Below are 72089 nucleotides of genomic sequence, written 5' to 3'. Positions count from 1 at the left end.
CAAAGCATGTGGATGTGAAATATCATTTTATCAGGGAAATGCTCGAGGATAAGCAAATTCAGCTTGTCAAAGTTCACACCACAGAAAATCCTGCTGATCTACTTACAAAAGGACTTCCCTCAAAGAGCTTTGCGCATTTTCGCAAGCAGTTAGGTGTAGGGTAGTACATCACTTCTCTACATCTCTTGTATATTAGCTTGTATAGTAACTTCTATCACACTTAAAGTACCACATTGGACTTTAAGTGGGAGGTTGTTGGGGTATAAAGCCCAATGTGGTTGCCCAGGTAAGTGGGCGGGCCGCCAGGTATGTACACATATTCTTATTGTTAAACCTAATAAGAACTCACTATGCTCTACACATTACAGTAGAGCGAGTTCACCATATCGTCATGCTCTTCTTCTTGGACTCTCTCTCGCGTCGCACTTCCGCTCGTACTCCTTCAACAAGGTTGGCCAATAAAGCCATGGTCGAAGGGTCGTTGGAGACAAGTGTGAAGAGAGGGCTTATCAAGCCCATCCCAAAACAGATCTGCTGTTCTAAACTGAAACATTGGCGCCCTATAACGATGATGTCGGTGCCTACAAAATTATAGCTAAAGCAGTGGCCCTCAGACTAGCCCCCTTACTAACCAAGATCATCTCCCCCCATCAACATGGTTTCATTAAAGGAAGATCCATTTATGATAACATCTTGGCAGCAATGGTGGCCATAGAATACGCAGCTACCACAAAGCAGGAGTGCATTCTGCTGGAGTTGGACCTGGACAAGGCCTATGACAAAATAACATGGACATATATAGAAGCCGGCATGGAAGCTCTAGGCTTTGGGCCGCGCCTCACTTTAACATTCTAAAACAATAGAATGCAAGAAAAGTAAAGACATTTCAGGATTTGAAATGAAAGGTAAGTTTCCATCATGCACTGAAAACAATGAAAGTCTCCCTAACCCAACACAACACCAAGGGTTTCTTTTAGAAAGCCAAAAATGTGTATCGAATCCTTTCTTCTTTCTCCTCTATGCCACGACGAGCCTATGCAGTCTTCAGGAAAAGTGTGCCTCAACTTAGCCTTGAGCCGGTTTAAAAATCAAAACAGTCGATTGAAGGGAGGGGAAGAAGGAGAAAATCCTCTTTGAAAATCTGAAAAACATAGAGTTGAATTGTAAAAGATTTGGGTTATTTTTTTAAATCTCCTATTTGAATCTACCCTAAAGGGAATTTTGTATGTTTGCAAAACAATTGGTTTTTTTCATAACACTGAGCGTATGGCATGTTTCAACATGGCCCAAAAGATTTTAATGCTTCAAATAAATGGGTAAACCAATGGGTATAAAATAAAATTAAATTAAAAATGTATTCCTAACTCCCCTCATGTGTAACTTCAAGCAGTGTTTGTGAAAGATTTGCCTTAATTTAGTCTTGAGTTATTTGAAAATCAAGAATAAAGATGCAAAGCATGGTAAAGGAAAGAAAAATTGATAAAATATACGAGAGAAGAGTTCAAAATCATGCAACTTTGGAAATGTTTACTATTACTAATACAGTCAGTGGCTCTCTCTCTCTCTCTCTCTCTCTCTCTCTCTCTCTCTCTCTCTCTCTCTCTCTCTCTCTGTGCGTCACTGTGTTGCCGAGCGTTGTAGGCTAATGCCATATGTCGCCGGGGGGGGGAGGTCCCCTCCCCCTATTTTAATAGTACATTCCTTTGGGAATGTCTTTCGTCGGTCTCGTGAACCCAACCGTAATCTCGAATGATTTATATATCAAAAAAAGCTCCACTTAATTAATAAGGTAAAAGGTGCACATTACACAATATTATTTGAATACAAAATAAAATAAGAGAAATAAAATAAAAAACATATTAACAACTAAAACAAAAGATTATATTAATGTTGTCATTAAAAAAGATAGACTTAATAAGCATAGAGAATGATAAATCAATTTAATAATTTAATAAAATGAATCTTGATAAAGTCTTTAAATAGGACTCTTTACAAGTGAGAGTATAAAAAATATATTGAATCAATACTTCATATCGTAATGGATCAAACTGCTATGCACACTCTTTAATCATTTTTTCTTTAGTCTTTTTCAGCATGCCAAAAAACCAATGAAAGCATCTTTGGGAAATAGCATTTGAAAGAAAATGCTTTCTTTCTCTTCAATTTTTAAAGGAACACATGTCAAACAAACAAACTTGAAAGGTCTTCACCCATATGGATACTAAGCCCTTTAGCATGCCAACAAGGTGAAAGTTCACTTCACTATGGCTTACATAAGGCTATGAGAAAAATTTAATAATAAAAGGTTTCTTTGTGAGAGAAAACAAGAAAGCGACATTAATTTTTTTAAACATTTGTTATAAAAAAATATTATGTTTTGTTTTAATAAGTATAATAATAAGCTATTTAAACTACAATATATACCAAAAACATAAAAGTTAATGTTTGCAAAACCACTTGGAAGCATTGTAGCAATTTTTTTTAAAAAGGTGAAAGAAGACGAGAAAGATGGTGTGTGACTCAATATTCAATGGTTCTCTTTAAAGAGAGAGGTACACAAATGTCAGCACCTCTCACAAAGATCTAAAAAAAATATTTAAAAAAAGTTTTGCATCATGTGGCACTAATCCGCAAGCTTTATCCAATGGTCCACAATTGGACCAAAAATTCAACACTTTACTAAGGACTCCTTATATAGTCCAAAGACTATTCCGGACATTATCTTTGAGGCTTGTTTTAGAAATCCAAAAAAAGTAATGCAAGGACATAATGTGATAAAAAAGTTACAATATAATAAAAATTCCAAAGAATCTCTTCATCTTAACGTTTCCCTTCTCTCTCTGTCTACATTGATTTATTTAATTATTTATGATTTATATATTTATATATCCAAAAGCACTGATAAGCATGGACACTTTAAACTCCCCAAGAAAGATAAGTGTCTCCCAACTTCAAAAAGTTTCATTTGCTTTGTTGCACAAAACTTCAAAAGAAAAGTTGTGCTAAGTATCTATGAAGTTAGGGGGACTGGGTTTTGCATTATCATCCTTGATACTACTTTTTGGCACTTTTTGTCTACTTTAGGCGAAACCCAAATTTCAAAATTAGGAACGCATGACATTCTTGAAGCTTTTCAAGCTTGATAGATTAAAGAATGGAAAAAGCACTTCCTTGGTGGTTTGGAGAGTTTTTTGTCCATTGCAATGCTTCTAAAAGACAATAATGTGAAGGCATAATATGCCAAGAAAAGGGGCAATCTAATATAATCTGAAACAGAAAAACTGCAAAAGAGCAAGAGCAGTGATGCTGCTAATCAAGCCGCAAGTGGGTGGACTTCCTCAAGTGGGCAAAATTTACATCTGGAGGGGGACATTGATGTGCTTTTCAAGCAAAGACAAAGCAAGAGGATGATAGAAAAGAAGATATAAAGAAAGGGGCCAAATAAGGGGAAAAACTCTATCTTTCTAGTGGTGCTTCAACATAAAGATGCCCATGGCGTTTTACTCTTTGTTGAAAAGGACATGTCAATTGTGAGAAGAGAGTTTTAGAAAACTCTATACATCATTTATAACTAGTATGTGACCCGCACATCGGTGTGGCCAAAGAAACATCGCCTTTATTCTCATGGGCTATCTTCTCATATTGCTATCTTCTCTTCCAAGTGGAACACTACTGATACTCTCTTCTTACATGTATAGTCTGTTGCATTTCTAAAAGTGATGCATTACACAATCTCTTGAAAGATTCTAACAACCATGAATATATGTAAGATGCCGCAAAGTATTCTCTGATACCAAGCTTGGGAGATTCTCATGGAAATTATTTTCCATGAGATCTTTCATGATATGCTAGCCTTTGCTCAACATATTAGGAGTGCTCTACTTCTATTTGGGGGGGGGGGGAGAGAGAGAGAGAGAGAGAGAGAGAGAGAGAGAGAGACTCATCATTCTTTTGATCTATCTTGGTCTAGCAATGCTACCAAGCTTGATTATGCAGACCAGATATGTAGCATGGCGTGAAGAGATGAAAACTAAGAGAAGTCAATGTAATCACAAAATTTTCTATGAAATGGAGCGGGTTTTAAAATTGGTTCAACAATGGAAACCAATTTTCTATGTGCATTGGCAGTTCATTTTGGATGGGATGTACATCAATCAGTTATTGTTACTGCTTTTTTGACTGCTGATATATTTGAGGAAGTTTACGTAACGCAGCCTCGCGGTTTTGTCATAAAAGGACAAGAGGATAAAGTGTGCAAATGTAAGAAAAATTTGTATGGGTTGAAGCAATCTCCTTGTGCTTGGTATGAGAAAACTTACACTCATTTGGTCAAACAGGGCTTTCATAACAATCCAATAGAAAGCACTTTGTATGTAAAGCGTGAGGGTGATGTACTTCTCATTGTTGTTCTATATGTGGATGATTTGTTGAGCATTGGTTTGAATGAGGTACATATTACTGAGTTAAGGCTGATTTGAATGCTACTTTCAAGATGAAAGATTTGGGGTTGTTGCATCATTACTTGGGCATACAATTTAAGCAGTGTGATGGTGGTATTTCCTTGTGTCAAACAAGATATATAGAGAGATTGCTATGTAAGTTTGGACTTGAGGGTTCAAGCCTATTTCCACTTCCATGGAAACAAGTTTGAAGTTGAGTCTTCATGATGCTAGTGATCTTGCCGATGTCACTCTTTACCAAACTGTAGGTGGATGCCTTACTTATGTATGCATCACAAGACCGGATATTTAGTTTGCAGTCTCACAAGTCAGCAAATTTATACATAGCCTAGGGTCTAAGCATTGGCAGGTTGTCAGGCGGATCTTTCACTACTTGAGTGGCACTTTACATCTTGGGTTGTTTTATCCAAGGGGGGATCATTACAGCCAGATTTACGTGCATTTTTGGACTCATATTGGGCTAGTTGTTATGACACATGAGTGTCCACAAGTGGCTTTTGTTTCATGCTCGGCTTATGCATATCATGGTTGAGCAAGAAGCATTCTAATGTGGCCACTTCCAGTTGTGAGGTTGAGTATATTGCAATCTTCATAGCTATGATTGAGCGTGTATGGCTCAGATGCCTTATAGCTGATTTGGTGATGGACAAGACACTACCAACATCATTTACACTGATAGCCAGAGCAAATTGGAAGTTGCAAGGAACCTAGTTTTTCATGCTCTCACAAAACACATTGAGGTGCATTATCACTATGTCAGGGAGAGACTCTCACCAAGACATGTGAGCTTGGCTTATGTTCCAACAAGGACAACCTCGCATATCTTTTCTCAAAGGCATTGTCTCGTGAGAATTTCAAAGCTTTCTACAAAGGTTTGGGTTTATTCCGCTTTGTAGACTGATCATGTCCTCATGGCATGAAACTTCCCTATATTCTATGTGCCATCTCTTGTTCACTGCATCACTTCTAGGGGTATTTGGTACCATATACATGTGGTAGTGGCGTGTGTGAACACACTTAGGACCATCGGGGCATTTTTTCCCTCACTAGGAGTTTTTTCCCCCCATGCATTGTATATACATCCATCTTTCTAGGGCTATCTTTCCATTACACACTAAGTAATAATACTCTCTGTTGTGTGCCTTGAGCTTCCTTCGTCTTCTCCAAGATGTGTGTGTTTCCTTGTAACCCTATTTTCAACAGTCAGGATGTTGTTTTTGTGGCAGTTGTAGTTCAGTATTTGTTACTATTGTACCAAGGAGACAATTGTGCACTCACAAAATTCATATGTTACATTGTTGCCTCTTTTTTATGGTGGGAGTACAAATGTAAGTTCTAATGAGGCACATGTACAACCTATGAAAGTTCTAATGAGGCACATGTTACATTGTTGCCTCTTTTTTATGGTGGGAGTACAAATGTAAGTTCTAATGAGGCACATGTACAACCTATGAAAGTTCTAATGTTGTTATGGATCAACCAAATTCTGATGCAGATGTTCAGGATGTACTCGATAAAGATAGGATAGAAAGTGAGCAAGCTAGAGGGGTGCCAAAATGGCTAGTGCAGACTTTATGTGACACTAAATTGGGTGTACATTTGTCTAGTCCTACTTGTTCATGTTCTCTTATGCATCACATTATTATGCTTTGGTTGTCTCTAGTATGTATGTTGAAAAAGAACCTTTGATGAAGTACAAAATTTAAAAAATTGGTTGGCTATAATGCAATCTATGTATGATGTTGTTATGGGGTTTTTTTATGACTTTAGACCATTGATGATAATTTATTTTCAAGTTGAAACATAAGCTTAATGGTAGTGTTGATCACTATGAGGCTAGACTTGTGGTGAAAGGCTATGCTCAAGAGAAGGGCATTGGGTTTAAGGAAACTTTTTCTCCCACTTGTTGTACGATTATCATTCATAGCATTTGGACATTGGTAAATAACTAGAAATTACATCAATTGAACATTAAGATTATGTTTTTATATTAGGAAGAGGATGGGGTCTAGGAGGATCTCCTAGCTTGCCATGTGATTATGGAAGTGATTAAAATTTTGACAAATAATTGTATGCCATGTGTGCAAGAATGTTGGGTCTATAAGAGGGGTATAAAAGTGGTCAAAGGATGCACTTTTTCCACCAAAAAAGGTCATTGAAAATTTCATGATTTTCAATCTTCCATAATTTCAAGAATCTGCATGTCGAGATCTTTCTATAGATTTGTTAGATGATATAGTTTTTCCCTCTCTAGATTTTAACTTCAATTTGGAGGGAAAATTTCAATTAAAAATTACTAACCATTTCTAACTTTGAATTTAAAAGCTATCCTTTGATTACTTTCTTGATACGAAAGGTTTGACTCCCTTAAATTGCCAAAGAAAGAGGTCTTGTACACCCCATTCTCTTCCCAATGAATGATGATTTTCTTGAGAAAGTATCTATAGCACTCCTTTGTGGTTTCACTCAAAAGGGTAGGAAAACAAGGTGTTCACATTAAAAAAAAGTTGTTGTACAAATTAAAGCAAGCTTCAAATGCCTGGTATAAGAAGTTACATGTTCATTTGGATGCACATGGTTTTCAAAATAGCTCCATTGAGAGCACTTTGTATGTCAATCGAGAAAATGGTGTACTTCTTGTCAAGGTTCTATATATTGAACCAAATGAGGGGACATGTTGATTTTAAGGCTAGTTTGTCAAATTTGGGACTTTCGAGTCATTATTTGGTAGCTAGTTTAAGTAGTGTGATGGAAGTATTGTTTTGTGTCAAACAAAGTATATTGAGGCATTGTTGCATACATTTGGTGGAGCCTTTTTGCTACTTCTATGGCAACAAGTTTAATTCTTCAAAAATTATTTTCATGCACTTTCTATCAATAGGCTATCGGTTATGTATTACAAGGCTAGATGTTCAAGAATTTTGAAGCTTAGTCTTCAAACTTTCTATGGAAACAAGTTTGAAGCTTAGTTATCAAAGATTGCTTTGATGTCATTTTCTATCAATAGGCTATCGGTTATGTATTACAAGGTTAGATATTCAAGAGGTTGTCCCATAGGTGAGAAGATTTATGCATAACTCATGGTCTAAGCATCAAAGACAATCAAGCACATCCTTCACTCCTTCAGTGGCACCATAATTTTGGGATTGTTTTATCCCAAGGGGGGCTCATTGCCATCAGCTTTACGTGCCTTTTTGGACTTGGATTGTCTTGGCTGCTATGACACATGAGTGCATTGGCTTTTGTCTCGTGCTGAGTAGCTCATATAAATATTGCTTGAGCAAGAAGCAGCCTATGCTGAGGAGTCATAGTCATGCGACTGACATGTTAGCCTTCATAGCTATGTTTGAGAGTATTTGGCTTTGATGCCAAATTACAAACATCGGTGTTGGTCTTGCCAAATCTATCTTCAACGAAAATCAGAGTGCTTTGGTAATTAAAAAGAACCCGGTTTTCATGCTCCCACAAAGCACATTGAAATGCATTATCATTACCTTAGGGATAGAATTCTGATAGGAGATTGTATCCTCATGGGATAGTCTTTCTGATCTTATTACAAATGTTTGGGTAAAGAGCCACATTGGCCGCCCCGTAGTGACTAACAATGTACCCTAACACTAACTTATTATTCTTCATCTGTTTGTTATAATAAGGGACCCTAAGCACACACATGTTGTGTAGATCCACCCCATCTTAGACTCTCATATTCCCTCTCCACACACACACATCATGCATGCTCAAAAATGGGTATTAGAGTTGTTGGTTGTGGCAGCATTCCCCTCTTCTTGGCAAGCTTTGCATCAAATATATGGGTGACGGATCAAAGCTTGGAGATACCATGGCTATGGGCAATTTTGGTACATAAAGATCACAAATCAAGGCACCAAAAGCTTGAGATCGATTGGCCACCTAAGGGGAGATATTGAGTTCTCTGTAAGGTCAAGGAGCAGCCTGTGTGGTAAGCAAGGGCACTAGTGGAAGAAATTAAGGCATGGAACTCCATTAGATTTAAAATGCAAGCATATCCCTTAGCTATAGTGAAAAATCAACAACAGTCAATAGTGCTAAAATCACTCAAAATTAATGCAACACAAGGGCAGTAAGCAGTAGTAGCACAAAACTAAGAAAAATGCAATAGAGATCCAAGAAAGCAGTGTTGAAGCTTTGGAAAGGGCTAGAGAAGAAAGTCTTCAAGAAGGGGATGAATGTGTGTGCTCTAAACACACACACACACACACACACACACACACACACACACACACACACACACACACACAAAGTAGGGAGAGAGAGAGAGAGAGAGAGAGAGAGAGAGAGAGAGAGAGAGAGTAGGTTACTAGGAAGTTACAAAATGAAGACACCACTTTAACCATTGAAACACAGAGGTCAAGAATGCTCAAAAAAACTCTTATTGGAAGCCATTATAATGAAAAATGCTTGTTTACAAACAATGGAGAGAGAGGAAAGCTTAAACTTTGGGAGCTTGAGCTAGATTGCAATGTTTTAGCCAAAGGAAGACCCTGTTACCTGTCACCATCACCATCAACAAACATAAAAATGTTACTAAAAAATGGTGGAAGGCAAGTGTCATAGGATGATCCTACATGTCATCGATGTCAAGCTAAAAAAGAACAATCAAAAGCAAGGGTAAGCTACAAACCTGAGAGGAAGATTCCATTTGAGCAGAGTGGTGAGAGGGTGTGGTGAGATTTCTCTTTTTTGACAGCTTGTTTGTGAAAAAAATGTCACCTTGAAATGGACAATCAAGCCTCCATATTTATAGGCTAGAGAGAAAGAAGGGTGCAACCTCAAAACAAAGAGAGGGAAGCCCAAAGGGTGCACGGTTAGGGAGGGGTGGAGTGGGGTAGTGGAGTCTTTTTATATAAAAAAATTGGGGCTGAGGTTGAAGTAAGAGATACTTCCATCCAAAATCTTGTAACCTTATAAGCATCTTGGTCTAAGCTCTAAGGTGTGCACTAGATTAGTCTTTAGAGGTGGTTTTTGTGCTAGTGAGAGAGACCCTCCTCCGCCCGCACTAGAAAGGATGAGGATTTGTCCCAAAGGGGGCACTAGGCCCCCCAAGGGGTCCTAGTGCCCTCCAAAATCTAGCAAGTCCAAGAGTAGAGTTGGGTGGCATGAGAATTTTGAAGCTAAAAACTCTGAAAGGAATCTTCTCACAAGTCTCCAAAGTTTAGCTCTCTCGAAACCATTTTTACAAAAAGAGTCCACAAGCATTTTAATGTCTTTAGTGGATTCCGTAGCATTAGAGTTAAAATGGAGTATTGGTTTGAGCTGTGAGATAATGACCTTATGTGCCCATTCAGATGGTCAGTTGTTGGATTGTTTGAGGTATCTTATGGGTGTGCAAGGGAGGTTATCTTCTTTTGGTGTAAGGCTTTTTGTGAGATAGCCAAATTGGATAGACAGATGGAGGTTTAGAAATTTGGTAGAGTTACCAAAGGTGGTTTCAATGGGTAAGCAAATGGGGTAGATTTTGTGTTGCTCTATGAAGAATGATGGGTTTGTAGAGTTTATGAGTAAGATATCATCGTAATATCTAAAGGGATGGCCTAAAGTTGAGAGAATCTCTTTAACATTATGTGTGTTGAGAGTGTTAGAGAGGAACTCAAACTCTAGGGAGTGGAGGTAGAGATTGCACCATAGGGGGGAGCATGCAAGTCCCATTGGGATTCCATTGGTTTGCCTATAAATCTTCCCTTGACATTGTAAAAACATGTTATTAATGAGCCAATCGTTTAGTTGGAGTACTTCCTTGAGGTTAAAGAAGGCTTGATTTGTATCTATAGGAAGACCAAGTGCCCTCTATGCATTTGGATGGGAATCTTTTGAAAGAGATGAATGTTTCTAGAGATGCGGAGAAGGCATGGGAATTTAACAAGGTGAGATGATGGATTAGGCCTTGTACCCCTGCGTGTGGGATGTTCTCAAAGCATCTTTTTACATCCCTTGAGTAGAATTGTGTTGCATGAGAGGGGAGGTTGAGGATGCAATCGTAAACCGAATCTATAATCCACCAAGACTGTAGATGAAGATGGTGACATATAAGTGCTTTGTTGTTAAGTTTTTTGGCTCGTTCCTTGAGTAGTGGTATATAAGTTTTTAGCAAGCAAGCCATAAGTGTAGAGATTTCTTAGTAGCAACAGGCAGCCCTACATGTAATCCATCTAAAAGAGGCCTTATGCAGTTTGTATATGCCGGTGAGATAGGGGAGGGAGTGGTGTTCTGGAAAAGTGTATTGAGAGAGAAAAGTTAGCACAAGGGAGGTAACCCCCTCAATCCCTAGTGGAGATGGTGTAAAATCGTTGCCTTGTAGGCGTTTTTGGGCTTCAAAAAGAACAAAGGCCTTACAAATGATAATCATATTGTTCGGAGCCTTGTCGATGCAAGTAAGAAAGAATTTGTTCCTTAGTTCTTTAATTTCTCTTGTGAGATCATTATGGATGTGGTGTTGTATTTTAGAAGGGAGGAATTTCCCACAATAAGCTAAGAACACATTAGTTAATTCTCCGTGTGTTAGATCAGAAGGTAGAGTGATGCAACCAGATTTTATGAGATATAAGAGCGCTTGATTTAGCTCCTCAAAAGCTTCTATGAAGTTAGGTGGCTTAGTTGGTATGTGACCAAGACCGTGGCCACAAAGGTGAGCGAGAGTGGTACTCATAAAATAACAAAAGTTCGTGGAAATTACGTGTTGTGCGGTGTTTTCCAAGTTACAAAAGCACTCATGGGGTGTGAGGTGAAAACTTCCTTTGCATTACAGAGCGTTACTTTCAAGGGGGGATCAAAAGCCCAACTAAAAATGCATTCATCCCATAGGGGAGTGGTAGAAATGCCAAGCTAAAAAAAAAACAAGTTAAAGAAAGAGGTGAGATTTTTGATATCAAGCAAGGGGTTGACAAAATGAAGGGGTACAAAGGTTCCCTTCGCCTTGCTCTTGAGGATGAACCGAAAGCATCCATGCACATCTTTGGAAACCTACATTAATCATAAAGGAGGGATTTAGCACTAGTTACACATGCCTGAGTAAAGGCGGTTTTGGTTTTTGGAGTTGGGATGGGGGGTGGGGTAGAAGCTTGTGCAAAGAATGGTGGGAAAGTGGGGGTGGGGTTTTGAGGGGTGCGGCTACTAGCGGTGGAGTTGGCTGGGGAGTCTGTCTTCCATCTTGGAGGTGTAGTAGAGGTATTTGAGCGTTGAGAGGGGAAGTTCCTTTCTCTTCCACGTGCGGTTTGATTCCCTTCTCAACGTGCTTTCTTGGCCGAACGAGTATCATGGGATGCCTTCGAAATTGGAGCAACTGCCGCATTCACAAAAGTATCCACTTCCGAGGATGAACTGCAAGAAGGTGCTTTGTGGCTAAACAAAACAGAATGAGTGATAGCATCTTTTAGCTTTTGCCAGTAGAATACATGGAGGAGGAGAGCTTTAATCACTTCTTGGGCTTCTTTAGCTACCCAACTCATAAAGTCAATAGTAGACCGTTTAAGGTTTGAGCTTGGGAAGAAGCGAGGTAATTGATTGAGAACCAACCATAAAGCATGATCGAACCACAAAACATTGTTGTCCCGGCAATGAACCAGTGTCCAATATGCTCGCAGCCGCACTTAAGAAAAGGTCGGTGCACGTTCCATACTTGTGTAGTATAATTAGTATCTCGGTTTGTGGTAGAGATGACACCCTTGACCCCGACCACGCAACCAAAAGTTGCATTAAAACGACGTGGTTCGAAAATGACATAGAGAAGGGGGTAGCAATTAGAGTGTTTTCAAAGAGGTTGGAGGTATTGCCCTCAAGAATCTGCATAAGACCTTGCTTGACTGGAGTCTTATCATGATTATTAAGTAGAGTAAGGAGAAGATTCTCGGGGAGGGGAGCAAGTAAAGTAAAATTACCGAAGGACCGAGCTTCGTGGTGAGCTTTTCCCAAAAACATTTCCAAAAGCCGGCTCGAGATGAAGGGATCGGTGTAGGTTTCAAAGGGCTTTGTGGTGAGGCTTTGACTTGGTGTAGCAATGGTGAAGTCTTTGTTTGGAAGCATCTGCTCCTCTTCGTCAAGATCCATAGGTAAGAGTGAACTTCCGGTAGCGGTTGGTGGCATTGTGATGATCTCTGAAAAACCATTTAGTAAAGGTCTCTTTCATTGTCGGGCTAGTGGGTCGTTTTGCAGTCGCTTTCCATTACCCTCCATGAATCGTCGCATCAAATTTGGTGCATGCTCGAGCCACTCTTTCCGCTCACGTTCATTTGCATCAATAATTGCGGGCAGATTTGCTGCCAAATCACGTAGGCGGGTAATCGCAACAGGTGGGTTTTCCCGTGCCATGGCATACAAGCGAACCATGCGGGAAGGTCAAGAGTAGATAGGATTGTGGTATCTTCAGCTTGTTAAGAAGGGATGGCACCATCAAGTTCAAACAGAGTGGAGTGAAAGATAGGGTCACTAATACAAAGGAGCAAACCCTGGACAATTAGAGGGGGGGAAATTTTGTGCAGAGTATCCTAGAGCCATAAGGCTCTCATCCCATCGTGCGTAAGCCGCAGCTAGTTGTAAGGCATGGAAAAAAAATACTCATAAGACTCAAAGCTGCAGCTAGTTGTAAGGCATGGAAAAAAATTAAGATGATTCCAATACTCATAAAACTTTGAGTCTGCAAATACAGCAGTTGTGCAAAGATACATAAAAAGTTAAGAAAAGGATTCTTGACTGTATTAGGTGCTAGGCATAATAAGGGGAAATCATGCTTGCAAAAATAAACGTGCAGATAGAGAGAGAGGAACACCGTAGTCATGGCTTTCCTGGCCGCAGGGAGGGGGATGTGTAAAAAGGTTAACCCAGCGGGCGAACAAGCCAAGAGGAGGATGTTCTTACAGGTTTCGATCCATGAAAATCGATCGGCCAGTATGCACTGGGGAAAAAAGGGGGGTAACACCTGCGTGTAGATCCAAAAGGAGGAGGGGCTGTGAGAGTTGCCCGCCATAACCGCCGAAAGCATAGGGGCTGTTGGAATCGAAAAAACAGAACAATGCTGTGTGTGGCTCGGGTGCTCATGTAGATGAAGTCAAGTAGGCAAGGTTGCCTTTTTAAGGCCTTCAAAACCCCAAAAGCATGTGCTGAGCGTTGTAGCGCTGGTTAGCCCGCAGGTTTTCTTATGTGCGTGCAGCAGTAACAGTAAATGGGTGGTTACCTTCCCGTGAGTCACAGCGACAAGACCTGTTGAGCGCTGTAGCGCAGGTTAGCTGGCCAGTTTTCTAGTGTGCGTGGAGACTCGAGAGGTGCAGGACCGAAAGTAGAAGGGCTAACCTTCCTGCTGTAGCGCAGGTTATCAGGCGGTGGATGTCTTGTGTGCGTGCAGCAGGAGAAGTAGAAGGGAGTAAGATGGCACGCATTACTAAGGGAAAAGGGAAGGTTCAGCGAGTGCAGCAAAGCCTGGCTATGGCTAGAGAGCCATTGAACAGGGAAAAACTCCTGGCTTTCTACACCTTGGGAGGAAGAGAGACGAGTCACATGTGTAAAGTGATATTAGGGGAGGTACCCCACTGTTCAGAGAAGTGAAAGGTGATAGTTTCCCAAAAAAAGTTGAACCACAAGTGCGTCCAAAATCCAAAAGGCCAACTGAGATAATTTTTCAAACAGTTGTGTGTGTGCCAAAAAGGTACCCAGCTTTCAAAGGCAAAAATGGTTCTCATCAAAAGGGTGTACCAAAAAGAAGGTGAGGTTCTTTGTAACCGGCCAAACTCTAAGTAAAGGGTAGCTGTAAGTGAAAGTGGAATCTATGACACCAATTTAAGGTGTGAGAAAAAAAGAGAGAGATGTCCTTACAGATAAGAGGTAGCCCTTTTGTTTAAAAAAAGGGGAATAGAATAAAAATACTAGCTAGTGGGGCTAGTAAAGGGCTACTCTGACCACTAGAGAGAGTAGGTTACTAGGAAGTTACAAAATGAAGACACCACTTTAACTATTAAAACACAGAGGTCAAGAATGCTCAAAAAAACTCTTATTGGAAGCCATTATACTTGTTTACAAACAATGGAGAAAGAGAAAAGCTTAAACTTTGGGAGCTTGAGCTAGATTGCAATGTTTTAGCCAAAGGAAGATCCTGTCACCATCACCATCAAAACAAACATAAAAATGTTAGTAAAAAATGGTGGAAGGCTGGTGTCATATGATGATCCTACATGTCATAGATGTCAAGCTAAAAAAGAACAATTAAAAGCAAGGGTAAGCTACAAACCAGAGAGGAAGATTCCATTTGAGCAGAGTGGTGAGAGGGTGTGGTGAGATTTCTCTTTTTTGATAGCTTGTTTGTGAAAAAAATGTCACCTTGAAATGGACAACCAAGCCTCCATATTTATAGGCTAGAGAGAAAGAAGGGTGCAACCTCAAAACAAGGAGAGGGAAGCCCAAAGGGTGCACGGTTAGGGAGAGGTGGAGTGGGGGTAGTGGAGTCTTTTTTATATATAAAAATTGGGGGGTGAGTTTGAAGCAAGAGATACTTCCATCCAAAATCTTGTAACCTTATAAGCTCTTGGTCTAAGCTCTAAGGTGTGCACTAGATTAGCCTTTAGAGGTGGTTTTTGTGCTAGTGTGTGTGTGTGTGTGTGTGAGAGAGAGAGAGAGAGAGAGAGAGAGAGACTCTCACATGCTCCTTTGGCCTACCGCACAGGAGTGGAAAGACACCAGCTAGTTAAGTGGGAGCCAATTGCTCTCAACTACACACTCTAGCACACAAAAATTTGCATTCACATTCAGTTCTCGGATCCACGTCAGCACAGGCTTCAACATCGGCATTTTTGGATCTAGATCTTGACTCCAAATTAACTTTGGATATATGTTTCAACGTTGACTTCAATGGCATTGGAATCGGCATTAGCACCACATCCACTTGCTCCCACACATGAGTCCCTATGCGCACGTTCGAGTCTCTTGAGGGATTGAATTCTTGAGCACATGTGGAGAGCATTGAGGACACTTTTTGGGCCAAGGTTTACTTTTCAAGAAAGAAATCACAAGTGGAGTTTTTCTTGTAGGAACTGCTATTTTATGCATTTGTAGGTGTACTTTTGGCCTCTTTATGCATTTTAGAGAGCAGTTTTCCATTGCCATGTGCATTTTGGTAGTGATGTATGACAGTAGTGGTTTGTTTTGAGATCTAATCTCAATTACTACATGCCTATAATCCATTCAACTTGACACAAGATAGGTTACATGTTTCTTACGGGATACAAGTGCAAGTATTTTCACAAGCACTTTTAGCGATGAGTTTGCAATAGCTTTATAAGTGTGGGACATTATGCATTATCAGATGCATTTTTGTGAGCATATGGAGTGCTATTGACCTCTTTTGAGAGCAAGTATCCCCACAGGGATTTAGTTTATATTGTTTGCATCAATTTGGCACTTGTTTACATGCAAGTCACTCATGTACGTTGAGTTGCAAACACTACCCTTATATATCTTTTGTGGAGATATTCTTTGGTATTTTGGTAGTTTTTTTATCTTTTTGAGACTTGATCCAAAAGATAGTCCTTGTTTTAGATTGGATTGTAGTCATGTCATGTTTGTTAAGCCTTTGGAGGGTTGTAGTGAGGTTTTTTTTTAGATGAGGGATTCTCGTGTTGAGATTCATTCAATGACAAAGGTTTCTTGGAGCACCCTTTTTACAAAGACTTGCCATAGGTACATTTGATTCCGTGTTGGCAATCTATTTGGGTCAGTTTTTATTTGGTTTATGCACAATTTATCCTCTTGTCGATCTATGGTTGATTATATGCACTATTTAAGTTGAGGTTTTACTCCCTATATAGAGGAGACTCTGTCAAATTTTTACCACAAGTCTAGTTTATGCATTGATACCCCCTTTGTGCTGCAATTTCTATTTGGGATTTTGCTTCGTTTATAGAGGAGATTCTCTCAAAATTTTCCCATGATTCTCGCCATAGTTTCTTGGTCTTCTCACCATAATGTTTCACTCTTGTAGTTATGGCTTCTTCTTCTGAGAAAGACATCTACAACATCAACAAGTTTGATGGCACAATTTTTTCTATGGAAAGAGCAGATTTAGGACGTCTTAATCCAAAAAAAGTCAATTAAACCCACTCTTTGAGCACCAAGAGGGCAATGTCTATAGGATGCACAATGGAAAATGCTCGATGCCAAAGCTAAGTCTATTATTTCTCTACAAATTGTAGATTCAATGTACTTCACTATCGTTAGTGAAGCTACTTCTAAAGCCTTATGGGAAAAAAATTGCAATACATGCAAGAGCAAGAATGCAAGTAATAAGGTTTACTTGATGAAGAAGCTATTTGAGCTTTGAATGAATAAAGGCAACACAATTTTTGAATAAATGCATTCAACATACTCTTCAACTAGCCGACATCACAAGAAAACAATTTTAATGAAGAGCTGCACTATATCTTCTTGCCATGCTCTCTATCTTCCTCATGGGACATTTTTTGCATAGCCATAAGAAACTCTGTGCTTGGGGGGGAAATTGGTTTACAATGATGTAGTAGCTAGTATGCTTAGTAAAGAGATTCATAGGATAACTATGGAGCTTCATAAGCAAGGTGAGGCTTATGTTGTTGCTTCACATAGACAAAGGGGTCATAATCAGAATCGAGGAAAAAGTAAAGATCACAAGACTTATCACAACAAGTCTAAAGGATCTATGTGTAACGTTGAGATTTACCATTCCCACAAGAAAGGGCACGTGATGAAGGATTGTAGGATTTTGCAGAGAGACAAGAAAAAGTCTCAAGAAAATAAGAAATGTGGCAGTGATGGCAAGGGCAAAGCAAAGTTAGAAGAAATCAATATGGTCGAGTCTACTAAGACTCTAGATATCCCTAAGACGGTTGGTGCTTCATATGTTTTGGATTTTACTTTGAACACTAATGCAGATGAACTCGTTGCAGAAGATGCCACTAATACACAAAATATAGATTGGTGTTCTTGTATCCACTCTCACAAGAGTGAGATTAATGTATGCTCATAGTTGCTAGAGGTTACATATTACTTCGATTGTGAGTCTACTACTTATAGGTCACAAGTAGTCACAAACTTTGCAAGTTCAAGGTACATTTGGCAATTGAGACTTGCATTAGTGTGACAATTGCAAAGCACCTGTGGTTACACTACTGTAGGGGATTCTATGCATTGATGCACTTGAGAACTATGAGTGTTGGTCAGCTCCTTTGAGAGCGTTTTATCCTTGCAAGAATCTTCTTTCAACCTAGGTTTAGTGCACCTATTTTTGGCATTGGTTTATGCACATTGCCCATATCTCTTGTTTATGCTTTGATAGCACGTATTTGTTAAGATTTCTCTCCGGATATAGGGAAAGATCTGTTGGTTTTTTTTTCCAAGATTCACCATTATTTTTGTTATATTGGTCGAGTTGATATCCCATATTGGCATTCACTTATGGCAAATGATATGCTTGACAATTTTGAGTCCACGACAATGAATCATGTGAGGTAGTAGTCACGTTCATGTCAACACTTGAGATGGTGGCATTGTGGCTACACATGGAACATTAGACAATGTTGCTTTAGATGCATGAGACAGCATAGGAGATGCATGTAAGATGCAGATACAGCTTTGAAACTCTTTAGAGAGATAGTTGCAGGTGGCATATGCCACTGACAATGATGTCATGCCTATCTCTAGTATATCTCTTGCAAATATGTATATGGATAGCACACTTTCTCCACAGTGGTTACTAGATGGTGATGCTTCTTTCCATGTCACAGCATGTTGTGAGTGGTCTAGTGGTGGGAGACTTGGTTGTTTGTGACTCACAAATGGTTCTACAAGAGTGACATAAAGGGCATAGGAGACATATGTTTGTCATTTCCCATCAGCACATCCTACATACTTTGTCAAGTGCAATATGTTCATCGTTCAAGAAAAAGTTTGATCTCAGTGAGACAGTGGATGTCAAGTACTACTTAGAGAGCACTCTTTCCAAATGCATTACAATTCTCTAGTTATTGCAAGAGGAGCCAAGGTTGTCTTGGTCTAGCCAATGTGTTGCGATTCTCCAACTGTTGCAAGAGGAGCCAAGATTGTCTTGGTCTAGCCAATGCATTGCGATTCTCTAGTTATTGATTGCAAGAGGAGCCAAGATTGGCTTGATCTAGCCTATGCCTGTATTTGAGGTACGAGTGTTAGGAAATATGACATAGCTAAGTAGATAATTGAGTAGATTACTTAGTGGAGAGAGATAATTTTCACACACAAGAGATTATAGAGTAGAGAGAGTGAGAAGTACACACAATATACGTGGTTCACCCAATGTGGGCTACATCCACGGGAAAGCAGCCACTTAATGGCTTTAGTACTTCAAACAAAAAGTAGGTTACAAATGGATTATACCCTTAATAGAGCTCCTGCCTTGCTTCACTTTCACCACCTCACACCCACCTTGTTGCATCAACTTCACACTGTGAAATGTGTGTAGAAATGGCCTCCTTTTATAGGCCAATAGGGCCGCCCTCTCTCATGAGAGGCAGTCATGTGTAGCCGTCCTTGTGTAGATAAGTCCAAATCGGACCCTCCAATCCACCCATGTGTGGCCGTCCTTGAGAAGACAAGTTCGCCTTTGAATTCGGCCATCAACCATTGACTACGGGCCAACCAACCGGTCATTTTCCGACCATTTTCTGGCCGTCGTCCAGCCATAATATTCCGACGAAAAGGAATATTCTGGCTCGAGACTGGTCGTGAAAATTTTGGTTTTCGGCGAGTGATTTTTATTCACGCACGATGGCTTCTCCTCATAATGGGGGCTTTACAAATGTGCGTTTTTACCACAGAAAATTACAAGGGGTAAATCAGGCTCCATACTTAACAATCTCCCACTTGGAGACTGATCTCCAAACCAAACCTGTGACTGCTTTCCATCCTGGCTTCTTATCCTTGAATGCCGATTGAAGATGAGAAAAAGCTCAACTTCTCCTTGTTGACCACCTTTTTAAACATATTTGCAAAATTTTCACTTGTATGCACCTTTCCTAGCTTTAGTTATCCCTCTTCCAAAAGAGTGCGTATGAAGTGATATCTCACCTCAATGTTCTTTGTCCTTGAATGAAAGGCTGAGTTCTTTGCAAGATGGATAGCGCTTTGTCTATCACTATACAAGACACAATTGTCTTGTTTGAATCCAAGCTCTTCTAAGAATCTGTGAAGCCATAGAATTTCTTTGCTTACCTCCATCATTGCTACATACTCTGCTTCCGTGGTAGAAAGTGAGACCACTTTCTGTAGCTTTGAAGCCCAGCTTATTGTTGTGCCTCCAATCGTGAAGCCATAGTTAGTAGTGCTCCTTTAAGTATGTTTGTCACCTGCCATATCTGCATCAGCATACCCTTTTAGAAAAATATCAGTTCCTCCAAAATTCAAAGCATTTGTTGTTGTCCCTTTTAGATACCTAACTATCCACTTCACAGCTTGCCAGCGCTCTTTACGTGGGTTGTCCATGAACCTACTTATAGATCCCACTGCATGTGCAATGTCTGGCCTTGTCCAGACCATAGCATACAGAAGAGAACCTACCACTGCAGCATATAGAACTTTAGACATGTAGGCTATCTCCTCTTGTGTCTTTTGACATATATCCTTGGTTAGTTTAAAGTGACCATCCAAAGGTTTAGAAACCATTTTTTCATTTTGCATTGCAAACCTTTCTAGTACCTTCTTGATGTAATCCTCTTGAGATAGCTTTATTGTCTTCTTCGTCCTTTCCCTTGATATCTTCATACCAAGTATCCTCTTTGCAGCACCTAAATTTTTCATTGAAAAATATTTAGATAGTTCTTCTTTTAGGTCTTTGATGCCCTGCATGTTAGCACTTGCAATCAGCATGTCATCAACATACAACATTAGGTCGATGAACTTCCTTCCCACCTCCCAAATTCTTCGTGTAGACGCGATGATCTGAGTTGCATCTTCTGAATCCATGATCTAACATTTACTAGGCGTGGATATTCATCTTGCTCAAAAGCATAAGCTTGTGCAATCAGGGAGACAATCTCTATCGAGTAGAGAGAACTCGTGGTCAATAGACGTATCGGTCATTATAATTCCTCAAAATTTTCCTCACACACTAGTTTAGCTACCAAACCCCATTCAGAGGTAAGCATAGGGTAGATCATGTGAAACACTTGAGAAAAGTAAAGAGGGTATCTCTCATTAAGTGTAGAAGTGGATAACTGTGATGAACTATCCATATTTGTGAACACAGATAGATTTTGAATAGGTTTGAGTACTTCTAGGGTGTTTGTGTGCATGATGTGACATTGTGAGTTTTGTGGGTTTTTGATGTCTTATTCTTGTTGTGGATGGCTCTTGCTCCTTTACTCTTTTGTTTTCTGTTTTATTTACTTTTTTGGCTAGTCAAGATAAGGATATATATATATCCTTAGATTTGGAGGTTAATAGGTCAAGTAAGGAAGGATCCAATGTGCCGTGCCTAAGTGTTGGGTGGTTGGAGACTAACCAAAAACTAACAATGATCATTCATTCTACATGAAACAATAAGAACTCATAACCCTAAACACTATTGTGTTTGGAGTCCACCCAAACCTGTGTCTCATCTCTTCTTCTCTCTTATCCATTGCTTCACACATACACACGCTCTTGCTCACGTACTTCAAAGCTCGAGAATCGGAGAGCACCATTGGAGCTCAGTAGGGAAGCAGGTGGGGAAGCAGCAAAAACTGCAACACATTTTTGTAGGTCTATTTTGGGCACGTCAAAAGGTTTGCATTCATGCCAATTTTCATTGAGTTTAATCGATTTTTTGTCCACGGGGAAGCAGCAAAAACTGCAACACATTTTTGCAGGTCTATTTTGGCACGTCAAAAGGTTTGCATTCATGCCAATTTTCATAGAGTTTAATCAATTTTTTGTCCTCTTCAACTTTGCAGAATAAATTTTTCTCAAAATATTCACCATTTTTGAGATAAGTCACTCAGACTGCCTGTGGTCATGAAGGATAAGCTCCAAATTTTACAAACCAAATTTCTCTTTGTTGGATGGCATTTTAGGGGCCATAATACAACAGTTATAAACTGCATTGATATGTGTTACTGTTGTCATAACAAAAAGTGGAATCTAGGGAAAGCAATTGCACCATGTTTGCAAGTTTTTTCTTACCCTAGGTAACAATTTTTTACTTGGTACAATCCTTTTTGCAATGACCCCTTCCCAAGCAATTAAAACATAGATTATCTTTCTATTTTCTTTTTCAAATTCCTCACTTGACAGATGGCCTCTAGGCCCATTGGGCTTCTTTGAGCATTAGACAAGGGTATCACAAATTTCTCTTATTATGAGTAAAAGATGCACGTGCATTCAAAGTGTGAGTCATATTTGTGTTATGCAATGCTTTTTTATCTGCATCATCATGAATATGAGCCTCCACAATAGCTTCCTCAAGTATCTTGGCATCCTAGGTTCTTAAGCTTAGAAGTTAACACAAGGATGAACCCATGTACCTGGTGGAAGGCGTCTAAACCCTATAGGTTGAGGATAACATCTCTAGCGGTTATAGAAAAGGGTTTCTGTGTTTGATGTAAGATTTTATGAGGTTTATGTATTGTGATGCAAATATAAAAAGCCTATTGTTGAGGGTCGTGTTAAGGTTTAATTGAGCTAGGAAATTCTCAAATATGAAGATCCTTTTGGTGATACAGGTTTTGAAGGGAGCCCTCAACATCTCCATAGTTTCTGCATCGACATAGGATGTATGTTTATGCGGGTAGTGCAGAATTGGTGTGCATCTATTGACCCACCATTGTTGGCATTGTTGTCATCTTTATGCGTATGCGTTTAACAATGTGCAATTGGTCAGAGACACTTTTCTAGAGTTGAAGACAGTGACAGTGATAGTTTTTTTAGATTCTATCTTGCCAATTTAGCCACTTGGATCAGCGTTTTAGTCATTGTACACATTTGTTTTGGGTTTGGATTCAGAAGTCAGTTTTGCAGGGGAGACTCTGTCAAAATTTTTTAGGTTTTCTATCATCTTGTTTAGTGCAACATATCTACCGCTTTTGTTCCTTGTCGAGTGATGGCTTCATCATCAGAGAACTCTTTGTTCAACATTGAGAAGTTAGATGGCATTAACTTCCCATTTTGGAAGGAACAAATTTACAATGTCTTGATACAGAAGAAGCAGATTTGATTGGCAGGAGTTGGATGAGCTTGCTAGGTCCACCATCATGGTGACTTTGTAAAAGAATGTATACTTCAATGTGAACATGGAAAAGACTAGCTATGAGTTGTGGAAGAAGTTATGTGACCTATACGAGAAGCAAAGTGCAGTGTCACAGGTTTATTGGCTGAAAAAGTTAGCAGATTTGAAGATGCATGAGGCCACCGACCAACAGGATGTAGACAAGGACCATATTGACAAGGACCAGCAGGATATAAACAAAAGTCAACAAGTTGGAGACAAGGACCAGCAGGATGGGGGCAAGGACCAGAAGGGGGGAGTAGATGATGACAAGTCGCTACAAGAGAAGAAGGATGGAGACAAGGATCCCATTATAGAGGACCCAAAGGTGGACACGGGTGGGAATAAAGTGTTAAACGAAGAGGACCCAAAGGTGGATGATACCGGTGTGAGCAAGGAGCTGCTTGAGGAATTCTTACCTCTTGATGATGCAATGCACAAGGCCCAGTTTCTGGGAGACAAGGACCCCCTATAGGGGTTGATGTTAATGAGCATACAACAGGTGATGATGACGCTCCTCTAGCAGATATATTTTGTATCAAAAAGAGCAATCTTTACCTTGATAATAAACTTGGATGATATTTACCATCTTCCCTCTTTTGGACACCCTGAGAGAGGGAAAACGGAAAAAAAAGCCTCCAAAAATGTTGTGTCCTCTCAAAGGCTTTTTTTGTCATTTTTCCCTCTCTAGGTGTCCAAAAGAGACGACTTAGGAGTGGATCGTAGGGTTTTTGGGCCCTTCCGGATGCACTAATTGGTCAACACCATATTTTGAGCCACATTACTATTATAAAAAAAATTGGTTAATTTTAGTACCTTGTTTAAAGAAGTTCAAGGGTACTCTAATTTTGTGCATAAAGGACACCCTTTGCTAAAAACAATCTTTATCCTGATAATAAACTTGGATGATATTGACCATCTTCTATATCTGTATATGAAAGACAAGTATTCTTCTAAATTATATGCTTCTTTTTACTTATACTATGGTTGATGAAATGGAGGGAAAGTCATCAATGGCAAGGATCAAGCAACTCCTAGGAAGGTTCCTAAAGAGGAGAGGAAGAACGAGGAGCTACATGGTGAATCAAAAGCAAACCAAGTAGAGAGCTCAAAGCAAAAATAAAAACCTATTTCTTAAGGAAGGAATTAATACCAAGATTCCACTTCATTCTCTTTCACAGAAGAGAAGATTTTTTCAAAGAGTGATATGCTTCAGAGAGAACAGGAGAGCACAGAAGGCTCTCATTGTGGCAATTCTTAGGCTTCCTTTTTAGACATGATACAGAACAACTCAATATAGATATGAGGTGGAACATTTTTAAAAGAGCACATAACATATTGTAAAGAATTTACAATATCTCTTTGTGAAAATCAACATTTTGTATAGCTATAAACGGGCTATAAACCCCTTGTAAAATCAAACATTTTGATTATAAATTAAATAAATACAAGTAAATTTAACCAGAGACTTCCATTTTTATAATTTCATTGTCTTCAAGTCAAGTGTGGCTTCCAATATAGTCTTTCAATTTTTGTTGCAATTGTGACAGTCCTTGGATATGTCTCTGCATGTTTAGTCCCATATAATTTTTTTGAAATTAGCATGTCAAGCCCCAAAGCATAATCCATGCCATCTTCTAGATCTACACCTGGAGGGCTTAAAAGTTGAGATGATGAAAATTGGCTCAAAGTATGTCTCTACCTTCTCTTCTACTTCCTCCTCCTCCTCTATGGTCTTCTACTTATCCTCTTTTCTCTTTTTCTTCTTCTCCTTGTTCTTGCTCATAGGAAATGAGGAAGAGGAGCATGTATCCTTACCCATATTTGTATCTGTATTGCCCATTGTAAGTGTGTATGGGGCGAGGTTGCATTAGATAAACTTTCTCAAATATGTCACCATCCAAGAAAGCAGTAACAACCTATGATTTATGTACATCTTGACCAAAATGAGTTTCCAATGCACATAGAAAATGTGCAATAGTCATACAACAAGTAGGAGCAAAAGTCTCTTCATAATGATCTTCGACTCCAGTTCTTTACGCAGCAATGAAATTTTAGCCTCATCGTGACGTGCATAATGATCAGCCTGAATATCCCAAGCCTATTTTGCAGATTTAGCTGAACGAATGTGAGTAATATTGCAATTCACAGATAATACAATCAATGCATGAGCTTGCATATCTCTTACATCGCAATGAACGTGCTCAACCGTAGGCAAAACAGCTTTAGCAACAGCAATCCTGCCATTAAAACCTGCAACATCCTCAACGTCGTCTGTATCCACAAAACCAGGACGTACATCAATGCCATGCACAAGATTCTAGACACCCTTTGACACAAGAACATGTTGCATCATGTAAGCCCACATTGGGTAATTATCCTTATCCAATCTATCCTTAGCACAACAAACATCTTGAACACATTTGTGTTGTTGTCAGCCATGGCGAATGCCTGCACCAAATGTGAAAAATGTCCGAAAAGAGGAGAAACAAGGTGGGACTAATGTGTGCTACATAGCACAACCCAAAGAAGACTGTAAGGGACCTATTATGCCAAAAATGGCACTAACAAAAAATTTGCACAAAATGACAAAATAGCATGCACAACACTGTCTGTAGTGGAAACGAAGCCCGAAATGCGCCCAAATTAAAAATATGAGCAGACCACGCTCCTTGAGCTTACACGAAGTATTTGTCGACCTACAGATGCTCACCAAAGCTCACTAAAAGCGTAGAAAGTGAGCAGGCGTGTGCTGCCGACGAAGCTCGAGAGGATGCAACCTACTCTGATACCAATTGTTGGAAATAGGGTTGCAGGGAAACACACACAGCTTGGAGAAGATGAAGGAAGCTCAATGCACACAATAGAGAGTGTTTTACTTAGTGTGCAATGGAAAGATAGATTAGTGCTAGAGTGATGGGCGTGTATAAATGCACGAGAAAAAAACCTCCTAGTGAGGGAAAAAATGCCCCGACGGTATTAAGTTTGTTCACACACATCACTACCACATGAATGATGATTACATGAAATGAATCACTTAAATTTTGTTACGTTTACATGGATTGGGTAGGTACTATGTTTGCTTCCAAAAAATCACTCGGCGTTCGACACAAGACCTCCCTACCTAGTTTCCATACATAAGGAATCACAATGGCCCTTCTTATAGAGGGTTCTCCTTTTCAAGAAGGCCCTCCATATTTGATCACGTCTAGCAGATCTATGGGTTTACAATCATTACACTAGCAAATGCTACCTTCATTGGAGTATTAATGAATTCTATTGATTCACCTCTTTATCTTGTACATTGTGAATTTATGGTGAAATATCATAAGTGTGAGAAAATATGAATTGTCATTCATTATTATTTTTTACTTTTTGTTTCGTAAAATCAACATACTCTAACCGGGTGTTGCGAGGAAGGGGGCCCGGGGGGGGGGGGGGGGGGGGGGGGGGGTGATTAAATCACATTATATTTCTCCTCCTCAATGTTCTCTTGGTCTCCATACTGGTACAAGATGTGTTTGGTCCCTGTTTGGTTGATTTGCGCGCCCTTGTGGCCACCCTTTTTTGCCCCCAAAAACACATCATGTAGCCAGCATGCAAAGTTCATATTCTTAGGTTGTATTGTCACTCTCTTACCATGCATTGTTCAGAGACTGGTTTGCTCAAGCATAGAGATGATGTGTGCCTTGACAACTTGTTGAATAGCCTCTAATGCCATGGCTTGTATTCATTGATTTTCATAAATTTGAAGTATTTCAAAACTCAATTGTGTGGGCAAAGGGGGCTCAATGAATAAGAGCCTCCGTTGTCTTTTGATAGTGGCGGACTTTTGCAAAGGCTCTTGCGACCTTGCGACGCTAAGATTGTTGAGGGGTCACTTGCACATTGTGTGGTGGGTGGCACTTTGGCATTTTGAAGAACTTTGATTTACAACAATTAACATGATTTTTCGTCTCCATCGGAACCTCCTCGTCCTTCTCACCCCTTGCCTCTCCCTGTGGGTCTTAATGTGTGGGCAGAGCTCCCATCCTGCGGAGCAATCTTTTGCATGCCACTAGCACTCAGTGTATGAGTGGTATTTTTGTATGCTACCATGGTGGCTCCGCCTTTGACTCATTGTCAATTTAAACAACTCATGGTTCAACCCTCCTGCTTGCACCTAGTGCCATGGTGGTTCATTAGAATGTGTGTTGGTTCGTGATCCCTCTTCCTCCTCTCTTCATCATTGGGCTTTGCCCACCTTTCTTCGTTTGGGCTCTTATTGTTGCTGCGATGAGCTCTCTCCTTGACTACCATGCCCAAAAGTAGATGACGAGCACAATGAACATTTCTACGTCCATGGACATTTGTGCATGTTGTCCACCCATGCGGTTTTTTGCAACCTTGGAGAGTCTTTGTATTGGTAGGGAATGCTCCTTGGTGATTTGCTTTTTGCATGCCATGGTGTGTGATGGGAGCCCACCTATGAGAATAAGAGAATAAACAAGTGAAAATGGAGTGGAGCTTATATTTATAAGGGCCTAATTTCAATAGAGCCCTAAGTTATATTTATATAAGCTTTTATTTTTCAAAGTGGTGCTTCCCACATCCAAACTTTAATCAAAGTAAATCTACATACATGGAGGAGTTACTAGAGCTTGAGTCCACCATGATCCTCGCCACACCTTGTGTTGGCGGCATACTATATGGTTGGCAGGGCCTTGTGACATTCGCCGCTTGTGTTTGATTTTTGATGACACATTTTTTGCAATGTGGCAGGTATTTTCAAAGTACACTTGCGCATCAGAAATGCTTGTCAAGCGAAGCATAGTTGTGCATAAAAAATCTGCATATGCAAACAAAATATGATGATTACAAAGTAGAGCAATGCATATTAAAAAATGAAAAACCTCTCTGAATATTTGTAATGTGTGATGTGGTTTACCATGTAATGTGTGATGTTCTCACCTCAAGCTAAACTGAAGACCTTCGTGGAGTCCATCAACATCACTTGAAATGATTGGTGTTGCTACTCTCTTGTGCTCGTAAGACCCATCAGCTCGTGAGACCCATTAGCTTGATCATTTTGTCAAAGGTTTCCCCGACTTACTTGAACTTGTTTACAACCTCGACATTTGAGTCATTTTCAGTTGTGTCTTTGCATAATTCCTTCCTCCAAAGCTCCCAAAGGTTAGTTGCATTGTGGTTGGAACTATTTTGAGCTTCATCTTCGTATGTTTTGCTCGGATTAGCTTTCTTTCAAATAGTGTTTTGTTTTCTATCCACCCATGCACTATCTTGTAAGCCTTGCTTGTTTTATTTGCACCAACAATTGATACATTTTCATCGTAACATTCAATTGAGTTGAAACAATCCTCCACCTTAGTGATCTCATCCTGGGACCTTTGCAAAGGCTTTGTTTTGAAAGCATGTTCAATGTGGAGCTTTGATAGCCTATCAAAAATGCGCATGACGGCATACAATCTACAAAAATACAAAATCGTCAGCATCCTCTACTCCATCCTCTTGCCGTGGAAGCCTTGGACCACTCTTTGTAGAGATCTTTTGTTTATTTTGTTTACTTGGATTGTACCCCTATATGCAAAATGAAAAAGAATAAAGAGAAGAAGCCCCATGTTTTAGCCAAGCAAACACATTCTAGTTTTTAAATCTCCGTCTAAGTGCCACTTCACGTCAAAGCTACCTAAAGATTCAACCTCCAGCTTCTAACCCGCAAGTTGGGAGAGCATTATTTTTGTGATCCATGAAGTTTCCTCAAAAACCCATGAAAGTATTCGACTAGTCTCTTTGCACATCTCAATGGCAACCACCCACTATATATCCTTTTCCGATTGCACACTAAAGGGTAAGGTGAGAGATTGCTTGATTAAATTCCTTTGCCTTCTTTGCAGTAGGGCTTCATTCTTAGAGTGGGGTGACGCTCAACCTCTCAAGCCTTCGATCTTTCATTATCCGTCTGGAGAGTTAGCAAAAAGGTGACATTTGTACCAATCACCGCATAACATGTAGGGAAAAGACCTTAACTATCACAATCCATCTTTACAAGAATAACCAAAATAAAAAATTCAGACACATTACCTTCTGGAGGTAGCTCAAAATTAAAGCATAGCTTGAAGCCTTCTGAAGTCCATAAATATGTTGTTTCACATTGTATAAGAAAACATCTTCTCTAAAGATCTTGAGCAGATTTGTTTACCCTTTCCCATGGTCTTTGACATGCATGCAACGAAGAGCCAAGCAGAAATCGTTTTCTTCATGTGTAGGTATGCCTCAATGTTAGAGAGCACATCTTCATTTGTGGTCTTTTTTGCAAGGTTAACTTTGGACAGAACTGAAAATAGATTCTCAACAATGCTTCACTCCTTTAAGACATCCTTAAGTGATTAAAAATTAGCCTTGTAGGCCTTATTGTTGATCTTGGTTTCATCACATGCATGTTGCACTTCACCTTCACTAACCACATTTGCCAACTTACACGTCAACTCCTTGGTGAAGCTGAAGAAAAGAGAGGCTCAAGTGTCGTTACTTAATGTGCAAGTAGAAAGATAAGAGATATCCTAGGGCTATGAGCATATATACAACTTGGGAAAAAGATTTTGTAATGAGAAAAGAATAGCTCAAGGCTTCTTTAAGTTGTTTACATACATCACTACTTATCACCGTATCAAGTGCCCCCATGGAGTATGGTCCATATAAAAATCTCTAATTTTAAACTATTACAAATAATGTTGTAAAGATTAAGGGAACAAGGGCATTCACGGAGCTAATTTTTAATAGGCTTCTCTAGCTTTTGTTTTAAGCCGGATAGAATGTAGATTTAGAAAGTTTTTTTTCCTCACTACATTTTTAAAAGTAAAGGGAGAAAAGTGAGTGTGGCATTAACATGTATCCTCCTCCCACCCTCCCCCCCCCCCCCCCCCCCCCCCCCCACCCCCACTTCCTTTTCTTTCCTTTCTCCTCTCTTCCCTCTATGCTTCTTTAGGATCAATTGCTATGGTACTCAATGATATCACAAACCTTGTCCATGTACAGCACAAGTTTACATATTCCCTTGCGCAAGGAGTTTGCACAGAAAGCCGCATGTGTGGGTGGACAAAGATTGTCACACAAGAACGTTATCCCGATGGTGACACGAATGTCAACCTTTGGGTGGATAGCTATTTGTACTTGTATGGTTTTGCCAACTACTTCCATCCAACATTCAATAGCCTTTGTGTATTTCTTCAATATGTTGGGAGAGGGAAAACAAGCTTGTTAGGTTATTGCAAGCGGTTATCTATGGGTGCCAGTGATTCTTTACATTGATGGATATACCAATGTGAAGCACTTCATCATAACTCAGTTGTATTTATTTTTTTAAATGCCTCTTTGGAGAGAGAGGTTGTTGCAACTCTCCAACAAGAAATGCAGGAGAAGAAACATTTCAAAGATTGGCAACACCATGACGTAGTTGAAAGAAACACCCCTTGGTGCAAGAGAACATAACTGTACATAAGGATTTGTTAAACACTTGCACATGGGGCGGAGCATGAAAACGATGAGAACGATGAGTAACGGTCACAAAGTGATTCGTTCTTCGCTTGCTTTTACGTCTCTACTTCACACTAACCACTCACATTTAATATGTTGCAAGCCAAGAAATTTATTCAAGAAGCATGTTGTGGATTGAGGCAAAAAGATCGAGTCAACCTTCTCACTTTTTGTTTCAATACATGTGGTGTGATTTTCATTTTGCACTCACTTGGTGTGTGCACATTCTTGCAACATGCCAAAAAGACATGTAAAAGACAAAATTAGAGGCTCACAAAATTCAAAAGGACATAAGGATGGAACTCATGATTAACCTATTTATTGACAAGTATATCCATTTTTTTATAGAGTTAGACCACCTACAACGTAAAGATACTTGCAGTCTATCCATTTCTACGGAGTTATGCCACCTACAACATGAATATGCTTGTAGTATTACAGGACCATCCTATAGACCCTCTAGAGGTGCAATTAGCAAGTTGTCAAGCCATAAAATAGAGCTAGAACCCCTAGTTAGTAATAATCCCTCTCCTCCTCTCAAGTACCTCCCCTCAATTACCTGGGAAAATCTTTTACCTCTAAAAAAGGCGGTGGAAGCACCATACTCTACATGAGACAAGGGACCAATGATCATTTCAAAATCAATGTCTACAACCTTGCACTATGCATGCCATATACTTGCCAACCCTTCATAATAACAAGGGCCTTTTATTAAGGTCTATGGGGTGGCACTCTTAGCTAGCTTACTTTGCTTCTATTCTTTCATTGCCTCCTATGTGACAAAAGCTGGTCTCCTTGTGTTTCATAGTACTGTATTGCAAGAGTAAAGATTGCTAACAATGCACAAGTCATGCAAGCACTACGTTTGCAAAAGAATGTCTCCAAAGGAAAATGTGCTCTTTCATTCTTTTTAGCAATCAAAGCCAAAGCTTTTATATTATTAGAAAGAGAATAGGGTGTATAACAATAAAACGTAGCCAAATACAATCATGGATATCCCTTGAGGTAGATCTTACAATGTTTTAACTCTTACTTTTGTGTGGAGTTCCTCCTGCACCTTGAATCTTGGGGAAGTAGCCTACTTGTCTCGAATGTGTCAGCAATAGTGAAAATCTATTTGAGCAAGCATCTTTACAAGTATCCGATGCTTCCACTATTGACCGATGTACTCTGTGAACGATGTGAGCCCATTCCTTTCCCTCTTCAATTTCGATGGCTTTGTCTAAAGTACACAAACATGCAAACTTGTTGCCTCCTTTCATTTTCCTTCGGAAGCTTTGATGAACCAATCTTGAGCTCTTTGAGCTCCTTAGCCTTGGGGGGAAAGGGGAAAGTCGAGCTCTTTAAGATCTCTTCCTTTTCTAGACCCTGATAAAATGATCCCAAGTTCTTCAAGATACCAATAGCTATAAGTTGAGTCTACCACCTCGACTATTGTGATTGAGAATTTTGTCATGCAAATTTGACGGAATGGGAACATTGTTGAGGGTACCACCTAAGGGTAAGCTACTACTGTGATCTCTCTCAAAACCTCCGCAAGACGATGGCTATAATGAACTGGTGGTTTTTGAGAGGACGGTTGGGAAGCTGCACGCCCACTAGGAAGAGAGTGCTATTCGTAACAAGGGAGATGGTTGGAGATGTGCATGGAGGGCCACCCCAAACATCCATTGCACACAACCCAGAAAACCTTAACACCATGTTGCAAGTCTTGAAACAAAATTTAAAGAGTACTCAGGAAAACCTGGATGGTGTTAACCTCCAGAGAGAGAGAGAGAGAGAGAGAGAGAGACTTATATTGTCATAGGAACAATCCCAAGAGACCTCAAAGATCTATCGGAGAAGTCTTGAACTCAATCCCCATTAGCAAGTTGGCCTTTTACTCTGTGTGTGTGTGTGTGTGTGTGTGTGTGTGTGTGTGTGTGTGTGTGTGTGAGAGAGAGAGAGAGAGAGAGAGGCCTCTCAACACTGCAAAAGGGTTGGTATTCGCTAAAATGGTGGCCACCTTATAGATTTATTGGATCTGCTATATTATAATTGGAAAAAAATATGAACATTTGAAAGATTTTTAGGAATTGTACTAAATTTGTCTTGTGTTGAAATCAGTCACTTGAATGCTATTACATTCCCATAGATTTGGGCATGGTTGTATGTTCTGTAAAAAAATAAATTTGGATGGCTACTATGTTTGCTTCCAAAAACTCACTCGGCGTTCGACACAAGACCTCCAATGCTTGTGCCCTACCTAGTTTATGTATATGAGAAATCACAATGGCCCTTCTTATAGAGGGTTCTCCTTTCCAAGAAGACCCTCCATATTTGATAGCATCTAGCAGGCCTATGGGTTTACGATCATTACACTAGCAAATGCTACCTTCATTGATGTGGTAGGCACAATACAATACAGACGGATGGAAAGAATAGATAGAGGTATGTCAAAGAGAGAAGCCCTTTTGAGAGCTTTCCTCGAGCCCAAAACAACGGAATGCAGACACAGTCATAGAGACTTTCCTGTCAAAACACCTTTCTCACAATCCCTCCCAATGCAAACTCTCCATTTTGGAGGATCACTGAACTCTTTATGCTCAGTTGATACTCCTTGCCGAAGTACCTCTCAAAATGTTTTACTGGCATGCTTTTTTCTCTGGAATGTCTCCCAAGCTCACAGGTTTTCCTGTTTCGATTGACTTTTGTGCCGCCATTCCTATTGCAACAGAGAGCATGCCCTCATACAAGCTTGCAATGGGAGGCCGCTCTCCTGGACTTGTAACTGCAGCTAAGAACTCCAAATGCTCCAAGAAGCTTGATCCATGATGCAATCCTTCATATCTGAGCACCAAAAAAAAAGCCATAACATCTCTCTCTCTCTCTCTCTCTCTCTCTCTCTCTCTCTCACCCACACACACACAAACATTGAGTAAGAGAGTTAGACTCGTCAGATGGATCTATGAGGCATCTTTGCAGTGTTCCTCCAACAATACTTCTCCTCCTCTCTCTCTCTCTCTCTTTCTTTCTCTCGCGCGCGCACACACAAAAGGAGCTGATTTCTATTACTTGAGAAATCCCTCCAGACGCCCAAATGGTGCTGATTCTGGGGGCAAGTACAGATAAAAATTGCCTGAAGGAAAGCATATGGGAGAACCAACAAGGGCACTGAACCAGAGCAACCAAGGAGATCTCAACCATCGTAGAACACAGTCCACTAGCTGAAGGTGGCTCCTATGATCCAGAGTTGGGGAGGGATCCGGTGGGACATGACTCGTCCATGACCTTATGTCGCAATGGCCTAGTGACACAAAGTCTGCCATGCATCATCATAAAACCATCTCTGAGGAGGTAGTGCTCATGATGTTGCCCCTCTTGCAACTGTTCAAAGATCCTTGCAAAATCTTCATCAGTAGCATACTGTTCCTTCATGTCATTTAACTCATGATGATAAGGAATTGACACAGTTGAAATTTGTGGTTTCGTTGATAACGCATTAGCCACAACATTCTTCTTGCCTTCTACATGCATAATCAAGAAGTGGAACATAGAAAGAACGTTTGCCTATCGCATATGCTTTTCGGATAACTTTGACTGTGTCAAGAAGTATCGCAAGGTCTGATGATCTGTTTGGACAACAAAATCAGCACCTAAGAGGTAGTGCTTCCAGCTAGAAAGCGCATGAATCACAGCCAAGAGCTCTTTCTCATAGACTTGCATAGTCTTCTCTGACCCTTGCAAAATTTGGCTTTCATAAGCTACTACCCGTCCGTCTTGCATTAGCACTGCTCCGATGCTACTGCCACACACGTCACACTGGACCACAAATGACTTCCTGAGATCTGGCAAAACAATTACTGGATCTGAAGTCAACTTTTCCTTTAGGAGACTAAAAGTTGAAATCTCTTTTTGGGTCCATCTGAAAGTGACCTCTTTCTTTTGCAAAGCATGAAGAGGTGATGCTATCTTGCAAAATTCCTGATAAACCTTCTATAGTAGGAACACAATCCCAAGAAGCTTCTAACATTGTGCACAGACTTCAAGTCTGGCCATGTTTTGATAGCTTCAACCTTTGCTTGATCCATTCTGACACCATGCTTTGAGACTATGAGGCCAAGAAAGTGAATCTCTTCGAGGAAGAATTCACTTTTCTTAGGATTGACAAGTAGCCTGTGACTGCGCAACTCTTTGAACACAATGGTCAAGTGACGCCTATGCTCCTCTTCATTCTTCGAATAGACTATCATGTCATCGAAGAACGTCTCAACAAACTGTTGATGCGAGCGGAAAATCTGGTCCATCATTCTGTTGAATGTGGCTGGAGCATTTGTTAGTCCAAACGGCATCACTAGAAACTCATAAAGACCAAATGTCGTTCTGAACACAGTCTTGTGCACATCCTCTGGCCTTATACGAATCTGATGGTACCCACTCTTAAGGTCTATCCTGCTGAAAATTGCAGCACCCTCTAAACGATCGAGAATATCATCAATCCTAGGAATAGGAAACCTATTCTTGATGGTATTCTTGTTCAACACATGGTAATCAATACACATGCGCCATGAGCCATCCTTTTTTTGCACTAGGAGCACTAGGGAGCAAAAGGGTGAAGAACTAGGTTGAATCAGCCCCTTCTCTAATAACTCCTCAACCTGGCCGATAATCTCTTTCTGCTACGCCGCGCTAACCCTGTTGGGAGGGTCTATTTGGTGGGCTATACCCTGGCACCAAATCTATCCGATGGTCCTCAGGTCTCTTTGGCGGCAATTGCGACGGTAACGAATCAGAAAAACAGTCACTAAACTTTTGCAAAAATGCTGACCTTTCTTTATCTAACACAGATAAATTTGACTGGCAATTATCTGAGACATCACGTGCAAAAATCAAGTACACAAAAAGATGATTCTTTATTACAGAAGTGATAGCAGAAGCAGATACAATAGGGACAGACTCCCCTTTGAGCTTTACATCCAAAACATGAGTTTTGCCCCTATGCTGAAGGGTGACCGTTTTGCCGAAGGCATCCAGCACACCATGTACTCTGAACATCCACATAATTCCAAGTAACGCATCGCACCCTTCCAATGGCATGATATAAAATTCTTCTGTATCTACATATGACTGAATATGCAGACGTAGCTTTCCAATAATGGGAGTAACACACTCTGAGTAGCCAGGACATGCCAACCCTGCCTATGCTGTGTACCCCATCTCTTCAGCTCTGATGGCCAGCTTCATAGCTAACTTAGGTGAGATGAAGTTTGCTTTGGCACCTGGATCAAAGAAGATGATTGTCGTTTGATCCCTAACTTTACCCCATGCTGTACATAACTCACTGGCATCTGTACTGGGCCTATCACCCACCATATCTGGCACCAAACCTACCGTGGGTTTAGGCTTCTTGCCTTTCTGGTCCTCTTTATCATCTGAGTCAGCTGGTCTTTTCCTTTGTGGACAATTGGTAGCAAAGTGACTAGGCTGCTCACATATAAACCATTTATTTTCAGCCATTAGGACTTTCTTTTCCTCGAGCGACCTGCGCACAAAAGGCTTCCTTTTCTGTTTCTTTGCCCGTGCTCCAGAAGTCCCGGCTGAATCCTTGTCTTTGGTGGCCTTTTCTGACCCCTGTGATGCTTCAGGAGCCCTTTTCACAAAGGGCTTCTTCGCTGAATTTTTCTTTTGCTGCCCTCCTTTCTCGTTGCTCGGAAACCCAGTGTCCTCTCCTTTCAACAAGGCAAGACCAGTGTTAGCAACTTTCATAAGCTGAGTAAGGGTAGCCACTCTGTTCTTGGTACAGTAATCGCGAAGCCCTTTAGGCAGCCCACAATAGTGCTTCTCTATCTGCTCTGTCAATGGCACAAATCTGTAGGAGGTCACTGAGAGTAACGCTTTACAAAACCTCCGATTGTACTCCAACAAGCTCTTGCATGTAGCCGAAGTAAGCTGGTGCCAATCTGTCATGACGTCGGCTTCATATTCATTTGACAATCAAGCAGATGCAAACATCTGCTTGAAGTAAACCCAAGTGGCGGGTGCCTGTCCTTGCATTAACAATGTCGTCCACCATGTAAGCGCATTGTCCTTTAAGAAAGTGGCAGCTTTCCTGACCTCAGAGGCCTCTGTAAAATTCCGTCATGCATAGGCTATATCAAACTGCTGGAGAAAAGTGAGAGCCTTTGCTTTATCCTCGAAGCCGCTGAAAGTGCTAACCTTTACAGCTGCATCACCTTCTTTGTAAGCTTTCGGCTTTTCCAGTGCCCCCAAGTTGTCATAAGGAATGGTCTGCAACATGGGCACTGTAGTAGGCATGATCGGCACATCTTGGCCATTAACATTTTGCGTAAGAGATGCGATATCTAGCTGCTGTCCAGAAAAACCAGTCATGCCAAAATGACCCTGTGGCACCCCAAACTGGCCCTGGTTGCACCGAAAACCTTACTGCATGCCGATACTACCTTACATTGGGTTTTGCATCATGCCGTGCATACCCCCAAACACTGTTACTAGTATGTACAACCGACTTCCAGGCACATAACCAACCATACTTTGGAACACAGATCCACCCCCGAAATACCTAGGATGTACCGTGGGTGGTGGAAAAACTGGATGCATTGCCTGGTAACCAGTTCCCTGTCCATTCAAGACAGCATGCGGGCTCTGAAAGGTGGCGGGCTGAACTAGCATAACCTGTGGAATAGGCTTTCTAGCCACCTGTTCAAGCACGGGAGGAACCTGTTTTGGAGACCCCGACTCCGCAACATGCGAGTGTTCCCTATCCTGCTGAGTCGCATGAAGTACTTGGGCTTGAGCCTCAACAAGCTCCGTACGCGGTGTAGGTTGCCTATTTTGCTGTTGCACTAGTGGCGCTTGCAAGAACTCCATAAACCTTGGGTTTTGCACCAGCTGCGAAAACACATTCACCGCGGCAACTAACTGAGTCCAGAACGCATCATCCTCAAGTTGCCCAGTCATAAAGCCCTGTACTACTGGAGGGACATTCACATCAACAGGAGATACAATCTGACGCGGCCGTGAGCTCTCGCCAATCTCAAAGACCATAGGAGTTTCTTGCCTCTCCTTCGAAGAGGAACCCTCTTCCATAATGCCCTTCCCTTTGTCGGTAATAGTGTAATTTCGCGTTCCTGTACTCTGTGTCTTTACCCAAAATAACCAAGGCTCACTTCTTGAGGAAATAGTGATTGATGTCCTGGCAACGGAACCATGAAACCGGCCCGTGGGGCAGTAGGCTTTGTCCTTCACCCGACATCCTTTACTCACACACAAGGAGAACGTGCAAAGGAAACCTGCAACGGAAATTAACTCTTTAAGCACACACACACGGCTCGGAAGCTAGAATGCTCCGAGCAGACGTCGACAACCTGTAGGCCTCAAAATTGGCGCCCCTTTCGGTATTTCTTTATCCTTTGAGAGGGTAAATTACAAAGAAGAGTCCTGGGAATCCTTTAACTGTATCCCGCTAGATACCGCCTGTTTTGGCCAAATTTCGGCAACATAACAACCCCAAAACTTGCGCGAAACCAATTCCCCTGTTGGAACTCACTTCCACTGGCATAAACCCTCTGATCCCTGCCTAAAAACAGTAAATACAGCTCGCTGTATTTACTGGTTTTTGCCCTGTTTTCAGCCCTAAACAGTCCCCGAACCGTCCTCTGCCAGTGGGGCACTGTTCCCAATGGTTCTGACGTACGTCTGGCTGAAAAACAGTCAAATTACAGCACATACACACCGCTGAAAACGCACCTGTACGGTGAGGTTATGACCCTCTCCGGTGCCTGCTTTGGAGTAGCAATTAGCTACCGCTGTTCCTGCTCAAGGAGGCTCTTGCCTCAGCACAAAATCATGAAGCCACACAGTTGTACATCAATCAAATGAAGAGCCCTCTTGTGGGGCATCACATAACTGCACGTAGGGGAGGGAGAGAGCAGTGTGTAGTGTGCAGGGCATCACTCCTAGCACCACACTATACATAGAGTGGAAAGGAAGCACTCCATAGCTCTTAACCTGTGACAAACTGCAAAAAGAAGCCTCTCCCAGCTTATAATTCAGCGCCCATTTTTTTGCATGAGGCAAGTACACAGGAAAGTGCCACTTGGCACATTTACAAGCATTTGCCCGTTTCGGGGTTGCCGCCTGACTGGTTGCCCAATTGACTTCGTGGGGCAATTGTAAAATGTTCCCCTTGTCATTCCGAAGGTAATGACACAAACACGTTTCACGACCCAAAATAGCAGTTCCCTAATTTTTAGGAGATGCTTCCGTTGGGCTCCCACTGGTCATCTGACCATCTATCCTCATTGGACCGCATCCAAAAGTGCAATGTGGCCCAACTGTCGGATACTTTCTGTTGGTGATCCCACCTTGACTTTGTGCCTTTATTGAGTTCACTTCCTAGTATCCACCAACTTGCTAAGTGCGACGGGGGGACCTACATGACTTTGGACTAAGCCTAGACATCCTCTTACTATACGAATTCCAGTGCCGAACAGCTTCCCGTCTGCGAGTGAAACTACCGTTCACATTGGCCATACAATGTCCGACCATTTGCAACTTCAAAAAGAGGGTCTCAAAAATAAAACAAAAATCATTGGAAAGAAACCAACAACTAAGGTTAGCAGTTGCCACGTCCTCGTGACATAGTTAATAGTTGCCGCGTCCTCGTGACACTCTGGGCAGGAGAACTAGGTGTAGTTGACTTCTTCATTGCCGACTTGAGAGGTGATTAGATGACGGAACGCCATGTGGAATGCATCTCGTCAAGCGGGTATTTGGCCAAAAATTTCGCATAGCGTGGATCCTTGGAGTACCAAAGCATCTGTTGGGCACAAGCGTCAACCTGCTGCTGCCACTGCATCTCCATCCTACTCAGTAGGAGGAGATGGCCCGTAGTGCTTTGAATCTTGAGAAGATGGACGATGTCTGTTTGAGTCTTCGTTGTTCTCACCCAGGCCGGGTTGGTCGGGCGTCATAGTTCCCTCCTGGCGGGATTCGTTGATTGAATCCATGAGTGTTGAGAGTAAAGGGATCGGATCCTTCGTAGAAGAAGAATCGATTGAGCTCTGATACCACTATTACAAACTTAGACACTCCAAGTCAAGAATCTACTACAACACACGCGAGAGAACTGAACAAAACTGAGAGAGAGATGACACAGCACGGCGAAGTTCCACGCCCAGAGAAATGGGCCCCAAAGAGTGGTGCCCCTTTCGGTATTTCTTTATTATTAATGCTTCACAAAGTACAACGTCCGAGGGTCCTCGTCTCAACAGTGCTCCCAAGCTAATCTGCCTGAGATTAAGGCCCTATCACTTTATTTATAGGCCCTAGGCCTTCCGAAACGTAGTGTACATGAAACGCTTCAAGTCGAAAAGCATGTGGGTCCCAAGCGGAAATTCCGTACAAGTGCCGCGTTAGCAACGCAGTTCGTGGAAATCCGTACAACAGCCACATCAGCAGTGCGAATTGCGGAGATCTGTCCAGGTGCGTCGTCATCCATCCTTTGTGCCAGTTTTAATGGTCTTTGTCCCTTTTTGGGCCCCATTGGACAATACCCCATAAGTTGGCAAAACTTATGAAATTAGGTGTCCTTTCACATGTGGCCTCTCGAATTGGTTCCGCAAGTTGTCACAACTTCTTCTGCAACTTTCAGCGGGGCTCTGACCTCTTTCTGTCCGTGTTGATTGGGTCATGCCACGTCATCATTTTGTGACAGTTTCTCTTGTTTGCTACATGTTTTTTCCTTGCTTTGGTGTGTGGGTGAGTGAACCTTGGTTTATTGCGTGTTTTATGCAGGGCATCGTGGTATTGATGCGACAATTAAAGCGGTAGAGACATTCTTCTATTGGCCTACCTTGAGGAGAGATGTGGATGCCTTTGTGCGAGCATGCATAATTTGCCAAAAGGTCAAGTTTGACAGGCAAAAGACACCAGGGTTGTTACAACCACTGCCGATTCCCAATAAGCCATGGGAAAGCATTGCTATGGACTTTATCTTTCATCTTCCAAGAACGCCAACAGGGAATGATGGTATATGGACCATTATCTGCAGGTTCAGCAAGCAGGCCCATTTTATCCCTATCAAGAAGAAGATAAAATCTGATCAAATGGCACGCTTGTTCATGTACAATGTGTTTAAGTACCATGGTATGCCACAATCGCTTGTCAGTGATTGTGATCCTCGCATGACCAGTTTGTTATGGAGAGGATTGTTTGAGAACATGGGCACTATGCTCAAGTTCTCGTCTTCGTTTCATCCACAAACTGATCGACAGTCAGAAGAGGCTAATTCTTCTGTCTTAGATCTACTCAAATGCTATGTGTCAGATGATAAGGGCAAGTGGGAACAGTATTTGCCTATGCTTGAGTATGCGTACAATAATAAGGTGCATTCGTCGACTGGCAAGGCACCTTTTGAGATTGTTGAAGGCGGCAAAAAGGTTCCTCCCATTTTGCATACAAAGGACAAGATCTTTGAGGCAGATCGATATGTTGAGAACATGGATGAAATGTATAAGAAAATTAAAGTTGCCTTGGGGAAGACTCAGGCAAAACAGAAAAAGGCTGCTGATCGTCACCGTCGTGAATTGCTGTTATCACCAGGTGATTAGGTTCTGTTAAGGTTCGAGAAGGCAAGGTTAAAGAAGATGAAGGGCAAGGAACGGCTGTTTCCTAAGCTCAGCATGCGTTACTATGGGCCTTTTCAAGTGCTTGACAAGATTAGTGATGTGGCTTACAAGCTGAAATTGCTTGATGCGTGGAAGATTTATAATGCGTTTCATGTGAGTCTTCTAAGACCCTTCGTTGGTGATGTGCCAGAAGATATGCAAGATGAGGATCAGCCAGAAGTTGAGGAACTCGATGAGATCCTGGTACCTGAGCAAGTTTTGGCACATAAGGACAGAAAAATTAAAGGACAGGTTGCAAGACGCTATTGGTGAAGTTCAAGAACTATCCGCCTATGGATACAAAGTGGATGGAAGAGCATGAACTATCAGAGTCACCAAATATATTGCAGCTTTACCTTGAAGCCTTTGGGTTACAACCTACTTATGTCCCAACCCAATGTGTGCAAAGGAGGGGTAATGATAGAGGTAGCACATCAAATGTTCATATGAATTCAATGTAATAGATAGAAATGACAAAAGTATGGAGGTCTCATTAAGTCATTTGTATCTATGTGTTACGATCTTTCTTGCGGATACATGCGATGATAAAAGAACGCTAACAGCACAAGATGATCAGTGGCGTGTATTTATGGTATGCAATCGAGGACGTTTGCGATTTCAAGAAAGGGTACGTCACGAGGACGTGGCAACTGTTAACTATTTCACGAGGACGTGGCAACTGCTAACCTTAGTTGTTGGTTTCTTTCCAATGATTTTTGTTTTATTTTTGAGACCCTCTTTTTGAAGTTGCAAATGGTCGGACATTGTATGGCCAATGTGAACGGTAGTTTCACTCGCAGACGGGAAGCTGTTCGGCACTGGAATTCGTATAGTAAGAGGATGTCTAGGCTTAGTCCAAAGTCATGTAGGTCCCCCCGTCGCACTTAGCGAGTTGGTGGTACTAGGAAGTGAATTCAATAAAGGCACAAAGTCAAGGTGGGATCACCAACAGAAAGTATCCGACAGTTGGGCCACATTGCACTTTTGGATGCGGTCCCAATGAGGATAGATGGTCAGATGACCAGTGGGAGCCCAACGGAAGCATCTCCTAAAAATTAGGGAACTGCTATTTTGGGTCGTGAAACGTGTTTGCGTCATTACCTTCGGAATGACAAGGGAACATTTTACAACTGCCCCGCGAAGTCAATTGGGCAACCAATCGGGAGATTTTCAGGCGGCAACCCCGAAACGGGCAAATGCTTGTAAATGTGCCAAGTGGCACTTTCCTGTGTACTTGCCTCATGCAGAAAAATGGACGCTGAATTATAAGCTGGGAGAGGCTTCTTTTTGCAGTTTGTCACAGGTTAAGAGCTATGGAGTGCTTCCTTTCCACTCTATGTATAGTGTGGTGCTAGGAGTGATGCCCTGCACACTACACACTGCTCTCTCCCTCCCCTACGTGCAGTTATGTGATGCCCCACAAGAGGGCTCTCCATTTGACTGATGTACAGCTGTGTGGTTTCATGCTTTTGGGCTCAGGCAAGAGCCTCCTTGAGCAGGAACAGGGGTAGCTAATTGCTACTCCAAAGCAGGCACCGGTGAGGGTCATAACCTCACCGTATAGGTGCGTTTTCAGCGATGTGTATGCGCTGTAATTTGACTGTTTTTCAGCCATACGGACGCCAGAACCATTGGGAACGGTGCCCCACTGGCAGAGGACAGTTCGGGGACTGTTTAGGGCTGAAAACAGGGCAAAAACCAGTAAAATACAGCGAGCAGTATTTACTGTTTTTGGGTAGGAATCAGATGGTTTATGCCAGTGGAAGTGAGTTCCAGCAGGGGAATTGGTTTCACGAAAGTTTTGGGGCTGTTATGCTGCCGAAATTTGGCCAAAATAGGCAGTATCTAGCGGGATACAGTTAAAGGATTCCCATGACTCTTCTTTGTAATTTACCCTCTCAAAAGTATAAAGAAATACTGAAAGGGGCGCCAATTTTGGGGCCTACGGGTTGTCGGCGTCTGCTTGAAGCATTCTAGCTTCCGAGCCGTGTATGTGCTTAAGTGTTAATTCCCGTTGCAGGTTTCCTTTGCACGTTCTCTCTGTGTGTGTCAAAAGTAAAGAATTTCGGGTGAAAGCAAAAGCCTACCGCCCCACGGGCCGGTTTCACAGAGAGTGTATTCAAAGGATGAGTTTAAAGAAGCAATAGAACGATGAGTCAGCAGACTCATGATGACCAAGAAGTGGCCCGGAAAGCAGAGTCGAGCAAGAGACCATCCAAGCTACTTGGGTCGGAAATCTACTTTTGAAAACGCCAAGAAGGCTAAGAAACGAGTCAGATTTGAGGATGATTTCAGTTCGTCCTCATCTTCTTCTCACAAACTCTGACAGTTCTTCGACCTCCAAGTCCAGTGACGAGGGAAGACAGAGCCGGAAGAGGAGAAAGATTCAAAGACACAGCAGAGGCAAGAAGACAACAAAGAAGAGTCGATCCCATAGAAGATCCAGAAAACACTTTGACGGTTCAGACAAGGATTCCTCTTCCTCGGAGAGTTAAGAGTCTGATGAGCCGATGTTTGCGAAGAGGAAGCAATTTTACAAAGCCAACCAATCTGATTTTCTCAAGGATAGGAAGAAGAAACCAAAAGATTTTAAGGAGGGCAGGCAATCAATAAAGTTTGACACTTTTTCTAGCTTAAAGGATACCCAGAAAGCCCTCGCTTTAATTCAACAGTTTGATATTGCATACTCCGAAGGACGCTATTCTGAGCACTCCAAAGTCCGGAGGGTGACATCTGTCACAGACGGATGATGTGGCGGACATGCTGACATGGACAACCGTACGGACGCCCGCAAATTGCGCTAACATGCTGACGTGAGAACAATACGGCTTTCTACGTTTTGCGCTGTGCCACATGGCAGGCTGTACGGATTTCCGGGATTCACGTTGTCTGCTTTTTGGGCCGCTTTTGAGTTTGAAGCTTTTCATGTAACTGCTTTTCAATGGCCAAGGGCCTTTAAATAAGAACCCAAAGCCACTCTTTCCCTCAGTGTACTGATGAGCATCTGAGGAGAGAGAGCCCACGGGAATTGTAACTTTACTCAAGCATTAATATAAAAATAAATACCAAAAGGGGCGCTAAATTTTGGGGCCAATACCTTTGGGCGCGGAACTAGGCCGGGCCATGTCGACTTTGTTTTAAAAGTGTGATAAAATTGTGAAATATTTTAAGTGATTCTCTCGTGTGTCATGCTCAAATTCCGACTTGGGGTGCCCAAGTCTGTAACAGCATCATACCTCAAACGGAACGCACAGACTTGGTGGTCTACTCTGCTTCTACAGAGGGAGGCACCAACAAAGTGGCTTCAGTTCAAAAGAGTGTTTACTTCCTCATGGCTCACTCAAGAATACGAACGTGATGTGATCACCACTTGGAATCATCTCAGGATGACCAAGGACAATACCTTGGATACTTACTATCATAGATTTTGGGACACTTTCTTACCGACCTCTTCTTTCAAGAAAATTACGTTCAAGCAGCAGATAGAGCAATTTTGTTGTGGTCTACCCAAAGAGATACGAGATTATTGTTTGTTGCAGAAGTCCGAGTCCATGCAACAATTGATGGGACATGGAAAGCAAGGCTTTGCAATGCATGGGGGCACTCTTACGTACCCCACAGATAGATTAGAGACGTCTTGAACCGGACTAGATACGAACAACAGTAACAAACATAAGGGAAAACAACAAAAGAAGAGACGCTTAGGCCCTCGACTGTCGGCAGAGCAACGGGCCGGATACTTCAAGGAGGGTAAATGTTACAGTTGTGGAGAGCATGGGCATGTTTTAGTCAGGTGCCCTAACAAGGCACCAAAACAATAGCCACAGGACAAGCCTGAGAGCTCAAGAGCAGTAGAGGAGCGAGCAAAGAAGGGAAAGACCAAAGTTGGATTGATAGCAAACTTTGTGGGGACCAACCCTGAGCAAATGGATGAAAGTACCGAGCTCTGCAAAGCATGGGACAAATACGAGATCAAGAAGCCCTTATCTTCTTCGAGGGAGGAGCCAAGGCCAACTTCATTTTGACTGAATTGGCGGCTTGACTTGGAATTACGCCAGAGGAAATGGGACCACCGGTTGAGGCAGTTCTAGCGACACCCGGACGGGATGTTGTCTTTACACATGTCATAGGCAAACCTCGGTTGCATTGTCAGGGGTATTTGGGGCACGTGTCACAAACTGGTGACGTGGCTGCCCAGTATACACACACTTGCATGGACAAGCCCGAGAAAATGCAGACACGCTGAAATGCTAACATTGCTGGCTGTACGACAGCCCTGCAAATTGCGAAAAATATGACACGTGGCAGGCTATACGGATTCCGCGATTTACGCCACTGCCTTTTGGGCAGCTTTGCGTGGGAGAATCTTTGCTTTGTTCTACGCAAGCAGTTGAGAGAGAGAGAGAGAGAGAGAGAGAGAGAGAGAGAGAGCAAGTTGCTTTATTTTCCACTAAGCCCTATGAGAGGGAAAATAAAAAGTTGTTGTATTTTAGAAAGCTTTTGGGGCTCTGCTTTTAGCATCCCATGTAATCTTTAAATAAGCAGGTAGGCCTCATAACTCTGGGCATCTGGACGCAGAGTCTGAGTGTGAGCGCCTGCCTGCACTCTTGTACTTTGAACACAGATTAATATAAAAAGAAATACCAAAAGGGGCGCCAGTCTTTGGGGCCAATATCTCTAGGCACGGAACTCCGCCGGGCCAGTGTCGAATCAATTGTGAACAGTGAACTGTTTTGAAGTGATTATTTGTGGTGTCGCGGTAGATTCTCGAGTTGGAGTGTCCAAGTCTCTTACAGTGGTATCAGAGCGCGGTCGATTGCTCTCTTACGGGAAATCCGATCCTTTTTACCCGACACCCATGGCTTCAGGCAAAGATTAGTAGACTCCCTCTGCATTCGGAGATGCGGGAAGGGATCACAGCGAAGATTCACACGAGAAGTACGGCCCGCCTCGATCTACTCCAGTGGAGCGTCGACAATTGATCGGCCATGCAACAAAGATGATGCTTAATTTTGCGAAGGACCCGAAACTTGCAAAATATATGAGCCAGACTTCTTTCGATGAGGTGCACACGCAGTGGCGGAAGACCACAAAACCACCCCGCAAACCCTCTCTCAAGAAACCTACTCCCAGGAAGTATACAGAGCAAGAATTAGCAGAGGTGATTGATGCACGAATTGCTCAACTTTTTGACGTGCAGAACAAAGCTAAAAAGCACCACAAAAAGCAAAAGAAAGGCGCTGACTTCCCGGGTTATTTGGATCGTCGGTCTACTTTTGACAAGGCAAGAAAGCAAAAGAAACGTGTTCGATTTGAAGGAGTACCTAGTTCTTCTTCTTCTTCTTCTTCTTCTTCTTCTTCTTCTTCTTCTGACAGTTCTTCTAGCTCATCGAACTCGAGCGAAGAAGACAGAAAAGGCGAAAAGCGAAGCAAAAAGCAACGCTTCGAAAAGGGCAAGAAAAAGGCAAAGAAGTCTAAATCTCGCTCCGTGGTTGATAGTTCTACAGGGGACTCATCTAGTTTGGACTCTGATGACAGCAGCTTTTACGCAAAGAAGAAGAATTTTTTTAAAGCCAACCAGTATGACTTTCTGGAAGACGAAAGCAAGAAAGCTCGAGAGTTTAAGGAAGGTGGACAGTCAATTAACTTTGACACGTTTTCTGGTTATAGAGATGCTTCGAAGGCTTTGTCTTTTGTACAGCAGTTTGACAACGCTTTCGCGGGAGGGCGTTACTCAGAGCACTCTAAGATTCGGAGAGATGCCTCTTACTCTAAGGGGAATGCTCGAACTTGGTGGTCCACGCTTCTATTAAACAAGACAGCGCCAGTTAATTGGCTGAAATTCAAGAGGCTTTTTATTTCTTCTTGGCTGACAGGAGAGTATGAACGCGACATACGAACTGCTTGTAACCATCTTCGGATGACCAAGAAGGATACAGTGGATGCTTATTGCGAGAGATTCTGGAGCTCTTTTCTACCCACCTCTTCATTTAACAAGATCTCGTTCAAGGAACAGATTGAGCGGTTTACCTTGGGTCTTCCTACAAAGATCCGAGATCACTGCTTGGAACAAAAGTCAACTTCCATTCAGGAGTTGAGTCATGCGAAACGGGGTTTTGCCATTCACTCAGGTAGTCTGACCTACCCCACCGATGAGATCATGACGCAAAGAGCTGAACAGACTTCGACAAATGAAAGTAGAAAGAGAAAGAGCAACCCAGAAAAGAAAGATGCGCGACCCAAACTCACTCCTTAGGAGAGAGCTCGCTACATCAAGGAGGGGAAGTGCTTTGGATGCGGGGAAACTGGGCATATCTCCGCGAAGTGCCCTAAAAAGGCACAAAAAGAGCAAAACGACAAGGACGACGAAAAGCCTGAGAGTTCGAGAGCAACTGAGGAACGTGGAAGAAAAGGCAAGATGAAAACAGGACTGGTTCCAGATTGCGTGGGTACCGATCCCAGCACGATGGACGAGAGTACAGAACTTTGTCGAGCTTGGGGCAAAGTGAAAGACCAAGAAGCCCTGATCTTCTTCGATGGAGGAGCCAAGGCCAACTTCATTTCACCAGAATTGGCGGCACGGCTCGAGATCACTTTTTAGAGAGTATAGGTCATTTGTGGCACCTTTTTCGACATCATCATCATATTCTCCAGGAATGAGGTAGAGCATCGACAGCACCTCTTACAGGTATTTCAGGCACTAAGGCAACATGTGAGTTTTTCTTACCAAAGATTCACTTTCTCGGACACATCGTCTCTACGGAGGGTGTCAAAATGGATCCGGCCAAGATTGAGACCTTCAGAGATTGGTCAAACTTGAAGAATGTGCATGAGGTTCACAATTTTTGGGGCTTGCGTTCTTACTATCGGCGGTTCATTCGAAAATTTGCGGAGATTGCTTCTCCTCTACATACTTTGGCACAGAAAGGGGTTTCCTTCACTTGGGGACCATCTGAGATTGCAACCTTTAAGACTCTCAAAGAGAAGTTGACGACTGGCCAGTATTGGTTTAACCAGACTTGCGAAAGCCATTTGAGGTATACTCTGACGCATGTGGCCGCAGTTTGGGAGCGGTCTTGATGCAGGAAGGGCATGTTGTAGCCTATGAGAGCAGAATGTTTTCCAGACTAGAAAGGGTTGCACAGATTTACGAGAAAGAGCTATTGGCAGTTATCCATGCTCTTACTCAGTGGCGACACTTTTTACTCGGAGCCGATTTTACAGTGTTCACTAATCATCACAGTTTACGATATTTCTTGTCGCAGAAACAGCTTTCGGACAAGCAGATGCTGTGGGCAAACATCTTGTCACAATTTCACTTTTAGATTGTGCATGTTAAGGGACAAAAGAATGGGGTGGCTAATGCACTCTCTCGTAAGCCATTGGTTTTGGCTATTTCGGTAGTTCATCATCACAGCTTCGAGAATATGGTAGATCAATACGCCACAGATCCGGATTTTGCACACATCTTTGACCGGTTACAGAATGGGGAAGCAGTTGTGGGCTATTCACTCAAGGAAGGCTATTTGATGCGGAAGAACTTGTTGTGTGTTACACAAGCACTGAGAAATAAGGTTTGGACAGAGTGCCGCTGTCCACCTTTTTCGGGCCACCGTGGCATAGAGACCACCCTAAAAGGTGTGGAACGGTTTTTCTACTAGCTGAGGCTCAAAAAGGATGTGGATGTGTTTGTTCACAGTTGTTTGATATGCTAAAAGGTCAAGTTTGACAAGCATAAGGCACCTGGTTTTTTGCAACCTTTACCTATACCTAGCCGGCCTTGGGAAAGTATAGCAATGGATTTTATTTTTTATCTTCCCAAGACTCACAATGGGCACGATGGCATCTAGACAGTCATTTACAGATTTAGCAAGCAAGCTCACTTTATTCCATTCAAGAAGGTTAAGCCAGATCATTTCAACTCCATGCCATGTCTCGGTCTATAATTTCAAATACAGATCCCCGTTTTACTAGTTTGTTTTGGAGGGCAATCTGGGAGAATTTTGGTAATGGGTTACAGTTCTCGTCCTCTTTCCACCCACAGACAGACGGGCAATCAAAGATTGTGAATTCGGTAGTTTTGGACTTATTGAAGTCCTACATCTCTAATCAGAAAGCTCAACGGGAGAAGTTTTTGCCCTTGGTGGAGTTTGCCTATAACAATACAGTACATACATCTACGGGGAAGGCACCCTTTGAGATCATTGAGGGTGCTAAGAAGGTTCCTCCTATTTTAAGCACCAAGGATGAGATTTTTAAAGCACATCAGTATGTCCAAGATCTGGAGACTTCTTTTGCAAAGGTGCACGAGGCATAGTTACTCGGAACGGAGAACGGAAAAAGGAAACCGATATAAAATGCCATTCCCTGTTTTAGACACTCGTGTCTGAAACACGGAATGGGGATTTGGAACGGGAAGCTAGATTGGGAACAGGGAACGGCGACCTAAAAAGCGCCATTTCTTGTAACTATGGCGCGAGGCTCTTGAAAAGTCTCAAGCAAGTCATAAGAAGGCAGCGGACAAGCATCGAGGTGACTTGCAGTTGAAGGAAGATGATTGGGTGCTTCTAAGGTTTGAGAAGGCACGCATACGGAAACGGAAGGATAAAAGATTTGACTTTTTGATACTTGGAAGATTCACAATGCATTTCATGTGAGTCTGTTGAAACCTTTCAAAGGTGAGGTGCCGGTGAACAGGGAGCCTAAGGAGCAACCTGAAGTGGAAGAGATCGAGATTCTCGTTCCAGATTAGATACTTGCTCATAAGGAAAGGAAAGTGAAAGGTAAAGTGATACGCGGGTATCTAGTTAAGTTTCAGAACTATCCGGCGCTGGATGCGAAATGGATGGAGGAGGAGGACCTAACAGATACTCCTCAAATTTTGGTACTTTACCTTGAGGCTTTTGGCTTAGCTTCGACTATTCCAAGAGTTACCGATGACCAGCAGGTTGAATCTAGTGTGGTGCGGACTGCACAAGAGGGAAGTTACTCCGCTCCTTTGTCACAGATTACCCAGATGGATTAAAGTCACTGATTTCTTTACAGATTTTAGGGGTACTAATGGGCTGACAGTATTCTATTGTATGACTTTAAGAAATGAAGTACTTTGTAATGGGAATTTCTTAAATAATTTTGATATACGTGCTCTCATGTGTGTGATGTTTCATGATTGAAAGACAAAATGATTGCAGCATTTTGGTCTTGATTCACCTGAGGGGTGATGTGGATATGATAGTAACAAGATTTAGTCAATCTCGACATCTGCTAATGATCAGAGAGACCTAGATTTGATTGCTAAATACGTTACAATGACCATGATTCTCATCAAAGATCTCGACGAGGATAGTGATGTGAATGTTCAGTGAGACTGTCGTTTTCGTGCAAGTACTGAATATGCGTTGTCTAGTTCGCTACTTAGGAGTCAATGTCTACTAAACTAGTTGTTGGCTTATGTTGGTTTTGCAAGCGTAATCGATCGAGGGCGATTACATCCCTCGATTACATTTCTTTCAAGAGGGGGGTATGTCACAAAGTGATGACGTGGCATGACCTAATGGACAGACTGCGGACAAAAAGAGATTAGAGCCCCGCTGAAAGTTGCATAAGAAGTTGTGACAACTTGCAGAACCAATCCGAGAGGCCACATGTGAAAGGACACCCAATTTCATAAGTTTGGCCAGCTTATGGAGTATTGTCCGATGGGGCCCAAAAAGAGACAAAGACCATAAAAATGGAGCAAAGGACTAATGACATGGCAGCTGGACGGATCTCCACAATTCGCGTTGCTGATGTGGCTGCCGTACGGATTTCCGTGAACTACGCTACTGACACAGTTGTACGGAATTTCCACTTGGGACCCGATGCTTTTAGACTTGAAGCTTTTCATATGCACTCCTTTTGGGAAGGCCCAGGGCCTATAAATAAATTCACAGGGCCTCGCTCTCAGGCAAATTAGCTTGGGAGCACTGCTAAGACGAGGACCCTCGGACATTGTACTATGTGAAGCATTAATAATAAAGAAATACCGAAAGGGGCGCTAGTCTTTGGGGCCAATCTCTCTGGGCGTGGAACTTCGTGGTGCCATGCCGTGTCGTCTCTTTCTCAGTTTTGTTCAGTTCTCTTGCGTGTGTTGTGGTAGATTCTTGACTTGAAGTGTCCAAGTTTGTGACCGAAACGAAACAAAAACAAAGACCAACAAACAAAATAACAAAAAAAGTACCCACGGCTGGAAAACAACCCTGGTCAACAGACTCGACATAGCACCACACAGGGCCACTGAAAGCAAGCTGTTTGGGGCTAAAGAAAGTAGCATCCAACCAAGGTAGAAGCATAAGCAAACACCAACATGACAGTGAAAAAGGTGCAAGCCAAGGGCTTTCCACATATCATCAACACAATTCGGTCAATCCAATCACTACAATATTGCACGCGAAGCCAAATCGGGGAGCACCAGAAGAAGCATCCACTAAAACCCTTCATAGACAAACGGCCATGTGCAAAATAGGGGAGGGTAATAGGAGGATGGAGCTACGGATGAGAAGAAACAGCAAATGAAGAAGCTAGAACCATAGTTACACGGAACGGGAAACGGGAAACCGCAACGGGCATGAAATGCCATTCCTTGTTACGGATGTTCACGTCTCGAACACGGAATGGCGATTCGAAACGGGAAGTTGGAATGGGAACCGGGAACGGAGACCTAAAAATCATAGTAATAGGTAACGGACGGAACGAGGGGTAACCGTATCGAAACAGCGTTCCGGTCAGTTATGGGCACCAAAACGGTGCCGTAAACGTTCCGCAACCAAAACATAACAGAGGAACGGGTAGGCGGAACGAGCAGCAATGAGAGAGAGTGAGAGAGGTGGCCATTTGGGGGAGGTTTCAACCTCTCAAGACTCACACAGGGGGCACTCATCTTGAGCAAAGTTCAACATTCACTTCCGCTGCTCCTTACAGGCCTTCATTGGACCATCACGAAAGGTCGGGCCGCATTGATGGATGGGGAGACATGGAGAAGCCTCTTGTCTCTATGATCTCGCGGCTTATTAGAGCCAAGGTTTCAGTACCACATGACATTATTCGAGCAGAGCTACTTGTCCCCCTGTCACAAACTGTTGACGTGTCAAAGCCCTGAAGAAGGGAGCCAACTTGCAGATGCCGGTCGAGGGGCCTAAACCCTAAGAAGAACAAGTAACAGAAGAAGAAGTCCTACCAACTTATGGGGACCCCGTTCGATGGGGCCCCAAGTGACATAAAGGATTAAAATAAAGCAGGACTTTCACACACACACAAAAGAGACTTGCGGCAGATTTTCGAAAATTGCGCTGGCATGATGACGTGGCAAGCTGTACGGAATTCCACGTTTTGCGCTGGCTGATGACGTGGCAAGCTGTACGGATTTATGCTGGCAGCTTTATGGCTTTGCTTTTGGATCAGATGCTTTTGAGTTTGAAGGCTTTTTACTGTAATCTGCTTTTGGGGCCTAGTGCCTTTAAATATGAGGTTAGGGCTCACTATCTGGCATGCTTCCCGGCAAAGGTGCAGAGTCTGGAGTACCGGCTTGTACTGTGTTGATGCAATATAAAGAAATACCGAAACGGACGCCAAATTTTGGGGCCAATACTCTCTAGGGTGGAATTCCGCCACTCTGTGTCGCGTGTCGTCTCTCTCTCAATTCTGTATTTATTGAAGTGCTAAAAGTCTGTTCAGACTGTTCTTTTCTATTGGCACGCGGTGCCCGTCTTGTGACACCCCCACTAGTGGTTGAGGCGCTTACCAGATCAGTCTCCTTATTACACCGCTTGTGGAACCTCCCCATAGACAGATATGCCCGCCTAGCACTTGAGTCCTCTTGACAGTTAGCTTTGCAGGGAGACACAACATGCTGGTATGGGGAGATAACATCATGGTTTAAGGTACATGGGTTCAGCATGGACAGATTGTCCCCCTTCCGGTACTACTCATTGGATGCACTATCTCTGACTCTTACACAGTCCGAGATCACAAGGCTCATCCCTCAAGACCTGACTCAGCTAAATACTAGGAGGACTTGGATACAGGCGGCACAAGAGTTGAGCACGTAGATGGCTTTCTATAGAGAGCATCTTCTCCAGCTTACTGAGGATGGTTTTGTGACGAGGCCCAGATACATGGACACCAACTTACCTCATGGGATACGATGTGCTATTGGCCAAATACGCACATCTTCACACCAGCTTCGGATCTAGACTGGTAGATACAGCGAAGTACCAGCAGAGGCCAGGACATGTCCCCAATGTCACATGGAGCCTGAGACAGAGTTGCACTACACATGCCACTGCCCAGTTTACTATGAGATACGAGGCCGCTTTCACTGCCTATTCAAAGAGGGCTTTGGACCACTCTCTAGAGTCATGGGGTATGAGGACCAAAGATGTCTAGGTCTATTTTTGCTCGAGCTACGCAGACACAAAGAGAGCCTTATGAGAGGCGAGGCTAGTCAATCTCAGAGACGGATCACGGACTTCTTTAGAATGGACACTGGGCAGCCAGAGGAGCAAGTACCACAGTAAAGCTCACACTCTCCTCACACAAGAGGCACATTGATCGACCGAGCTAGGGAGATCTAGACGCCCACGACTACGGAGGACTACATAGCATCGGTGGAGGCTGCATTAGAGGATTCGGATCACTTTGGCCCAACATGCACGAGCCCGATGTCACAAACTTGGACACTCCAAGTCTAGATTTTGTCGCAACAAGAGAGATTCACTTAAAATACTTCACAACTTTAAAATCAGAGTTCAATTTGGTCGACACGGCCCGGCGTAGTTCCGTGCCCAGAGAGATTGGTCCCAAAGACTGGCGCCCCTTTTGGTATTTCTTTTATATTAATCTTTGAGCAAAGTACAACTCCCGTAGGGTCCTCCACTCTCAGACTCTGCGTCCAGATGCCCTGAAGAGTGAGGCCCTTAGAACTCTTTTATTCTTACAAGGAATGCCAAAAGCAGAGCGCAAAAATCAATCAAACTCAAAAACAAAAGTTCCAAAAGCAACTGATCCTCAAAAACTGGCAAAAAGCAACCAATGCAAATCACGGAATTCCATACAACTGCCACGTCAGCATGTCAGCGCGAAATGCAGGCGTTCGTATAGTTGCCACGTCATCAGCCAATCAGCGTAATTTTCGAGGGCCTACCAAGCTGCCACGTCACCAGTCAGCGTGTGTTTGTATGGGGGCCTGCCACGTCACCAGTTTATGACATACCCCCCTCTGCAAAGAATTGTAATCGCCCTCGATTACACCTGCAAAAATAAACAGAGGCCATAAATTGTCTTAGTAGACACTACCTGTTAGTATCGACGCACTAGACACAATACATCTAGCACTTGTACAAATCGACAGTCACATCACAGGACATCACAAGACACTTGACATCACAGGACATCACATGACAAATCACATACAAACTCGTTCCAAATCTCAGACCATGACCGATCGGCAATGTATTTAGTAATCGCATCTAGATCCCTTCCGGACCTCACGGATGCCCGATTAACGAATCCTTATTGCAATCATGTCTATAGAGATTTTCGACTCAAGCACTGTCGTGTGCGAGAATTTGTCCCCTCAAGCACTATCGTGTGCGAGAATCGTTTCCAGGGATCCCAATCCATCACTAAGTTCATACCGAACAGAGTGGTCCAGTCATTCATTCCATTGAATCAGTCTGATTCATGATTCATTATGAGGTTCATTTGGGAGCTCACTGCTCCAAAATCATCATCATCTCATTCTTAATCCTGTTATCTGTTCACAAATAGCAGGTTCTATTAGTTTCCTTCAAAATTCATGATACTTATCGTTGTCAGGTTCATTCTGGAGCTGTCATTGCTCCGAATTTGTCATCCATTATCATCGATTTCACCTGCTATCTGCACATATCTAGCAAGTTCTTCCAGAGAACATTAATGTCATGCATAAATCAAATTCATCTTCGAAAATTCCTATTTCAAAGTTCTTCATTCACACACTTAATTCATACTGAACACAATGTTTCAATCATCTAGTCATCTCATCCGTCCATAAAGTCTTGATGCACCTAGATCCCTGTGTAGTCATCTCATCCCGCAGAAACTCTTGATGCACTCACCACAGCATCTAGTCATCTCATTCATATGGGAATCTTGACGAACTAGAATCATTCAACATGCGTAATCATTCATTCATTCAAATTCACCATTCTTACCTCGAATCGAAAGGATATCCGATTCGTTCCTGAGCGGTCTCGCTCTCGATCTCACCATCGCATCCTTGATTTCACTTGCAAAACAGGCAAGGAGATGGCTCACCTCATTGCAAAAGAGTGGATGTCCAACTCCATGCTTCCCAATCCATACAGAAGCAAGTTCCTCACTCCTATTTCCGGTTATCTGTAACAAACAACCAAATTGTCAGTACATCAATATCCCTTTCAGTGTCCTTTCCAGTATCTAGTTCATCTTCTAGTTAACAGTTCTGTTCCAGCTCTTTCTGCAAGTAAAGCTTCCGCTTTTCTGCACTCGTTTGTCCTTTCAACTTTTCACCCCGTCCTGAGAGCAGACTCAATGACCTCACGCCATCTCCAGTGAATCTCATCAATCAGGTAATTCTTCAGGTGCTTCGCAAATTTGGGGTCTTTGGAGTACTTTATCAATCTTTTCACACCCATGTCATCTTGGAGTGGACGCTTGTATTTTGCTTTGGCAAACTTCTCCATCGGAAAAAAAAAATGGCCCAAATCTTCATTCTTTTCATCAATTGTCGCGTCGGATTTTCAACTTTTCTTTGCCTTCCCGCTGAGAGGTGTCATCTCCATCAGATTCTTCATGAGAACCCATGTGTAATCTAGGATTCTTAATGGCTTTATGCCCTATAAGACAGAGCGATGAAGACGGGAGCACGCCCGATGCGCGATGTATGAAGGGTGGGAATGGCTAATAAGTCCGGGGTTGGGACATGGAGATTCTTCAATAACAATTTCCAAAATTGTGCCCAAGTGATCTGTCTGCTCTTTAGTAGGACCGGTATGCTTTGAGAAAAGCACATGCCTGATGCTTTGATACCACTGTTACAAACTCTCTCTCTCTCTCTCTCTCTCTCTCTCTCTCTCTCTCTCTCTCTCTCTCTCTCTCTCTCTCTCTCTCTCTCTCTCTGTGTGCGTGCGCGCGCTGACAATAAGAAGGGAACATTCTTAAGCGCTCTACATTAAATGCGATCAACGGTCAACCTCTTGTGTGGATGGCGATAAGGAAGACAAAAGTCAGATTATTTAGCATCAATTGCTGAAATGACAATAAGAAGGGAACATTCTTAAGCGCTCTACATTAAATGCGATCAACGGTCAACCTCTTGTGTGGATGGCGATAAGGAAGACAAAAGTCAGATTATTTAGCATCAATTGCTGAAATGACAAGTTCAAATACTCACTTGATTCTATCATCATGGACTTCGTACTTCTGAACTCCTCTCCTTCCTCCAGCACGTGTTCCAAAGCGGACAAAACTTTCTGGCACAAATGCCTCAACCTCCCATTCCACGTAGGCCCACAACCACGACACATCAGGACCACAGCAAGCAAGTACAACAAAGCCAGACTTTTATTAACAAACCTTGCCAATGTCACCGACAACACATATTTCCTGCTCATTGTTCCCACCTTCGGCAAACATACAAAGGTCAAGCATGCCTCGGACACCATCATCGTACTCTACAATGACATACGCATTGTCGATAATGTCAGGCACCTGAGAAACATAAATGCCGTTACAAACTATCATCCAGAACATGTAAGTATTCCAGAAACACACACCTTGCCATTGTAGTTTTCATCAATGTGATTCACATCTTGTGATCCAGATGCCATGACACGTACAGGTGTAGCACCAGTAATGAGGTTCATCAAATCAAAGAAGTGGCAACATTTCTCCACTAAAGTACCTCCAGTGTTTGAATTGAACCGATTCCAATTTTGCACCTTTGTAAACAAAAAGAATGGTAGCTTCTTAAGCCACTAAACATATCAATAAGGTAAGGAATGCCTTATAAATATGCTAACACCCTGCACGTATTTTTATTAGCTAAGGACCACTATGCAATGCAATCTAGACACGAATAGAACATTCGCAGAAGTCTTATGGTGAGCCAACTCTCTCTACCCAATACATGCACATACATGAGTATACACCCTTACATATGCACTCTACCCAATGTGAATGTAACCAAAGATGCATACATACCACATTTTTCTCCTATCTTTGCAAGAAAGGGAAACCTGTGTTCCCTTATTGCCACCATCTTTATCCTCCCCAATGCACTAGAATTGACTATACTAATCAGCTTTGATATAGGAGGCATGTATCTGTATTCCAACCCTACTTGCACAAAAACTCCTGGGCGAGCTTTTGCAGCCTCAAGAACCTGCATACATTGATTCCATTCAAAATCGCAGTTCTAATTTAAGTCAAAGAGAAAAGAAAACAATTCGATTACCTTGTGGCAGTCATCGATGTTGATGCACAATGGCTTTTCAATAAGCACATGATGGGGCTTTGCGTGGTGTAGTATGTCCAGCACTATTTCTGCATGAGTATTGTTTGGTGTGGAGACAACAAGCATGTCGCATGTACCGCTTTCAAGCAAAGCTTTGTGATCAGAAAAAACCTGAGGAAACTTAAAGTAAGCATACCCGAATGAGAAAGCAGCATAATCATACGCATGTGCACACACCCCACACAGAAGAATTAAGACTTGAAAGAAATGCCAGAAAACAGCCAATCATGTTGACGCACAGATAGTTCTAGAGGACAGACCTTCAGGCTTGGCAATACGGCAAGGGCAGCTTCTTGGGAGGGAAGGTGGGGGTCCGCAATAGCAACCACAGCGGCTCCTTCCAATGCTGTGATGTTGAGAAGGTGCTCCCTCCCCATCATGCCAGCCCCTATTATTCCATAACTTACAATCCCTGTCTGCACCTTCATCTTGTCTCTCTGGCTAGCTCGCTCTCTCCCTCACCTCAGTCAAGCATCCCCATGTTTTGCACTTCTTTGGAAAGAGAAAGTTCACACTTCCATGTTTATTAATGAACTTGAGACAGCTAGGTGGGGAGCTGGAGCGTGGATGGATCATGGCAACAATGGAGTGATGCCATGGAAAGGGGCCAGGTTTAGATATACCTTTAAAGGAGAGTCTTAAGGGGGTCTTAATTGGGTGCAGATCTATCAATTGAGTATCACCAAAACTAGTCTAGCTTGGTTTGCCTTATCATGGGAATCAGAAATTCTCAATATAAGGATGAAAAGTTTTACAAAACACATTTTCAATGCTAAAGTCAAGACAGAGTAGTGACTTTCAAAGTAACATGTTTATTTGAACATTTTTGCGGGCCCAAAATGTTGCCTTTGAGGAGATACGAAGAAATGCAGAGTTGAAATTAAATTTTCATACTATGAAAGCTTTTGCAAAAATATTGGCAATGTCCATACAAAAGTGTGGTGGAGAGTTGGCATATTGTCTCTCCATAATTCATAAAGAACAGAAGTAGTGCCTTGCCTATAGTTCCATTTCTATTATATAAGGATGGAACTAAAGAATGAAGTTACAATTTTGAAATTTTTAATAATTCCATCATGCTACATGCTTCATCCATTTGTTGTGTTGTACTATAAAATTTAATGTTCAACAATAGGAGCTTACTTTTTCATCAATTTCTTCATTTAATGCCATGGTTTCTAGCAAGATCTTTATTTGAAGTTGAGAATGGATTCCATGTGTCGAATTTACATCTCTTTTCATTGTATTGCTTGAAAGTGCTAGAAAATCATAGTATTTTTAGTCAACGTTGGTAGCAATTATGATATAATGGCTCATTGGAAGAAAGCAGTATGTCAACATCACTTGCAACTTCTCGAACAACCTCAAGTAAGACCCATTTGTTTATTCGTATTTGATCTATTATGTTGCTATCTTCGTAAAGGCTATAGCAAAAAAACATCATTAGACCATATTATGCTTCAATAGCTACAAAGTACATAGCTTACTTTACTTGGTATAGCTTTTGTTAGTCATGCGTCTATAGTGCCAATGTGCATTAAGCATTGTTGAGCTTCATGAGCATCCATATTTACAAAGCCTATTTGTGGTTTCTTTCCCTTGGGATCATGCAATGCTACTATCAAAGGCACCATTAAAATATAATATAGATTTTATACACCATTCAGGTTGGGATTTTGCTTGTATGACTAGTGTTCGATTATGATTGATTTCAAAAAAATCATAAGTTATAAGAATCTCTAAAGATGCGAGCACTCTCAGGAGGGTAAAGGGGCCGTGTGGCAGCGGGCAAGGGTGCAAGCAAGAGGCGTCAGGTAAGGGCGAGCGTAGAAGTGGGGTGACGTTCAGGGGCAGAGCATAAAGGGCTTCGGGTGGGAGGGTAGGACTGGCGCGAGTACTTTTAAAATATATGTAAGGCTTCAATGCTGCGACAACGAGCAACTCCGGTTGGGATGGTCAGAGCGATGAATAGTTCATGAAGTCACCTCCCTGGTTCGAATCCGCGACATGAAGAGCTTTTGCTCCACATGAGTAAACCCAATATCGTTGTAGTATTGGTATATAACTAGCATGTATCAATACTATACCTTTATCATACAGTCATGATACCAATATTGTCAAGCTTAAAGTAGGATTGGGGTGGGCATGACCCTAATCTACGCATGCATGGTGAAGAGGGCTCCTAAAATAGGGACCACGGGTCTATTTAGGGCAAGGTTGGGTGGAGCATGCCGTAATACCTCTGTTCTTATATTGGTATCAAATTTTGGCAAAAGGGGATAGCAAGGAGGAAGTATGGAGGGACTCCTCTCTCTCTCTCTCTCTCTCTCTCTCTCTCTCTCTCTCTCTCTCTCTCTCTCTCTCTCTCTCTCTCTCTCTCTCTCTCTCTCTCTCTCTCTCTCTCTCTCTCTCTCTCTCTCTCTCTCTCTCTCTCTCATGCTCTTTCGGGTATGGCAAGATGCATGAAGGCTCCCTTCCATGGTGAGGCCGCGGGCTATGGAAATGGCCTCTTGAGGCGAGAGCTATGCTCGATCGACCTGCACCAAATCACACGAGCCCCTGGCTTGGGAGATGCGCACCAGCACAAGGGTCAAAAAAACGTGGCCTCTTGAGGCGAGAGCTATGCTCGATCGACCTGCACCAAATCACACGAGCCCCTGGCTTGGGAGATGCGCACCAGCACAAGGGTCAAAAAAACGTTTCTTGGAGGTGGTGACACGAGCAAAGCTTGGCCGGCTATCAAGGGCTGAAACCCTACGTACAAAAATAGCCGCCATTGTCTGTGTGCAGGGAACTGTTTACATTGTTATTTTTTAGTTGAATTAGTGGGTGCCCTAAGGGTGCCCCAAGGCCACCCTAAGGGGCCTCTCCAATGGTAGACCACGAGAGGGGGATGAAGGTCCTCAGGACCATATGCACTAGCCATGCTCAAGCATGCAAGGTGCGGAGGTGTTAAGGGCCGACGCAAAGGCCAAGGCAAAAGCATGCAAGTTACAGAAAATTCGAGAGCGGCCTGGTCACCATAGTTCACCACGGTTTCGGCAAGGGTCACTTTGTCACGGCATGCAAAGTGCCGCAAAAACGAAAGCGGTCGGTTTGTAGTAAGCTTCAAAGTTTACCATCAAGTACAAACCACGACTTGATGCTCAATGTGTTTCTCACGGATTCGATAAGATTCCAATTTCCAGGGGTATGTCTGAGTGGATCGGCCAGGCACATTAAGTCTTGAATACAGGAGGGTAGTTGGTCGACAAGGTCGCGAGAGTAAGGCTCTTCTTGGCAAATTGATTGAACGGACGTCCACTTGGCCAGACACTTAGCTGGACACCACATTTGTACTTGTAAACACCAAGGGACTGCCATGCCTGGGCCATCCGCCCAGCCTCCCTTTAATAGGCTCCTAGCCCCTTTTGGACCCCTTCCCACTGGCAGCCGGCCCTTGGCCGAGTCCGTGACCCCTTGGTTTGGCCCTTGGCCTGACATTACTCCCCCCTTGGAGAAGCGTTTTCGTCCTCGAAAACAAAAGTGGGGAATTTCTTCTTAAGAACACTAATGTTTTCCCAAGTGGCACCCTCTTCAGGGCGATCTTTCCACTTGACTAAAGCTTGACTACGTACATGATGACGAGTACGGAGTTCATGAAAATCTAAAATGCGGTCAGGTTCATGTGGTTGAGTGGGAGGTTCAGTGAAATCAACCAATATCTGCTAGCCGATAACATTGTCATCCCCATGTAAACGTTTATGTAAACGACTTACATGAAATACCGGATGGACACGAGAGTGCGCAGGTAACTCGAGTTTGTAGGCCCTATCTCCAACTCGCTTGAGTATCTTGAATGGCCCACAATAACGTGGAGATAATTTGGGTGTAGGCCCAGTCTTCAGACTTTCTGAATGCTCTGGCACACGCAAAAATACCTCTTCCCCTTCCGTGAAGGTAACTTGCCGACGTTTTTCATCAGCATACTTCTTATACCGATCCTGTGCTTGTCAAACATTTTGACGAGCAAGTCGCAGCATTTCCATATGATCTTGGAGAAACTCCTTGACCTGTTGGAGCTTCTCAGTTGCCAACCCCACCGTCACTGGTGATCTAGGTTGAAAACCATACATAAGCATGAATGGACTAAAACCAATTGTAACATGCTTAGCACTATTATATGCAAACTCAAGGATAGGAAGATAATCTTCCCAATCTGATTGCTTCTTGCTAACGTATGCTCGTAGCATATCCTCTAGCACTTGGTTGACTCGTTCCGTCTGACCATCTGTTTCATGGTGCTCAGCTGTACTTAAATTAAGTTGTGTACCCAATCGTTTGAAAACAGCCCTCCAAAAATGACTGTTAAACTTGGGATCACGATCACTCACAATGTTACTTGGCAATCCATACAACCAGTAAAGATTGTCCACAAATAACTTAGCTAATTCTGGAGTCTTAATGGTTGACTTGGTTGGAATAAACCGACCAAGTTTAGTCAACCGGCCTACGACCACCCATACAGAGTCATGTCCTCGAATAGTGGTTGGTAAACCCACAATAAAATCCATGGAGATACTTTCCCATTTACCATTGGGAATCTCTAAAGGATGTAAGAGTCCTCCTGCTTTTAGGCGCTCTGCTTTATTAACTTGACATTTTTTGGCAATGCAAGACATAGTCTTGAACATACCCATGCAAACCTGGCCAGTAAAACTATCGTCTTACAAGTGCATAAGTTTTCTTAATTCCCGAGTGCCTTGCACTTGGACTATCGTGACATTCATAAAGAATTTGGCGCCGGATGTCCGCGTCCGTCGGTACACACACTCTCCCCTTATGGAGTAGGTACCCATCATCTATGGAAAAATTCTTCCATCTCTGCAGTTCATCACTCGAAAGAGGAGAACTGGGTGTGGAGGAAACAAAACCACTACCAACATTGGAGTGAGAAGGATCCCTCTTTCTAACATAGCTCCACACCTTGGAGTATGCAGTATCATGCTCGCACTTACCTTTGAGAGATTCCAAAAACTCACTCCGCAATTCCGTGAAAAGGAGAGAGTTGATCTCTGGCATTCGGCTGAGAGCATCAGCCACCACATTGTACCGCCCTTTACGATAGCGTAGCTTGGCGTCATACTCCTGAAGAATCTCAGCCCACCTGGCCTTGCGACCCTTCAAATCACTTTGTTGTGTAAACCACTTGATGCTTTCATGGTCAAACACAATCTCGAACTGTGCACCATACAAATAATGTCACCATGTCTTTAAAGCAGACACTGTTGCATAGAGCTCTCGTTCGTAAGCAGAGTAATTCTGCTGTGCTGAATCCAGCTTCTTACTTTCAAATGCAATTGGCCTTCCCTCCTGCAGAAGGACTGCTCCAATCGCACGATTACTAGCATCCATTTCCAAAACGAAGGGCTTTAAGGGATCCACAATAGCCAAAACAGGAGTTGTGGCTAATGTGTCCTTAAGTTTGTCAAAACTTTGCTGTTGTTCTAATCCCCACTGAAAAGACTTGCCCTTGGCTTTCAGTTGATCTGTCATGGGAACAACAATATGGGCATAGTTTTTAACGAATCGACGATAAAAACCTGCAAAGCCTAAAAAAATCTCGAGCTCTTCCAAATTTTTGGGAGAGGGCCACCTCCGAATGGCATCCACCTTGGATTTATCCATGTGTAACCCTGCAGCCGAAATAACATGCCCCAAGTAATGAATTTCCTCCTTGAGGAAATCACATTTGGATTCCTTGGCATATAACTGATTTTGGCATAACAAATGAAACACTTGTTTCAAATGTACTAAGTGCTCTTTCTCAGATGCACTATATACAAGAATGTCATCGAGGAAAACGATAACAAACTTTTCCAAGTATGGTCTCAAAACACTATCCATGAGTGTCATGAACATAGTTGGAGCATTGGTTAACCCAAAGGGCATTACCAAAAACTCATAATGTCCAAACCTTGTTCGGAACACTGTTTTGGGTATATCCGCAAGCCTAATGCGTACTTGATGATACCCAGATCTTAAATCAATCTTTGAAAATATACGAGCGTGGGTGAGCTTATCGAACAACTCATCTACTCGTGGCAATGGGTACTTGTTCTTAACAGTAACCGCATTTAATCCACGGTAATCTACGCACATGCGCATACTACCGTCCTTTTTCTTCACCAAGAGAATGGGAGAGGCCCATGGTGAAGAACTTGGTTGAATAAACCCTCTACTGAGATAGTCAGCAAGCTGACATTCCACCTCAGCAGCCTCTGAATGACTCATTCGGTAAGGCGGTTTACTCACTAGCTTACTGTCTGCAACCACGTCTATGCCATGTTGCACAGAACGTGTCGGCGGTAGCCTTGGTGGCAAATCATCTGGGAACACATCCTTGAATTCCCTTAAAAGTTCCTTTAATTCATTAGCAACCTTTGCTTGTTTTGAATTAGTAGACATAGCTGGAAGAGGAGAGAGAGAAGAATGCGGCGTTGAGGAAGTTTTAGTCAAAACATTATCAACATTAAAAACATCATCCACATTGGAAATAAAATGGCACAGTGAGTAACACAAAAAGAGTTCTTCTATTGCATCATCAAAAGCGAGCTTCACAAATAAGTGGTGAGGAAGGTACATCCTTCTCCCCCAACAGCAGTACGTGCACACCATTGGATTCGAGCATTAGACTATTATGCTCATAGCTACGTCTAAGGGATGATCCTAAACTATGCAACCATTCACGACTAAGAACCACATCCGCCCTCTCCATATTCATGACTTGGAAATCCAAAGAGGTACGGTATCCTTGAATTTCCAGAGGTACATCTTTAACCTGAGTTTCCCATATCTCAGCATCATGGCCGTTAATCATTGCTACCTTGTAGCGATGGGAACTCGGGATTTGGGGCAATTTGAGTCATTTCACCAATTTATAATTGATGAAATTGTGCGATGCACCATCGTCTACCAAGATCCGCCCCCTGTGCCCTTGGATAGAGCCATGCATACGCACCAACTCATGTGGTCCGAAAGTCTGCTGCCACATGGAGGCCGTGATACAGCACTCATGCACCACCTCAGTGTGTGTTACTTCCACATTAGCAAACTAGGAAGAGGCCTCAAGAGGTAAAAGCTGCACCATGTGTACGGCTTTTTCCTTCCCCTTGTCTTGAGCAGCAGATTTTCCCTTGGGACAATCCTTTTTGCTATGTCCAGTTCCCAAACATTTAAAGCACAACTTTTCTTTTTTGGCTTTCTCAAACTCTTCCGTTGAGAGAGGACCTCTAGACCCCTTGGGCTTTTTGGAGGTCTCTGATGCAGTAGAGACATTTTTTCTTTTATGATGCATATGTTGTGGACGTGTAGAAACAGGTGTAGTGCCATGCACATGCGAACTATGCAATGCCCGATCATCGGGGTCATCATGGATGTGTGCTTGCACTATGGCATCTTCAAGTGTTTGTGGATCCTGGGTTTTAACATGCTTCTTAAGCTCAGGAGTTAACCCAAGGATGAACCCACGCACCTGCTGAAAGGTGTCCATCCCTTCCAGCTTGAGGATCACATCCCGATAATGGGAAATATATTCCAATAATGTTTTATGCTGGCGCATAGAACATTCGTCCCAGGCGGTCCAATTTCTATCCTTCTCATTGGTAGGTAGAAATTCCTTCCTGAAGACAGTCTCAAAAGCTGCCCAAGTCTGTGGTAGCATGCCCTTCTCCTTGAGAGACATCCACCATTTGTAGGCCTTGCCGTCCAAAGTCAGACTTGTCTGCAGCGCCTTGGCTGCATCCGGGGTACGTCTAAGGTCATGAATACCATCCCACTTACTGAGAAAAATATTCACGGTGTCCTTGTTTCGCTCACGCTCTTCTCCCCGAAAAATTGGTGGCTTTGTATTTTTCAACAAATCGTCCACCTCTTTTTGGGTCAGAGAGTGCAGCGGACCCGGAGGAGGGCCTTGCCCAACAGCCGGCCCTTGGCCTGGTGTGGAGCCGTGCTCCTGAATTGGATGACTAGCAGGGCCCGTGGCCTGCTGTCGCATATGCAATTTAATCAAATCGGATAATGCTGTGACATTCTGATTTAATTGTGCAAAATTCGTTTCAAGCACAGTCATGCGTGTTTGCAGTGCACGGAAATCTTGCATGTCCAGCAACTCATACGTATCATCTGTTGCCATTGGGACATGATTACTCTCCATGAGAGGAACCGTCCACGTGGCATCGGCAGACGAAACGGGTGCGGACTGCTCGAAATCAAATGCATGATGCATATCTATGTCCAAATCCATGATGTGGACGTACTGTGCGAGAAAAGAAAGGAGAATACCTGAATTCCAATGAGCTCGTAGCCGTGTGCAATAAGGAACCGTATAATTGCGCCTTTGATGGGAAAGATGCTGAATTTGAAAGCGAACGTCAATCCCAAAAGGAAGAGTAACTTGAAAATAATGATCAATTCTGCAGCCAAAGATAAGCTTGAGAACACGAATCAAGGGATCTTCACCACCGAATTGGCTTGCATCGTATGCAAGAAGCCAAATCCAAAAATTTTGCCACCAATCGCTGGCTTTCAAAACTTTAGAAGCCGAGTTGCAGCAGATTTGGACTGCAAAATTTGGAAATCCACAGCCGTTGCAGGCTTTGTGAGCCCTCCGATGCGGAGAAGTATGCCGTAGCAATGGAATCCAAACCGCGCAGGGCACGGCCCTTGGCCAAAACCCACGAGGGGTTACCGGGTGTGAAGGGCCAACCCCTTAAGGGTTGTTATGAAAAAAAATATCGAACCCTCTGTTGCAGAGCTCGCGGCCGACCTGCGCAGGCTTTGTGAGGAGCTACCTCGCGATGGCGAGGTCCCCTGAGACCAGGCAAGAAACGGGAGTACTCTAACTCCCCCGTGCGCTCCCAGTGAGCTTCACAGCGGGCAAAACCGCGCAGGTCAAGATTGTGTGCCTCCTCGACTAGGAGCTCCTGCACACGCTGTGCGGCTTTTTTGTCTGGCTTCGTCTTCTTGCTCCTCGACTTGAGGTTGCATGCAACATGCAGCCCCACAAAAAACGTGCCCCAGTGCTCCAAAATAGCCTGAAGCTCTGATACCAATGTAAACACCAAGGGACTGCCATGCCTAGTCCATCCGCCCAGCCTCCCTTTAATAGGCTCCTAGCCCCTTTCGGACCCCTTCCCACTGGCAGCCGGCCCTTGGCCGAGTCCGTGACCCCTTGGTTTGGCCCTTGGCCTGACAGTACTCTATTATTTTGTCGAGCTACTGTAGCTACATTGTGTGTAAATCCTGATTCCGGAGTAGCAAGTCGATTCCATGAGTTGTCATTATGTCATGATATGTGTAAAAGCCCATGTGAGCCAGCCACTGGCCATTTAGAAAGGTCTTAATGTGAAAAGAGGCTTATCTTTTTGGAGGAGAAATGAGCTCTACTATACGTACGCTCAAGCGACCACGAAGCTCCTACTTATAATCAACATTTTCTCTCTTGCACTCCATAGCCGGTTCTACAAGTGGAATCAGAGCATTAGAGAGTGTGTGTGCAAGATGAGGATGTTGTTTTGAAGCTCTCCACAACCAGTGGTGTATATGCCACCACAACCCACAAAAAATCATTACTCCATGGACGAGAATACGCTCGTCTTCATAGCCAATAAAGAGTATGATACGAAGACCATTCTTACTAGGACGGAACAACCATCATTTGCACCACCAGTTATGCAACAAATGGGACCATGCTACGAGTGTGGAGGCAATCATTGGCTACAAAATTGTCCTCATCAAGCAAAGGATGTAGAGATATTTGGATATTCTTTAGAATGTTTTGTTACACACCCGATTCTTGATTGGGCAAAAAACCCAAACAACAATGGGGAAGCAATAATGAATGTTGTAGGAGTGATACATTCTTCAAGCATATCTGAGGTAGAACCCACAGTTCCTATAAAGGTGATGACTCAAGCTCAAACTCAAGAAGCTGCTAAAAATGCACCTGTTGAGGACGAACACATACCGCCCATTCAAACAAAAATCGAGAACATATAAGTGAGGACTGGAAGAAAATAGTGGAAAGCTAAATGAGACAAAATGAAATCAAAAAGGCTGAAGGAGAAAATCACCTTAGGAACTAAGCTGCAATAAACCAAAGAGCAATTGAAACAAGAAAAGGAAAACAAGGAACGAGCAAAAAAAGAGAGATCATTTAAAACTTCATCGAGAGGTTCGGTCTTGGTAGAAAAATTTAATGAGAAATTAAATGCCATTTTGCAAGCTTACGAGGCTAGAGTGAAACCCATTCAGGAATTAGAACAAAGATTGTTGTGTATCCACATCCAAGAATTGAAACCAAGCAAATGGAAATGTGTAGAAAGCTCATAGAGACGGCCCAAGCTTTAATGCACCAAAAACATTGAAAATCCCTAAGAAAGTAGTGCTTGTGCCAGAAAAAGAGGACGAATGCGCACTTAAAAAAAACAAAACGGGCAAACCAACTAACCAGGGAATGAAAAACCATTGCATACGAGGGTAGTGGCAAACACTACGGCCGAGGCGGAGTCTCGTGAGATGTAGCCAATTCCTGAAGTAGACGAGCCGTGGCCACAATCCTTATGGGAGACGATCGCTAACTAAAAAGATGGTAGTGCTACTTTACAGTCAACACCTATCACTGAGGTCAATATGGATCATGAGTTCTACCTTGGAGATATACGATCTTTGTACGGATATGGTGGGTTTATAGCACCTGAAGAGACTAAACCACACTCTCTACAAACTTTGCCATATTTTATAGGATAACATGAAACAAAATCTGAAGTTACAGTGGTACCTTCTCAGTGGAAAGCCACACCAAAAATGACAGATACCAAAAGCTTGTACGAATTGATGTCTTCTATTATACAATGCAAGATTACTCTCTCAAAGTTGCTCAAAACTAGACCGCATCTATGGGACCAAATGGGCAAAAACTTGGGAAAAAATGGGGGTGAAAATCCATCCACATGATAAACTTGCAGATGAAATCATGGAAACGACACGTCTAGAGGAACCAAAAGCAAAGCATGTGCCAGTGCATAAGGTCGGTGACTACTACGAAGGAGAAGAAGGGAATACAACCTTACTGCTAGAGTACAAGGGAGCAGGTTGAAGGTGCCGCGGGAAGCGTGTGCGAGTGCAAGTGCGAGAGCAGAGAGAGAGAGAGAGACCTGCTTTGGGTGGAGCGCACAACAACGTTATCCCATTGCAGCTCCTTATTCTGTTGTATTAAAGAATAAGTGTATACATGGTTAAGTTAATAGATGGGTTAGTAGTAAGTGGGATGTTCAGCTAGTTGGCCTAAATCCCAACAAAAGGTTGAAGGTGCCGCGGGAAGCATGTGCAAGTGCAGTGCGAGAGTAGAGAGAGAGAGAGAGAGAGAGAGAGAGAGAGAGAGAGAGAGAGAGAGAGAGAGAGAGAGAGAGAGAGAGAGAGACCTGATTTGGGTGGAGCCCATAGCAACATTATCCTATTGCAGCTCCTTATTCTGTTGTATTAAAGAATAAGTGTAAACATGGTTAAGTTAATAGATGGGTTAGTAGTAAGTGGGATGTCCGACCAATTGGCCTGAATCCCAACAAACTCCCTCTTGAAGGCCAACACAGCCAAGTGACTTGGTATGTACAACCATGAAGCAATCTAGTGGCTTCAACTTATACCCATCAACTCACTGCAATGTGTAAACCGCTCCAAAGCTAAGCCTTTTGTCAAAGCATTTGTTGGGTTGTCGTCAGTGTGTACCTTGACCAAATCAGTGAGCTTTTTGGCCAAGAAATCTCTCACGAGATGATACCTGACTTCAATGTGTTTCGATTTGGAGTGAAACACGGGATTCCTTGCCAATGCAAGAGCACTCTGACTATCACAATATATCATTGGAGTCTCATCAATGCCAAGATTTCTGACCAAGCGAGATAACCATACAGCCTCTTTACTTGCATCTGACAATGCAACGTACTCTGCTTCCGTAGTGGAAGACGATGTACAATCTTGAAGACATGACCTCCAAGATACTGCTGCTCCAGCAAATATGAAGACATAGCTAGATGTCGATCTCCTATTGTCAACACAACCCGCATAGTCTGCATCCCCATAACCCACGATGGATGTATCATTGTTCCCGAAGCGTAAACACTTGCCGACCGTACCTTTGAGGTACCTAAGAATGTGCTTCACTGCTTCCTAATGCTTGCTGCCAGGATTTGTCATATATCGGCTCACCACTCCCACTGCAAAAGCAATGTCTGGTCTTGTGGCCACCATAACATACATGAGACTGCCCATTGCCAAAGAATATGGTACCTTAGCCATTTCAGCTCTCTCAGCATCAGATTTAGGTGCATCTTCCTTGCTGAGTTTCAAGAATGCCTACATTGGGGTACTCAATGCTTTCCCCCCCTGCATATTGAAACGCTTCAAAACTTTCTCAATGTATGTTTCCTGAGATAACTCAAGAATACGACGTTTGCGATCTCTTTTGATTCGCATGCCAAGAAAGTGTGTAGCATCCCCTAAATCTTTCATTGCAAAATTATTGCTAAGTGTTTTCTTCAAGTTGGCAATTTATGCAATGGATTTCCCAGCTACAAGCATGTCATCAACATACAAAACTAGAATGATCATCGAGCCATCATCTAGCTTTCTTGTGTACAAGCAGTGATCCTCTTCGCTCTTTTTATATCCTTGAGACCTCATACATGTATCAAATTTATGATACCTCTGCCTTGAACCCTGCTTTAATCCATGAAGTGCCTTTTTGAGCTTACATACTAGCTCCTCACGAGATGCGTTCTCTTGAACAAACCCTTCAGGCTACTGCATGTAAACATCCTCATCGAGATCCCTGTGAAGAAATGTTGTCTTTACATCCATTTGGACAAGTTCCATGTCCTCAATCGCTACAAGATCAAGTACGGTTCTAAGCGTTGTCATCTTGACCACATGCGAGAAGATTTCATCAAAATCGACTTCCTTTTGTTGTTTGAACCCTTTGGCTACAAGTCTAGCCTTGTACTTTGGATTTGGATCACCTGAGGTAAATTTCTTCTTGTAAACCCATTTGCAAGGTAAAGCTTTCGCATCATTTGGCAGTTCTACCAAGTCCCAAGTGTCAATAGCCAGAATCGAGTTATACTCAGATTCCATAGCCTACTCCCACTTCCCCACATCATCCATCATCATGGCTTCTTGGTAGCAGCTTGGCTCACCGCAATCGGTCAACATGATGTAATCAAGACCTGGCTCGAAACGTGCAGGTGGACGAGAGACTCTAGTAGACTGTCTCACTCCTTGACCATTACTATCCACTCCCTCTGGAGCATTGCTAGTGGAAGGTACATCACTAGCCCGCTGAGTTGATTTCACTCTGAGGCAACATCCTCAAAAGTGACTCTCCGAATCTCTATTTCCTTGATAGGTTATTTATGCATCTTTGACTCATTGAATATCACATCTGAACTACGGATGACTCAACGAGATTCCGGGTGCCAGAAATGATATCCCATCTCTCCATCTGCACCATATCCAATGAAAATGCATTTGTGTGACTTTGGCTCTAAGTTCTGTCGAAGTTGTTTAGGCACATGAGCATAAGCTTCACAACCAAAAACACGTAGATGGTCATAGTGGGGCTTACGTTTAGACCATAACTCTTTTGGAATATCATAATTCAATGGCGTACTAGGCGAACGACTTATAATGTGCACTGCAGTCAAGACGGCTTCTGCCCAAAAGCCTTGTGTGATATTTGCTCTAGAAAGCATGGCTGTGACTCTTTCTTGAATTGTACAATTCATGCGCTCAGCAACTCCATTACGAGCTGGTGTGTATGGTGCAGTAAACTGCCTTTTAATCCCCCTTTTAGCACAAAAATTGTCAAACTCCTTGGAGACATACTCTCCACCGTCGTCAGTCCGCAACCTCTTGAGTTTCTTACCAGACTGATTCTCAACGAGTGCTAAAAATTTATAGAACACGGGAAGAACTTGATCCTTATGTTTCAAAGGATATGCCCACACCTTTCGAGTAGAGTCATCTATGAATGTCACAAAATAGCTGGCCTCCCCTAGAGGTTTGGTTGACATAGGACCACAAACATCACTATGTACTAAATCTAGAGGTTCAACTCACTTTTGACCCAATGGTAAGTGCACGGACCTAGTCTGTTTTCCATAGATACAGTGCTCACAAACAGGAAAGTCAACATAAGACAAGACATGTAAGTAGCCAAAACGAGTCAGAGTCTCATTCCTTTTTGGCTAATATAACCTAGCCGGCAATGCCACAACTCAGTAGACGGCAGCTCGGCTATAGATATGTAATCATGACCAACATTTGACACATGCATGGAATACAAGGTACCATGCTTATGACCTCTGAGTACAACAAGATTACCTTTGCGTACTATCCGCGAACCATTGCCAAATGTGGTGTTGTAGCCCAAATCATCAAGCTGACCAATAGAAATCAAGCTTTTAGTCAACTTGGGCACATGTCTGACATTACATAAAGTAAAGTGTGTGCCATTCCTTCGATGCAATTTGACGTTTCCGACACCCTCAATGTCTAGTTCA

The 72089-nt window shown here is 42.6% G+C and overlaps 1 protein-coding gene and 1 long non-coding RNA gene across 2 annotated transcripts; both read right to left on the bottom strand.

The window, feature by feature from the left end:
- Window positions 1–11213: 11213 nt before the first annotated feature.
- LOC147418918 (uncharacterized) lies at window positions 11214–14178 on the bottom strand. Its single transcript, XR_015187150.1, has 2 exons — window positions 12371–14178; window positions 11214–12275 (listed from the first exon to the last, which is right to left on the bottom strand). It is a non-coding gene; the product is annotated as an uncharacterized LOC147418918 (long non-coding RNA).
- Window positions 14179–32302: 18124 nt separating this feature from the next.
- On the bottom strand, window positions 32303–58157 carry LOC147418917 (uncharacterized). The gene is made up of 7 exons (XM_086506274.1): window positions 57753–58157; window positions 57433–57603; window positions 57204–57360; window positions 56753–56925; window positions 56553–56687; window positions 56371–56468; window positions 32303–33081 (listed from the first exon to the last, which is right to left on the bottom strand). The coding sequence occupies exons 1-7, from the start codon at window positions 57918–57920 to the stop codon at window positions 32877–32879; spliced, it is 1107 nt and encodes a 368-aa protein (XP_086362400.1). The 5' UTR covers window positions 57921–58157; the 3' UTR covers window positions 32303–32876.
- Window positions 58158–72089: the final 13932 nt, after the last annotated feature.

Source organism: Adiantum capillus-veneris, chromosome 29 (genome assembly GCF_014529385.1).
Source record: "Adiantum capillus-veneris isolate H3 chromosome 29, ASM1452938v2, whole genome shotgun sequence".
Lineage (NCBI taxonomy): Eukaryota > Viridiplantae > Streptophyta > Polypodiopsida > Polypodiales > Pteridaceae > Adiantum > Adiantum capillus-veneris.
Note: the sequence above shows the minus strand (reverse complement) of the source record. Positions and strands in the feature narration are given on the sequence as shown.

Excerpts from the sequence above, each read along its gene's own strand:
- LOC147418917 (XM_086506274.1), bottom strand. The coding sequence starts at position 57,920 with ATGAAGGTGCAGACAGGGATTGTAAGTTATGGAATAATAGGGGCTGGC. Across the intron at positions 57,604-57,752 it reads CCGTATTGCCAAGCCTGAAG|GTTTTTTCTGATCACAAAGC; the intron begins GTCTGTCCTCTA and ends AAGTTTCCTCAG. Across the intron at positions 56,926-57,203 it reads GGAACACAGGTTTCCCTTTC|TTACAAAGGTGCAAAATTGG; the intron begins TTGCAAAGATAG and ends CATTCTTTTTGT.